Raw genomic sequence first — 72,089 nt, 5'->3', positions numbered from 1 at the left:
GAATTTTTTTTCTTGAATTCTTTGGATACAGTTTGTTCTATTTATCCATTACTGTGATAGAATGTTTCTAAATCCTATTCCTTTTAGGACACTCTTTGACTCATTGATTTAATGGTTTAAGGATGCCAATATCTGTTCATTCTTCAGCTGTTTCTTTGATTATGGTGAAAACATAAGGCTCAACACCATAAATTTTAAGCTACATAATGGCCAGAAAAACACCTTTAATGAGCTATAGGGAACCCTGGCCTTTACATGTCTTGTCATTGATTGCCAGAGTTGATTCTACATTTATCAGGCCTAGATAGGCTGGTTTCTTCTTCTCTTACATCATGCTACACTGTGTGTGGCCTTGAGATTTCAGTTCAAGAGAACCATTCTCCCTAATGGTATAGATAAATATTTTGTTATCACTGATTTCTCAGCTGGGGCTGATTATCCCCGCAGGAGACATTTGGAAAAGCCTGGAGACAGTTTTGGTCCTCATAGCTGGAGTGGGAAGGAGGTGGGGATGCTATTGGCATCTAATGAGTAGAGTCCAGCCAAGCTGTTAGGTAAACATCCTATAATGTACAGGATTATCTTGCCCACATGTCGATAGTGCTGAGGTTGAAAGCTCTAGTTTAGGGTACGCAGGTAGCTCTGTCTGCTACCTCGCCAAATTCCTTAAGAGGCTCTCAGGGTTCTTTAATAACAAATTCTATTTGCTAGTTGGTTTGCTACCTTTGGCAGAAGTTATTTTTTATGGATATAAGTGTATTACTTAGATCTGAAAGGGTTCTTTTCTTGGGGATTTTGAAGTTTAGTAATAAAACTAGAAAGTATCATTATTGGGGGAGGGAAGCTATTTTTCTTAGTATTATGAATAAAGCATGTTTTAGAAATTTAAAGTTCCTAAAGCATGTGTCCCTTCCTCTTCACTTTTAAGGCTCTTTGAATTGTTTAAAATCACTTCGTGATTTAAATAATTCACTTCCCTGATATGATAGTATTCTTCAGGGCCTAGACTCTCCCTCAATGTTGGTATAGTACAACCACAACATAAATCCACTTAAAAGACGAGTAGATGTTTTAATGTTGCTTTTGTGTGAACTCATCCTTTTTTACTTCATTGGTGATTATAAAGCAAATCCTGGTCCGCTACTGTGTTTAAGTAGAATGTTGAGAGAGAAAAACAAATTTGGTTTATATCTATTTAAATCTTCAGAAAATTATTTAGGCCATTTAGTGTACTGATTTCTTGAAAATTTTGGCATTTAAATTGCAGGATTGAATTTTCTGGTTATAATTACAAAAAAGAAGTCAAACTTTCCAAAGTCTGGTAAATGTTAGCTATTGGAATTGTCAAGAGACTAAAACATATTTATATTTACATTTAGCGGTTAAGTAATAGAACCTTTCCAAGTGTTTTATTTTTTCAGTATAACTGTCGCTAATAATGCTCATTAAATGCCTACTTTGTACTTATGGAAAGCACTGTACTAATTCTTGTTAGGAAATTTGATGGAGGTTTGAGGGTAAGTGGAAACAGTTACATGGACACTATTCCAAAATTGGTAGACTCCTTTCTACAATGCAATAGTGACTGCCATTCTTGTAAAGTAAGCTTCATTTTCTCCTTTACATGCCTATTGAGATAATATGAACCATTGGCTAGTTATGGGGTAAACTGTGTTTACTTACAGAAATTAAATTTCATATTTTTCAAATTCATGCTTTAGTGGCACTGGTCCTCTTTCCTATGTGAATGAACAGTAATTTCCATCTCAAAAATAGAGCCTTTTCTCATGACTACAGTACTTAGTTTCTTCTTCTTGTTTTAGTGATACTATGTGGATTGATTTTATCATGCTTAAGTAATGATAACACTGAATTCAGAATCATTTCACAGGAAAGATTAATTTTCTCAAGTACTCAGAGATCTTAAAAGTTTCCTTGAGTTAGGCTCTTAACACACTTCACATTTCTGAATAGCTGTTTTTTGTTTTTTTTTTTAAGAGAAGGCACTTGATTATGGTACAGTTGACCAATTGCTTGGATATATACAGTGCGATTTTTTTGTTGTTGTTAAATAATATGTTAGAGTACTGGCAGTAACGACATCTTTATTTCTAGTGGTTGTTTCTCTTTATATTCAGTCCAGGTTCTGTGAAAAATAAAATGAAAAACTTGATGATAGAGACAGTTGAGAGACCTATATGTGTGTAACTGGAAGGATTTTGCCTTGTCAACCTTGTTAGCCAATGTCCATTATAAAAAATAATCTTTTAAAGGGGTGGTTTGCTTTAAAGAGATCCATCTTTCTGATCCCACTTAGCTCTTGTTTAGACTTGAAAGAGATATTGGAGAAATAAAAAAATTGATTAAAATACTCTCAATTTTTCTTGTTGGGTGAGACAAGCAAAGGGACAGTTTGGAACCTAGATTCTATTGTGTCCTGTCTTTCTGTCCCCTCATTTGAATCTCCCTGCTTTTTGGGAGCCCCAAATGGTGTTTCTCTGATAACATTTGAATATCAGGAAGAGTAACGTAAGCGAAAGGACATGTGCTGCTAGTATTTGGCTTTTATCATGGTTAAGGGGTGCTGTCCCCATGCATTGTGCACTCCCTTGCCAAGCCCACATCCTGTCGGATGGCTCCGGTATAGAGAATCTTGTCTGTTGTCAGGACTTTTTAGTTTTTCTGAGTTAGAATTCGTATTCTGTTTTCCTGAGTTTTATTTTTTCTCTTTTCCATATATTCTGTTAATACTTGCTTTTTCCCGATCATCCCGAACTTTATACTTTCAAATGTAGATTATTGACAGCTTTCATTAACATAACTTTCAGTTAACTTCTGAGAAGTTTCTAAATGAAACTGGATCTAACAGAAGTTGATTCTTTAAAGTGGATTCACACTTCTGTTTATTAAATAATTTTCCTTTTAAATGATAGTTTTAATTTCAAATCAGTTTCAATAAATTTATTTGGTAAAAGTTAATGATAAATTATTTTGTTAAAATATGAATAAGGTTTATACTACAGTCACTTCAGCAGGTTTGGATTTTTATCTGTAAACTTGCATTTATATATTTACATAATTTTTAATAAATATATGTCACTTATTAAAATTGGCATTTCTAATTTGATATGTATTAGTATATGATTATTCATATTAGTCTCTTGGGTATTACTATTTTCTAAATATTTAAATTGATTTAAGTTAGCTAATTCCTGAAATATATCTTATTCAAGATATTATATTTGTCTTCACAAATATTGGTACATAGTGATTTCACATTTTTAGGGTTTTGATCTTTTGCAAGTTTGAGATAAAGCCAATAATTTTACATTATAACTAAGACTTCAGAATGAAAGGACTATGTATTTTGCTTATAAAAATGAATACCTTATTTGATGCTACCTAGATAATATTTTCTTTATGAAACATTTTTTCTTTGGTAGTGAGTTCAGTTAAATGTCCCTAGTTTAGGTCCTTAGTGTAGAATGGTCTAATAGTCTTATCTCACAGGTGTTGTGAGGTTGAACTCAAATATTTAAACATTAAGTAAATGTATAATAGTACAGTTTTTCCTGGACATACGTCTGGAAGTCTGTCTTACTGATCTTTTGGGGGCTTTATAGAACAACTTTCCAAGCTCATTGTTTATTTCTGCAATCGAATATATAGCTTAATGTTGAGATGGTTAATATTTTTCTTTACTTTCTGTTTTGAGGTATTTCAAAAGTAGTGTTGGTTCTTGTACCATTCATTGTTATGTTTGTCCTCATTAGTTGATTGTTGTGTGTTAAACAGACATCCCTGGAGCTTATTCTCCACACTCTGTGAATCCACTCATTAATCACCAGTCACCTTTGGAGATGGGAAAATTACTTACCTGTATTTCTTTTTCTCAGAAAGCGTGCTCTGGAATGGATTCACAAATGAGCTACCCTCCTTCCCTCAAAGAGTAAGGTTTCTGCTTTACAGGATTTTTTTCTTGGGTTATTTTTCCTCTCATCTTTTGAATTTGAAAAGAACTGAGGGAAGGCACCTGAAGAAACTACTGACATACTCACTAGGGGAGTTCCAAAGCTTGTGCTGCCCCTAGGGGCAGTGTCAATGGCTCTTAAAGCTAGAAAGCTCATACTTGGAGTTGAAACAGGGGCTCAAAGAATCCATTTTCCCAGTGTACCTTCTGAAAGGATAAGTTTCAGGTAAGTAATTTTCTCTTACTATGTGATATGCTTAATTCATACTTATATAAAAGTTCACACGTCCAGTTCTCCAGGCACATAGGCAACCATATTTGTTCACTTTAGATGCATAAGCTTTACTGAATGTTAGAAATACTGTAAAGCAAAACTGATGAGATACATGAAATCGTAATATATTTTAAATGAACAATATTTGAAGGTGCATTAATGAGCAGTGTATTGTATTAGTGTTGTTTCTTTTATTTCTTAGTAAATAAAATCTTGACAAACTTTATTTTTAATAATTAGAAGCAAAAAAATCTTTTCAATTCAAATTCCAAATGGTGTTTAAGTAAACTTGTTATGTGTGTGTACTTGTGTGCATTCACATGTATATGCATACGTACGTATGTACATATTAATGCATTTAGGCTAGGATAATGGCAACTATTTACTTTAAATTTGATGCTTTCTCTAAATATATTGACCAGAATGAATTACTGAAGTAATTTTGAAATGTTTGTATAATTAAATTATCATGAGACAGTTTGAGCTGTTACAAGTAAGATGCTTTTTTCAATGTAGTAGCTATAGACGTGTGAATTTAGTTTCTTAACAGATTCTTTAGTGCTTATCAAATATTTCTACTCAGTTCTTCAGCTACTAAATTCGAGATGGCTACTGAAACAGCAAAAAGTAGATAACAAAATATTAAAACATTTGCTCATTGATTTTCTTTGTATTTTGTCATTCTTACTAAATCACATGTTGATTTATTATTTTAACTTATTTTAAACATTTGGTGTACTTCTGTCTTCAGAAGTAGTTTTTAAGTGAAAGTTACATTGAAAATGGTCCATATGAATAAGATAGCATTTTAAAATATAGTTACACTTTTGACGTATGATTAGGGCAGGTTTAACCAACTTCAGCAATTTGAAACAGCAGCTCTAAAATGGAAAATAAGTAGAAAAGACTTTTGAATAGCAAGTGTCACAAAGTACACACATTTTTCTCTGCACTTGAGAGTGGCCATCTTGAGATAAGACAATTATGTCCCAGTAACAGGGATTATTGACAACTAAAACTAACAGTTATTGTCAGAAGTAAGAAAAAGAGAATGTATTAGTATAAACCTGAAGCAGCTCAGGTTCAAAGAATATTCATCTTGATTTCATCCAAGAATATTACTCTAATTACAGTGACAGTAAGTTAGAATTTTCTTGTCCAGGATTGTTTATTTGATTGTTTATTCATTTCACAGACAATGTGAGGCAGCTTTATCAAAAGAACTTTGCAATAAAAGAAATTTAGTACCAGGGAATTGAATCACTAAGTTATTATGATAGACTTTAGATTTGGCTTTGAACCTTCTGAGAGCAGCCTGGCAAATAGGAAAAATAGAGTAAATTATGTAACGTGTGTTAGGTAGGAGTAAGTACATGTATTCTTTAAAGAAAAACAAAGCTGTACCTAACTCTAAGTTTTGAAGGAAATGTCTGATGAATTGTTTAATATAGAGATATTGAGTAATAGAGTTGTCACTGTTTAAGAATTTTTTAGTTCAAGAACTGTAATAGATCTGATAGTTATAGCAACATACAGTAATCTCCAGTGTTTACCAGAAAAGGTTGTTAATATTCAAAATGCAGGTAATTGTCTCAGAACCCTATTGCTTGATTTTAGGATATCATGAATTGTAAGATGCAGTATTGATTTAATAATGTGCTCGGTGGGGAAGTGGGCGGAAATAAGAATTGCCACATTGAGTGGTTGTACATGTTAATGTATGTGAAAAGTTAATATGTGAAAGCTAAGGAAATATGGTATATTGTAGAAAGGTGACTATCAGATGATTAGCATCAACAAGTTAATGAAATGTTAAAAACTGTAATGTATAGTTTCTCTCAAAAAGGACATCCAAAGGGTTTTATAATTTTACATAGCTCGTGATCTATAAGATGATATTTTTTAGTGAGATAAATAGAAAACTTAAAAATCATAATTATCTAGTCAAAGAAACCCATCTTCTCAGATGCGAGGATAATAATTGGCTATGTGAACTTTGCTGTAAAATTTCAGCACAAAGACGCATGGTATGTGTGTACATGATTAGTGTACTCTAATGCCTTCAGAATTGCACTTTGGTGCATCTTTGAAAATAAGGAATATAAAAATAATGAGTTCTTGAAAATAAAGGCATTGCTGAAAAACAAGTTTTGATATATCTGAAATACAACATAATCAGTTGAATAATAATCTGTAATTAATTATGAATATGTTTAACTTTTGGCTTTTATATGAACATAGTAGGAAGCAAAATTCACTTCGTGAGCCTTTTGTTTCTCCCTTTTTAAACTTCTTCCATTTACCCTCTCTGTTCTTTGGAGAATAACTAAACATTGATTGTTCTGTGCTTGTACCCTTACTGAGACTTTATTGTCAGAGTAGAACTACTTGTTAAATTTATACTTTTGTATATCCTACTTAAAGGCACTTGTATTAATTGTTTTCTAACATTTGCAACAATGACATAAATTTTAAAATTTAGATCATAAAAATTATACAAGCCACATATATCTCTGACTTACTTTTTTTTATTTTCTGTAGTAGAGATTAAATCTTTGCATTTGTACAACAAAAGCCAAGCTTTCGTTGGTTTGTTATACTGAGATAGTTTCCTTAAGCCAAATCTTCTTGAATCATGTTCTTTGGGTTTACTTTCCATTATAGACCGATATAATATGTTTTAACAATGCTTCTAACTTTTAAACTGTTTTTCCTTAGTCTTTTGTATTGCTTGTGACTTTAAGGTTTTACAGTTTGAAATAGTTTTTAACGTTGTAAAACGCTGATGATATATCATTTCTTTATTACCTTCCCAAATATGCCTTTTATTTTTACATACAAGGGCTCTTGGGAATCATTCTCTCAGAGGCTTAAGCTGTGCTTTGCCTTCCATGAGAACTGAAATTATTTGGTAAGCGCTTGCTTTCTTTTTAGCTTCTAATTTTTCCCTATTTTATTTTGTACATGATATTTGTTTCAAGGTCAAAGGTTCCGTTACAGTTACTATGATGAATCCCAGGGGGAGATTTATAGATCCATTGAACATCTAGATAAAATGGTAAGTCCTTCAGGTGTGGGGTTTTACTGCTCTAAGATTTTTTTCTTTAATTTCAGATTAGTGACTCAAGACTTATTATGTTAAGGTATACAATGGGCTGATAATTCTTTCCCTATCTTTAAATGTGCAAAATATATATTGTAATCATGTGATATTGATTATAAAATAATCCCTGTTCTATTAGTAGAGATTTCCTTCATCTTAATTTTATTTGATTAATTAATTATACTTTGAATAGATACAGATTTTAGATACTGTTTGGGGAATGTCTTGGATTTAGGGACAATAGGATACTAATGCCATTACTTACTGTTAAGCAGAAGCAACCATAGTAAATTCTAAGTTTATTTTATTACTTAATTCTATTTTTTGGCCATTTGGGTTTTTCTTAAATGGAATTTGGATTCGTTTTAAATTAGAATTTTAAAACATTACTGTATTCTTTACTAGCCCAGGAATACAGTAGATATTGATCCTGCAGTTAAAACTGCAGATATTGTCAAAATCTGCAGTCAAAATATCCTGCAGATCTTGAGTCAAAACCTGCAGTCAATATATCCTGCAGATCTTGAGTCAAAACCTCAAGTTTTCCTTGAGGTAGGGTGGTCAGAGTACTTGCTTTAATAGTTAATATTTAATATTTTAGATAATATTTGATGTTTTAGAGACATGCAGATCATTTTGGTATCGACTCATAATGGAATATTAAATCTAGCAAATATATCACTAATTTTCTCTGATCTTCAACAGATTGTTTCAGTTTTATAGTCCTCAATTTGTTATCTCTAAGATGAGAGACTTGGAGAGACTTAGTCTCTAAATTATCTTTAAACTCTTATCAACCTTTCACTCTGTAATCTTAAAATCAACTTGGCTAGTTTGTGATAAGCTTTATGGGTATGTTTTAATATAAGAATATTTAGTCTAAAATAGAAAAACATTTCAGTAAGGATTTTGGATCTGAAGCTATAAGTAGATTATATTGAGTAGTATTATTTTATTAAAAGCCAAATGGAATAAATGCAGTTACTCAGGAGATTTTATCATATTTAAATTTATCATGTTACTTTAAATCCGATTATGGCCTAATACTTTTGCCTTTGAAATTTTGTTTGAATTTTAATTCACTGACTTTTTTTTTTTTGCCTTATTATATTGTCATGTCGGTCAATTAATTCTTTTCTGGCTACTATTCTAATCTTGCTATCCTGAGGTTTAGTTCTCAGTTGCCTCAGAAACTTTTCCAGTTCTATGTCATTTATTTTCTTCATAAAGCAAATGGTTATTGAGTGTCCACTGTATTCAAATACTATATGAAGTATTGAAGATACTAAGAAGAGAAAGCATGATCTCTGATTTAATGGATCCTACAGTCTCATCATCCAGTAGACTTAGAAAAGAAGCCATTACAATATAGAGATGTAAGGTGTTTAGGAGGCATTTTGGACACACCGGTCTCCTTACTGTTCCCCAGTGATGCCATACATGTGCCCCAGCTTAGAGCTTGTGCGCTTTGCACTGGACTGTCTCACCTACTTTATGACTGCTTGGTTTTCACCCTCCCAGTGAGGCCTACTGGCACATCTTACACTCCACCCTTTCAGCATCCACAGTCCACCTTACTTTTCCTCTAAGAAACTAAATGTTTCACTTATTTATTATGTAAGGATATATGTTTTCTTTACGAATGTATCCAAAGTGCTTAGACTAGCTGTTGAAACATAGGTAGGGGCCCAGCAAATAGTTTTCAAATGATTGAGTTGGTGAATATAATCTTTCTGTGTACATAATTAAGTTACACAAATACCCTAATTGTAATCTGAGAAAGAAATAAAAGGAAAAGTAATTTATAGTAAATTAATATATGTTTGATAATGTACATGCCCAGGTACCAACTGTATTTGAGGAGACGGTGGAGTAGTTATATACTTAGAGAGTATCATTAATTCAACAGCTACACACAAACATCTATTTAAAGATGTTTATATTTGTGACTTACATTACCAAGTTACATGGGTGAGTGAATAATTCATCAATTCTAAAATGGTGAATAATTCTTAGGAAAACTGTAAATTTAACAAAGTATAGTTTTCCCTCACTTTATATGATAGTTTATTTTTGGGAAATCTATTGTGTATTAAGATCATGCAAAACATCTTTGTGTTTGTATGTAAAATGGTGTTAAGAGTATAGATAATTATAAGCAGGTTTTTTCTCATATATGGACATATGAAAGTGTTAAGGGATGAGAACAGTTCCTTGTTTGTGGGACTGTCCTGTATTGCAGGACAGTCAGTATCTCTGGTTGCCACCCACTAAATCCTGCAGTAGTATCTTTTGGTTATTGGCACAACCCAGAAATATGCCCTGGGTCGGGAAGATATCCTAAAATGGGAAATGGCAACCCACTCCAGTATTCTTGCCTGGAGAATTCCATGGACAGAGGAGCCTGGCGGGCTATAGGATTGCGAAGAGTTGGACATGATGGAGCATTTGAGCATCTAGAAATATGCCCACAATTTTCCACTAAGCCCCTGTGGTGAACAGTTATTCTAAGACCTTTCCATGATGTGCTCAATCATGTCTGACTCTTTGCAACCCTATGGACTGTAGCCTGCTAGGTTTCTTTGTCCATGGGATTTTTCCAGACAAGAATACTGGAGTAGGTTGCCATTTCCTCCTCAAGGGGATCATCCCTTCCAGGGAAGATCTTCCTGACCCAGGGATTGAACCTGCATTGGCAGACAGATTCCTTACTACTGAGCAATCTAGGAATCTACCATTCTAAGACCTTTTGTTGTTCAGTCACACAGTGTAAAATCTTACCCTGTTCTATTTTTCTTCTTAGTACTTATTACTGTGTGACTTAATATTTGTTGATTTGTTGGTAAAAACCTCCTCTATTAGATTGTAAGCTTCATGAGATCAAGATCTTTATTTTGTATCACCCTGTTTCTGGTACTCGGTATGTATATCTGTCAAATCAATGGCTAAGTGGATGAGAGAGAGTGAGAAATTACACTGGAGAATCTAGAACAGGCTGTTTAAAGGATATCAAATAGGAAAGTGATAAAAGAGATTGTATGTGAATAGATCATATAGCTGTACTGCAGCAAATGGGTTGAACGTAGGCCAGATGCGAAATGAGTAGACTAGTTTGATTATCCAAGTGAGACATGGTAATTTGGTTGGGTTGGTGATGGGGGAGAGAGGGACAGAGTGGATGTGTCCAGTATATTTTAGAGACAGACTGATGATAAAACTTGGAGGAGACGGAAGTGTCAAGGGTAATTCCTTCCAGAAAATACAGCAAATTAGTGAATACAACAAAAAAGAGGCAGACTCACAGATACAGGGAACAAACCAGTGTTTACCAGTGGGGAGGAGGTGAGGGGCAACATAGGTTGGGGAGTGGGAGGTATAAACTATAGGGTGTAAGATAGGCTTATAAGGATGTATTGTACAACATGGGGAATAGAATTAGTATTTTGTAATAATTGTAAATGGGATGTAATTTATAAAAACGTCTTTTAAAAATTAAAAAAAAAGATGTTTCCTAATTGTCTGGCTTATGCTGCTGGTTATGTCTTCATTCTATTCACTTAGGTCAGAATCACAAGGTGATAGGACTAGTTTTTTTACAAGGTAGGGTGATCATAAATTCAGATATTACAGATATGTTATATTTGCTATAACAAATAGCAAGGCATCCAAGTGGAGGTATCAGGCAAGTAGGCATTTGGATTTTCTTTTCACCAAATATTTTTGAGTGCATTTAAAGTTCTAGGCACTGGTGAAAATAAGGCAGTAAATAAGCTCACATGATTTCACAGAAATTTTATTCTATCTGGAGGAGACACATTTTTTTTTTAAAGAGTTAAGGATATACTATATAAGTTAGTTTTCAAAAGTGATGTGTGCTATGCAGAAAATATTAACAGGATTTTGAAAAAGCATATAATTCTAAGCTGCTTTAGATTGAATGCTTGGAAAAAGACTTCCTGAGGAGGAACATTAAATTGAGTTATAAATGATAAGAAGGAACAAACTCAGTAGATCAGAGGGAAGAACATTCTAGACAAAACTGCCATTGTGACAGCCTTATGATGGGAAGAGGCTAGTGTGTTAGAAGAAAGGGAAAAAGGTCAGGGTTATAGGGATAAGAAGGATACAGCTCAGGTAAGAGAGGTGGGCAGGGAATCAGGTAATGTAGGGCTTTAACTTCCAGGATAGGAAATTTATGTGAATACAGTGGGAAGTGAAATGATGGAGTAATAAAATAATTATTTTAAAGGTTGATTCGTTGGTTGTATAGAGAATGGATTCTACAAAAGGATCAGGAGTAGTAACAGTGGGCATTGGCAGGAGTTTGGGGGAGAGATGCTACTAATTTGAACCAGGGTGGTATTAGTGAAGATGGAAAGACGTTCATAGATTTGAGTTCTTGTATTCAGCAGGGCTTTGCTAATGGGTTAACTATTGGTTTGGAGCTCAGAGAAGAGATCTGGAGTAAGTTTGGGAGTTCTCAACATGTAGTTCTTAATCAAAGCCAAGGCAGAGATGGGATTGTCTACTGTAGTAATTCCCAACCCCATCTTTACAACTGAAATCACTTGTGGAACTTTCTCAAAATAGACTTGCCCATACCTGCCCCTGAGGATCCCCTTTTAATAATATGGAGAGAGTCCAAACAACTGTATTCCAAAACCATCTTTGAAGGTGAGTTGGAGCTAGCTTATTATGGACTCTGATCTGTTGAAATAGAACAGAATTTCCTATTCATTTTCTTTCCCTTTGTTTTCTACTCAGCTATGTAAATAATTTGTAAATAATGCTTTAATCAGACAGCATTTAATTTTGCAAATGTAAGAATTCATCAATCAGTGAATTGATGCTTTTAGCACAAGGGAAATGTCCTCAAAACATTGGTTTACCTGGTTTTCTGAAGTTATTGAACATAATAGCATCATTTGGAATTTTCTAGAATAGAGGACATATTTAAGTAATATTATTTGTTGTTCTGTGTGTATGTTGTATATTACAAACATCTATACTTAACATTTCTTTTAGCCTGCCTTTTAACTTTGTTGATTTTTAGGTTATATTAAAAGGCCTAGCTTTGTTTGTCTTTCTTGATGTGTATGATCAGTTGGATAACTAGACCCTGGTTACTTACTTCTTAGGCTTTGAAACTTTTAGAAATTTTTGTTCAGTAGAACCAATAAGCTTTAGGTTGAATTCCAAATCTACCTTACTTTACATGTTCAAAATTATCAGAGGTTAGCTTTAAAATTTTTATTTAAATAGCCTGGAATATAATTTTGGAATAAATATTGAATATTTGCTTCATTTTAATATGCTTGAATTTAATAGTTGAGATAACATTTGACTTGAACTTGATTTTTGTGGTCCATTTATTGAAACACTTATGTAATACATGTCTATATAATTTTAAAAGGACTCTTAAGTGTTTTTTTTTTTTTATTAGCATGCTGTTAATTCAAGTTATAAATCCATTCTGGGAGTTAGAATAAATGGATTAAAATAAAAAGAATAGTTAGCTCTATACATATACTCATGTATATATGATTTTATACATGTAAGTATATCTATACACTCACTATTACGCCAGCTCTTACGCAGTGTGTTTTCTTAATTGATTTATGTGACCAAATGGTGAATATCCTACTGTATATTCCTTTTTATGAGTATTGTTTTGTGTTGTAAATAGTTTCTTTCATTTAAGAATTAATATCATAATTTCTATATATCAATCTTTTCAGAGCAGAATATAGTAGGATACTTCTATAAGAGTATTGCAAAAATGTTAGCAATTCTGAATTGTAATTATACCTTTGGAAAGTTTGATAGAGTGAAAAGATTATTTTTAAGTATAAAATTATAAAATTTTAGATTTTTTAGAAAAGTTATGTTACGTTTTGGTGCCTTTTTTGTTATCAGAAGAGTCTTTTTAAACGTAGTTAATAAAATGTTAGAAAATAAAGTTTTTAGGCTCCAAAATAAAAATTGCTGATTTTTGATGGGAGGAATTTTATGTCTAGCATTTGGATATCTTGGAAATTAATTATGTGAAGAAAACACATAAGGAAAGAAAAATATATAGGAAAACAAGCTGAATCTTTCAAATGTTTTAGTTTGGAGAAAAAAAGTAACTAGTTGTAAGAGATGTAGATTCTGAAAGCCTTACAGTGTTACTGACTACTTGCCATGTTTTTTGGTAATTAGTACGTTGCAATTTCAGTTTGTATAGTGACCAAAGCAGAGCACATTTTAAGATGTTGATTCTGTGAACCTTTTAGATTACATACTTGAAACAGCAGCCACATTTATACATGTTTTATGTATATTTGATTGCAGGTTATTGTTCCGTACTGCTTTTGATGTAGACCAGTGTTTCCTTATGGCTACTGGCATTTATGATTTGGCAGAGAGAATCTGAAAATGTCATTGTAGTCATCTTTTTAACTTCTTTTCCTTCCAGATTTATAATAGTCACTTTATTTACTTTGAACTTTAACTTCTTTTCTTCCTGTTAGTCTTTTGAAAGTGAAATTGTTCATATTTGTCTCCTCACACTTCTTTCTCTTGAACTTAGCCTGGTTGTTTCTTTGGTAGTTGCTGCTAGTTTTACAATATCTTCCTTAAGGTAGCTATTTATTAGTACATTTGTTCTTAGCACTGCTGTGTTTAGAGTGTTTCTTTTCCCCCATAAAACTTCTTTCATTATAAGATTTTATCTTGGTACCTCTTAAAGAAACTAGAATATTTCCTTTTCCTACCTCATCTTCCTAAATGTGTACCCATCTCTCCAACATAAATGTGTATCCTTATTTAAAAAAATAAGGCCACAGTCTTAATGATATGATAATATAGTTTTAGTTATGTGTTAATAATGGAAAGATATGGTTCAGTTCTTATTTCTCAAAGACTTCTAAAAATGTTTTGCTACTCTTTTTGGTGTTTGTTTCTTTAGAGGGAGATTATTTCTAGGTAATAGTATTTAAAATTAAATAAAATTTATGTAATTTATTATATATAGGTAGACTTTTATAAAGGGAAGACCTTTGTTATCTTATTAGAGTTCTGAATTTACAGCTCTGCTAGGTGAACTGCCTGTTCAGTTTAGGATGACCAGGTAGGATTTGACATTACAAACTTTCAGTTATTACTTGGAGAGTCAGCACAATGATAGATTCCCTTTGCTCTTCTTCCCTTCGAGGTAGGAAGTTAGCTTTCAGTCTGAGGATTTCTTGCCAAAGCTGCTAAATTCCTCAGAAACTCATATGGTCATTGTGATGGATAGGCAATTGGTGTTTATAATGTCTTCTTGTATCTTAGAACTGAATGCGTAGTGACCCACTTCACTGCTTCCTATTAGATTAAGTTCAAATTCTCAATATACCAGGCCCTACCAAGCTTTCTATCACCTGGACATTAGATTTACTGATCATCTCTTCCAGTATTTTAAGAAATAGAAGAGTTCTTTAGGCATATTTGGGAAGGCCTTTTGTTTTTCATCTTTTTGGAATTTGGGCAGTAGCATCAAACTGGCATTTTTTTATCTTCTTTGAATTTTGGTAATAGTAGTTTCAGAATTGTTAGAATCAAAACATAAATATATACAAAAGCTTATTTGTCACTGTTCTGTGTTAATTAATAGGTGTTCCATTTTTCAATTTTACTAATCATTTTTATTGTTTTTGCATACTTTATGAATTTTCTAGTTGGAGAGTTTCACTCATGAGAAATGCCTTAATTTTTCTCTCTATCCCTTATTTGTAAAAAGGCATACCTCTTAACTGTTGTATTTGTCAGAGAATTGAGTATAATAAAATTGATTCTTGCCCTGGTAGGTACACAACGTACTTCAGGGAATTAAAATTTTAAATTTAATCTCTTAACTTCCATTACCTCAATTTTTTGCTTTCTGTATTGTAATTTAACTATTGTATCTTCATTTTGAACACTTTATTTAGTAATGTCTTCTTTACATTTATAATTTTATATTTTCTGTGTGAAATTTCTTGACCACTTGCTTTGAATTCTTTGTCTTCTACAAATGTGATAATTAGTTTTCTCTTTGAATTATTCATGTTTATATATATATATATGCTACATTTATTCACAGTGTGCTTTGAGATTTTAATATTAAGGTACACATTGTACCGTTAATGTTACATAATTTATTACAAAGTGGAATTTGATTTAGGGTAAGCTGTCCTAGACTTCATCCAGGAGTTTTGAAAATTCTTTTATAAGATGTATACCATTTGTAGCTATGTGCGAGTATTAAAGATTTATTGATATTTCTCTTGTTATTTTGTATGATGTAGAATAAGTAAATGAGAAGGAGCCTAGGATTAGAAATTTAGAGACAAGCTTTTAACCTTTTTAATCTATAGTTTCTTCATCTTTAGGGAGTTAGACCTTGATTATTCATATTTATGGAAGAGATTTATAATTCCATCTCTGTATTATTATTTGCTTTAGAAACATTGAGTGATTTTCTATGTACCAAAATCATAATACTAATCGTTTATCTTAGGTTTAACTTTTAAATTAGTACATATTTCTCTCTAGGAGAATGTTGACCTGGAAGCCACCTAGTTGACAGGAGAAAACCAACTTAGCATTAAACACTGGTTGTGGATAAATTTGAGAGTGGCTAATTGATGTGCAAGAAGTTGGAAGTTGACTACACACACATAGGCTTATCTTTCAGATATATTTGTAGAAAAATATGATAATATTTATGAAAAACTTGGATATTCTGATGAAAGATTCTTTATAAAATTAAATTTTGATTTAAATGTTGCCACTACAATATTTGTACTATGTCACTTGCTAACTGCAATCATTTTCCAGATGAGTGTTCATCTGATTACTGTAGATACTTTTACATTGTGCTTGTTAAAATATGTTGAAATACAATTAAAACACACACAAATTATGTTAAAAAAAAAAGACACAATTATGTCACTTGATTCATTAGTTAACCACAATTTATATTTCTCCCAGAGGATATTAATCCAGTTTATTGAACATAAGTATAAAGTATTTTACCTGGGTGAGAAAATAAGGTAAGGTAGTTAGTGAATGAATGAGTTTAGAATCATTGGTTTATTTGCTTGATTCAGATGAGTTAAAGTTGCTCTATATTGATGTATTATGAACACATTTGAAGGCATTTGCAGAATACAGAATTAAGTGTAAACAAATGTCCAAATCAGAGATCATTTCAATAGTAGTCTAAAAAATTTTGATTCTCAGTTAAAATTTTGAAAACAAAAGATTCTAGTTTAAGAGAGAGAGAACTTTTATTTTTTCAGCTGGTTTGTAAAGACCTATTTTGCTTAAGCTTTTATCAGTCTATTATGAGCTTGAAATTGATTAAAAATATATTAACTATTTTCTTAGTTTGTGGTGTCATTTATCACATACCTAAATAATCACTGATAATTAAAATGCCTTACACAGTGTTGATATTTAAGTATATGTAATGGGAAGTAGTAAAATTATAATCAGCTGATTATGTCAGTGGTATGAGTAATATAATCAGCTGATTATGTCAGTGGTATGAGTAATATAATAGACATGAGAAAAATAACCATATATCAAATCTAATTTTAGATTTTGTATGAAAATTTTCACAACAGGTTTACTTGTATAAATCTTGTGTGTACACACACATATGAAAAATATAAAATCCTGAAATGTTTGAGGATTTGTGAACTGAGTGACAACTGGGGAACGTGGTGTAGAAACATCCCAGGAGGTTAGAGAAAACTAAACTGGGGATTAAATGTTTTTGTTAATAAAATGTGCGTATTGTTGAGAGTTCACTGTAATGAGATTACCTTGGATAAATGAGTGAAGTATCAACTTCACTAAGTAATGTGTTTTCTTTATTGAAAAATTATGTTCATTAGCTTTAACTAGCTGTTTTAAAATGTAATTAAATTTAATTAGGAAGTAATAAGTTGTCCTATTTTCTTTTTCTTTCATTTTTTTTTTTTAGGGTATGAGTATTATAGAACAATTAGATCCTGTATCTTTTAGCAATTACTTGAAGAAATACCATAATACTATATGTGGAAGACATCCCATTGGGGTGTTATTAAATGTGAGTATCCTTAGGAAGCCTTTAAAAAATTTTTTTTAATCTTATTGTGTTTTGGAATATCTTAATTGATACCATCTGTGACAGCTTATTAGCTTTAGTTTTAGGTATATGTAATAAATTTTCTTTCTAGTACCTTTAAGATAATTTAAATTTTATTGTTTTAGTTTTTAAGGTTATTTGTCACTATATGACTGGCCAAGACTTTCTTTTAAATATAGAGAGTTTTTTAGAGTTCAAACCCATTTTTTCCTCTTGACTATTAGCCAGTTCCAGTATTCTCTTTACAAATATAAACCAAAGTAAACATGGTCTTACTAATTTTGGGGTTTTACTTAGTGTTCTTGACTCCATAAAAAATAAGTGGAAGATTCTGTGCTGGAGTTTTAGATACTGATAATTTAATAAAGCAAGGCAAATGGTATGTTTTTCTTCTTATAACAAAGACAGTAGTATTTCATTTAAAGACTGGTAAAGAGGCAGAAGTTATTGATTAACTGGACTTTCTAAAGAGATAATAACATTAATTTTTTCCCTAATAAAACTGAAATTGGAAGAAAATGTGAGACTCAAAAAGAAGAAAATGTGTGACTCAAAAAGAAGAAAATGTGTACTCAGGAATGGGAAGAGGAAGGAATAATGGGCTCATTATTTGGAGAGGTAGAGAAATCATGGAATTGGTAATGTAGTCTAGAATAGTCTAGGGTAGAAACCTAAAGGTCTAGCATTACTGTACTGTAATTTGAAAGATAGTACATTGAGGATTTTTAGGAAAGGTCTCCTCTTAAGCAGTATTGACTGTAAGAGCCTGTTAAAGGCTTAAATTGATCTTTGAAATTTAAACAAACTAATCTATACTAATTTACTAAAGTTTGAATTGAATCAAATAAAACTTCACTAAGTAAAATTTTAGTAAAATAAATGATGAACCAATTTACAGTTAGATTAAATTATACCTTAGATTTGGTACTGAACTTATATACATTTAAAATTTAATCAAAGTCAGACAAAGAAAAGACTCCCAATATTTCAAGATGAAAGTGGTCAAGATTTGGTTTAGCGAATAGAGAGAAAGATACTGTGCTTTAAAATTCTTTTATTTTTTAAGTGGCTTTATTAAATACAGGGAGGGATAAAGTGGAAGGTGACTGATATTTATCAAGAAGCTAGATTAGGATATGTTCTTTGAGAGAATAAAATAAAGAATCCTTTCTTTTTCCTATTTAATGTGAGGTGATGAGAAATCCAAGAAACTAGAGTGGGAGGGATCTAGGCTTCGTTTGTGAAGTGAACAAAGTTAAGCGACCGGTGCGTTCAGAGAGTGCTCACTTTTTTATGTGATGTCTGTCATAACCGGTTTTTTTCTTTTCCTAGGCTATCACAGAGCTGCAGAAGAATGGAATGAATATGAGCTTTTCCTTTTTGAATTATGCCCAGTCCAGCCAGTGTAGAAACTGGCAAGACAGTTCAGTGAGTTATGCAGCTGGAGCACTCACGGTTCACTGAAGCTCTGAATCCTCAGGAATGCCATCTGCACATACTCATACTCTGTCCAGGGTCCCAGCCTAACCCTTACCAAGATACTGGTCCTGGTTTGGGGGGATTCTGAAACCTCAAACTAATAGAACTTTCTTCTCTTCTTTTCTAGTAGGTGTAGTCCTTCCTTAATTTCAACTCATTAAAAAAATGCTTTATAGTTTAGAGCAGTGGAAGGAACGCTGGCATCAAAATATTTTGATCAAAAAAAAAAAAAAACAGGCAATGTAAAGGCACAGTTGTGGCAGTCAGTTTTTTGAAAGTAACTTGTGAAGCATTTACCATATCCTAATTTGCACTCTTTGCAGACTTGTGCACATATACTCTGCTTTCAGAATAGTTTTGCAAATTGTACACAAACAAAAAGGGTGGAAGCTTTTTAATAAAGAAGTTGCATTTATAAATGATCTGTATTAGAATATAAAATTCTCCAGTTATAGTCAATTAATACCCATATTGTACAACAGATACCTTCTATTTTAGTTGCTAATAAAGGGCTACACAACTCAAAATAGTCTGATTTAAACTTATTGCTCTGTGGTACATATGAAAATTGTTTTTTATAAGTTCCATTTCAGAATTTTTATGTTAAAAGTGGTAAACTTTAGTTCTTATGTAAAAGTATGTTAGGATGTATTTTTATATTTTACATATTTATGTGATTTTTTTTATCACAGATAATAGAGTCATATTTTAAAGTTAGTTTTTAAAATTACATACAGTTTGCCTTTTTATGTGTGACATCACTTTATGTCATGGCTATATTATAAAACAATATAAATTCAAGATTGGTAAAGAACACAGATGTAGTTCTGTAATTCTCAGATAGTGTTTGATAGGCAGTAGTCTGCAAATGAGGAAACAATGAAGAATGTTCTTAGTGTTTCTCAAGTCATTGCAGACCATACACTGCTGCTATGCTTTTTTAGTGCTCCAAGCAATTCAACTGTCTTACTTGAATTTTTAGCAAGAAATCATTAACAATAACAGAAAACCACTGGATTTTCTTATAGTTCCGCAATGTTTTTTGTCATGATTTTTGGTGCGGCTCTTCCAACTAAAATAATGGTATGGTGTTGTATTTCTTTAGCCTAGATCAATCCTAGTCACTTTGGCAAAAAAAAAAAAAATGTAACTCAATTAGTTAATTATTGGCTATGATGTATGTACTAGATTATACCTATTTTAATATACACTGGGTATTTATATCACATTGGAGAGCATTTATATCTTCAATGTTATGCCAGAATAGCACAATTTTTAGATGCCTTGCACCAATTTTATTTAAAGATTTGCATTTCTTACTTACTAAATACCAACTTTCTATACTCAAGAACTGAGATGAAATACTGTAATCTTTTGGATTCAAAATTACCCACCTATACATGTATGGAAATTATATTCTTACATGTTATTGATTTATTTCCCATCATTCAGATATACTTTAGAGTATTATAAATATTTATTCCTTATTTATTACATAGACCATAAAAATTTCAAAATTGACTACAGAGTAAATTTTTAATGTTTTCTGGATATAAGACTAATACATGATTATTACAGAAAATTTAGAAAATATTGATAAGTATAAAGAAGAGAAAAAAATTATCTTCAATCTCACTATCCAGAGATAACACTGTTAATATTTTTTTGTATTTCTTTTCTATCTTTGTCTATGCTATTTATATGTATGGGTGTGTATATGTGTTTGTGTGTGTGCATAATAACAGAATTGAGATTTTGCTGACCATATAGTTGTTTACTCTGCTTTTTATAATTTACTTCCCCATCATAAGTATTTCCCCATGTCTTTGAAAATGTGATTTTAAAAAATGGCTGCCTATTATTCTGTTGTATGAATATAACATAATTGAACCAGTTCTCTCTTTGGATATTAGGTTGTTTCTAATATTTCACAATTATAAATAGTGGGGTGGACATCTTTGTATGTGAAATTTAAATTCTATATTAGACTAGTTCTATTTAGGTGAGAACTTTCAAAGCTCTTTAAAATATGACCAAGTTACCCTTCAGAAAGATTGTACCAAATTAGCAATATATAAGTACTCATCATACTGCCCCCTACTTCACTATTACTATTTTTTCTAATCATTGACAATTTGTTAAGCAAATAGTTCGTTGTTCTTTGGATCTTTCTATTAGGAGTGGCTTTATAATGAATTATTTTTATCCCTTCTGTAATTTTATAGTTGATTGATTAATAAAAAAACACAAGAGGGTTTTTAGGTTGAGTGGGCTATAGCCCTCTGAATATGTTTACTGTACTTTTAAATATCCAAAGTACTTCAATATCACTTTTTTCTGGAATGAGCATATCTTTCTTACTTAGTCACAAAATAGAAAGAATGCCAAACTGATAGAGAAGTTTTGGTTTCTAGCTCTGCTTCTGCCACTAATTATTTGTCACACCATAAATATTTCATATTGTATTGAAACTTTAACTGTAAAATACTGAGGTAGTCTGTTAAACACTTTGCAGTTTCAAAGTCCTTTGATGTTGTGACTTTGCTCTTTAGAGATTCTAATGTCACTTATGTTTAAAAAACTACCTGATTAAATTGGATTAGAAGTATTATCTTTTGATTTCAACTCTGCATACATGAAAATCCTTTTTTTTAATACAAAAGGAAATTAATTTAATGCAGTTAATATTACCTAAATTATTGAACTTAAACTTTCCTACTTTAAGTGCCTTTAAAAGTGTTTTTATTTGAAATACAAAATGTAAAGGAAATTTTATGTAGTTCTATAGTTTCTTTTTTATAATATACTTTTGAGTTATTTGCAGCAACTTTCTTTTAACCTTAGATTGCACAGAGCAGTATATTCATGGATTCTTCACTATTCTCATAGTGAGTCCTTGAGAAATGTATGTTAGAGTTTAGCTCAGTGAGCAGGTAAGTAAGTGCTTTCTGTCTTGGGTGGGCAACAGATCTTTATGGCAACAGAGTAGGAATAAAGGATCATTCAGATTCCAATAGAGAAAGTAGGTGTCCTGAGTTAGTTAATGGTTATTGTTGGAAATCTCAAATTTTTATTTGGTAGCAAACAGTTCATTATCCTAGATTAAAATTTGTCTTTTAGGGCCAACTGTGCAGTGCTGTGCTAAGTCACTTCAGTTGTGTCCAACTCTTTGCGACCCTGTGGACCAGAGCTGGCCAGGCTCCTCTGTCCGTGGGATTTTCCAGGCAAGAATACTGGAGTGGGTTGCACATTTCCTTCTCCAGAGGATCTGGCTGAGCCAGGGGTTGAAGCCGGGTCTCCTGTGCTGCACGTAGTCTTCTATGTTGCAGGCAGATTCTTTACCGACTGTGCCCACCAGGGAAGCCCTATCCTAGATTAAAGGTTGGTAAATGTTTTTGTGTGAAGGGCCACACAATAAATGTTTTGGTGTTTTCAGGCCATATAGTTTCTTCCCAGCTGTTCACTTTTGCCACTGTAACACAAACATAGCCATAGACAACGTGGAAATAATTGGCTGTGTCTGTGCCTCGCTGACACATGATTTTCACAGAAAAGATAGCTGAATTTGGTCCACTGGTCATAGTTTGCTGTCCTAGGTGGTTTTAGTAACTTTAAATTATAACAGGTGGTTGTGAGTTTCTGTCATCCCAACCCTCTCTTAATTTTCTCTATATGGTCTGGTTGCTGAGTTTGAGTGTTGTTTAGGATTATAAACATAAGTGAGAAGTAGGTAAGGGGAACAGAAACTCTTAGGAACTAGTGTTAAAGCATTTTGAAGTCCTTTTATTTGCTAGAGCTGATTAGGAACTTTGCTTTGCTGCCATAATTAACCAAAAGATTGAAGAATAGAGATTGTAATTGGTTGTTGAAAATTAAATAAATTATTCTAAGCCCTTGGCTACCTAGGTGGTAGTTTTTTACCAGATAAGATAAGCCTTTTACAGATAAACTTTTTTACCTTCATATTCTAGGACACTTGGAGACCAGATTTAAGAGAAATTGTGAAATGTGAGACTTTATTTTGCCATGTAAGGAAAGGGTTTTGGAAAAATAACTGTCATCTTCCATCACTATCACTTTAAGACCCCCTCCTCCCTCCATATTTAGGAAAAACATAAACTTAGAATAAAAGAGAGTTAAACTTAAGTTGAATGACTTTAAATTGATGGAAAAATTACTCCACTATTCTTTTTTTCATTTACTCTGGATCACTGAAAACTTCATCAAGGGGAAGTATCAGTCTAGAGACTTATCAGTTAAAAAGTGCTGGGATACAGTTGCTGAAAGGTCTAATGTAATTATAAAATTATTATTGACTAGAGGGTGTAGTAAACCACATGCACTCTGATACTAAGACTAAAACTTTTATATTATTGTGTTAAATTGTAAGTGCCACATATCAAGAGTGACATGAACTGTAGTGTTCATAGGAAGGCAGACAGAATGTAGAAAGGCTTGAATGGAATGCAGAGGTATTGGTGATATTTATTTTGGAGTAAATAAAGAGAGGGGGTTTTCTTCAGACATTTGAGTGACTGCCATGTATAAGAAGGAATAGAATTGTTCTGTCTTATTCTAGGTGGACAAATGAATTATAAGAAATGAAAGTTTCTGGTTCCACATTTAAGGTTCCATATGAGAATTTCTAAATGAAAATTGGCCCTTTCCTCATAAAATCATTTGAAGTATTTAAACAAAAGCCAAATCGGTGGTTTTCAAGGTAGAATCCCTATACTATCAGCATCACTGGGGCATATTACCTGTGTAGACCTGAAATTATGGATCACCGAGCTGAAAAACAGGTAATGGAATTAGTACAAATATGAAACTTAATTCATTTGTGTAAAACTGTTAAGGGAAATCATTTTAAAGTAAACACTGATTTTGATCTTTTAACACTGACTTTCAGAGATTATAAACTGATGTTACTTATTAGTGAAAATGACTTAGCTTTTCCTAAGCAGAGGTTCTGTTTTAATCCAAAGCAGAGCTATATCACTAGCAGAAAAGGGTATTGAAATAGCTTACCGTTATATTATTTTAATGTCAAAATATTACTAAGTGACATGTCACAGTATCCCATTGACCAGGCTGTATACCTGTGATAAAAGTAATGCTAGTAACTGGAACCTCTGCTCTTTTAAAGTCACTGTTGTGGATAGAGTTTGTTTGCCTGTCATGAGTTTATTAGTATGTTCTGTTTGTTGGATCCTGTGTGAAGAACCTTAAGAGTTTTAGATTTGTCATTTGTTCAAGGCTTCTCCAGTGGTCCCAGATGGTTTGTTCCTAGGGGGTATCACATTTGCAGTATTTGTTTGTATGTGTTTAATTCTAATACAAGATTTTGGCCATCACCCTATAAAAATAATGAGAAAAAACTTTAAAGCCAGTTGTCCTGATTTTGAAAGCCATAATACAGTGCAGTTGGTTTTTCATTATAAATTACACATTGTATTTAAATGCATATCTCATACTGTATAAATTGAGGTTTGTAACGTTACTAGATGTAGTCCTATTTTTTTTCCTATCAGCCTAATAAGGAAACCAAAGAGAAAGCAAGTACCATGAAGAACCTGTTGAAGGCCATGTATATCAGTTTTGGTCTTAAGCCTGCCAGTGTAAACTTGGGAAAATATTTTGATTTTTTTCACCACAGTATTCTCTGAATTACTGAATGTGATATTATATGCACTTAAGTAAAAAGTATTAAAGCAAGATGAAAACTAAGAAAATTAGAGCGATATATACATGACAAGGCTGAGTTTTGTAAGTTTTAAAATTAAATACTAGATTTAATAAAATATTCTTAACAATTTTTTAAATAGCAGTTTTTTCTGAGAAGTTTTTTTTCCCATTTAAGATTTATCCATTTGAATCTAGCACCCAAGAGGCTTCAATTGATATTTGTTTAGTTCTGATGAATTGGATTTTTAAAGCAAAGAGAACAAAAACTTCATGCTCTATATGAAGTGTTTTTTAAAGGACTGGAAATCCTTTTAACTGGAAACAATTTTAACTGGCTTTTTCCACTTTCAGGTTTTGATGTGGGAACCAGCGTTCTTATTAATTTTAAAAGATGATAGAATTTTATATTCCTAAATTCTGTGTAATGCCAGATGAAGTGAATGGTAATATAAGTGGTAAATTTGAAACCACTGGCCTACAATTCTTGGCTCATGTTTTACAGTATCCTATGGTGTTTACTGTTATTTATGTGTTATTTACCTGTTTGCCAATGACATGTCCAGCCAGCTCTCAATTGAAAGATGCTATGGGGTGCTAGAAGCTTTGAACTGGAATCCATTTTCAGCTTTCCAGTCAGTTGCTACTGATTTGCTGGAACATATCACAGGTCTTTCTTAGAGCAGAGGTTATCTCTTTAATGTGTGCTGGAAGTGAATAGTATGACTCCTAAGGGCCTTTCCAGCTTTGACTTTTCATGACAATAATAAGGAAATACCCTATTATTTAACATATTATACTTTTAATTTTAAAAATATGTTCATGGGTTTTTCTTTTAATCTCAACTTTAAGAAGGCCATAATACATTGCCGCATTTTTACTGAGGGAATCCTAAGCCCATATAAATAGCATGACATATAAATTTGTTTGGCTAGTTAGTATCAAGAGCTAGTCTAAGAATTCAGTTCTTCTAATTTTTAGTTCTGTGTGTTACAAATGTTATACTGTATAATATTATTCTATGTTTTCTTTTTGGTGCTCACTCTTTGAGATATCACATTGAATTCAAATAGTAATGTGATGTGTGGCTTCAGTAAAAATGGGAACCATTTATATAGAAGTCTATTTTGATTAATTCTGGCAAAAATAGATTTCTTTTGGTGGATTAAAATATTCCTAATAACTGAAGACTTCTCTTTCCTGGGAGGTTTACTTTTAGACCTCAAAATTCTGATCCATTGCTTTCATCATTAAAAATGCACTACTTCTTTGTTAGGAGATCATAACAGAAAATGAAATGTATTTGTATGTAAGTCTTTCTGATGGTGAGACTGCAGCAGACACTTGACTGCCACCATTCCAGTTAGACATTAAAATGTCCTGCAAGTACCTGCGACTCTGTTTGGGATTTTCTCATCCACATGAAGGGCAGATCGGATGGGAATCGGAGAATAATTTTTCCAGCTTCCTTACCCTTCTGGTAATACTTTGAGGCATGTTTCCTAGAGTTTGCAGTGGGGCTAGACCTCATTGTCCTCTGCAGCAGAAAGACTGGACTGTTTAATAAAGAAGACTTTATTTTCTTCCTCCTCTTCTCTGTCTCACTTCCGATTCATTTATCAGTGTTTTCTGACAATTACCTCCCAAATGAAATTGTTGTCTTTGAATCCTGTCTCAGTTTCTGGGGTCATCTAAAAAACATGTTTGATTTGAAAAATAAGTCATTACCAGTGTTTGTTAGATATGAAAGATTTTTTAAAAGGCAGTTATTTTGAATAAAATTAAAAACAAGTATTTAACATTCTGACTTTTTTAGTCTCATAATCATGTCCATGTTCAAAATTGTTTCCTTAGCTTCATTTCATAACAAAGATTCAAGGTAAAAAGCTCTTTAAGTAGAAATTCAAGGTAAATGTCTCATGTGGAAATCTTTCTACTAGATCTGTTTGTTCTTTTCTTCTAAAAACAATTATAGCCCGATTTTCCAGATGCTTTATAAGGACGCAATGAGTTATCTATTTTGGTAGAAATTGGATTAATATGGAATTTGGTTCAGCCAAAATTACAAATTATTGTCTACTTGAATCCAACTTTCTCATCTCTTATTTGGACCTGTTTATTCTCCAGCAGGGACCAGGGTTAGCCTTGCTGAACACTGATTGTAAGGATAAATTTAGTCCGTGGCTAATTTCCCCAAAGGTTGTTCTTTGGTCCTTGTTAAGTAAAAAACGTTTTGATTTATTAAGGATTAAGGAATAGGGCATTTTTAAATTGAAGAAGCCCTACATTAAGTCCAGTGTATTGTAAGTACATCTTTGTAGTTCTTTGATACCTTTTTAAAAATTAGAAATAATGATGTTTATATGATTTTTGAAAATTGATTTGGGAGATTTGTATTCATTTTAGGCACATATTATCAATCTTTTTTTCTCCCCATGTGAAAGTTATGTTTGTGTGTCTGAAATGTATTATCTGTTTGATTTATGTGATGGAACATGCATGAATTTAACCAAGTTTATAGTTCTGTTTATGGGGCCATCCTAAGATTATCATGCACAGATATTTTTCCATAGGAAAAACAAAATATTTAAAGAATATATTTTAGTTAGTTACCCTTACTATAAAGTAACATCTTTAAACATTTGTATTTTTAAGCAAAAGGTATTAGTGTATACAGAGTATTTCCCTTCAATGTAGTTGCTTGTGGTACCTTCACATTCTGCCATGTTCTTTTTAATATAGGACAGGGAATTTGTTGACCTGTGAGGTTGCATTTTTCTGTTAGAAATTATCAAAGGTCAGTTGGGTGATTAAATTGGGTAGTATGGTTTAGGGGAAAAATACGTTCAAGGGAAATAAGTCTGACTTTCTCCTGGGATACATCAAACTGGTCTAAAGTGGAAATTCCTCAAAATCCCTGCAGTGGCATACTAGAATAGCTTGTGCATGTGTGTAAGTTGCCAAGTGTCTGACTCTTTGCAACCCTGTGGACCATAGCCTGCTAGGCTCCTCTGTCCATGGTATTCTCCAGGCAAGAATACAAGGAACTATTCATTTATAAGTTCAGTTGTTTAAAAAAAAAAATCAGTCTTCCTCATTTTATAAGTATAAGCCCAATTGTGTAAAAAAAATCAATCTTGTTACTTTTTAGTCATGTTATATCCCAACAACTACCTAGTTTATCAAATCCAGTCAAGACTTTTGACATTTGAAATATCTCAGTATGATAGGTTCAAAAGCTGGAATAAGAACCAGAGATGGTTTTAAAATATATCAAGAAGGCATTCTCATTTCCTAAAGACCAAATATTTTCTATAAGGAATGTTAGATAAAAAATGTGGAATATCATTTTACTGTCTTTACTCGAAGCTGATTCCTTGTGCTAAATGTGAACAGTCTTACGATAACTTGATGTACAACAAGCTTGAAAAATTTCTCTCTTCAGAGTTTACATATTTTCCATCACCAGTAGGCCACTTATACAGTACCTCTGTACTGAGTATTTAAGTACAACCTGACTTTGTTAAGGTTTAAAAATTGCTCCCTGCTTACATTAATGTTCAGTTCAGTTCAGTCGCTCAGTTGTGTCCAACTCTTTGTGACCCCATGAATTGCAGCACACCAGGCCTCCCTGTCCATCACCAACTCCCGGAGTTTACCCAAACTCATGTCCATCGAGTCAGTGATACCATCCAGCCATCTCATCCTCTGTCGTCCCCTTCTCCTCCTGCCCCCAATCCCTCCCAGCATCAGGGTCTTTTCCAGTGAGTCAACTCTTCACATGAAGTGGCCAAAGCATTAATGTTAAGTACTTGTATTTAGCAATGTTATATTTCTGGATGTTAGTTAATTTGATGTACAGCATTAGTCTATTCTTCAAAGTTCTACTTGGTGCAGTGTCCAAGAAAATTAACTTGGATAGAACAATGATGCATGTTTTACAGTTAAAATATTTCAAAATTTCTGTATAAAGAGTAGATCTCCATAATTGCCACAGATAATTTTGTGATTCTGGTTCTGGTAGTTGTTTTTGTGTTAGGAAAATATTGTACCTCGCAGTGCTTGATTTGTATTTTTTTTACTGTTTTAAAAATCTTTGCATTTATTATCTCTTAACATAAGTAATTTTTAGCTAAATGTTTACATTATTGAATGAGGAAGGTCGAACCGTGGTTAGGACTAAAACAGGCTGAAATTTAGATTTGGTGTTCTGCATGGAGTTTTGTTATTGAATATCTAAAGGATGGCAGTTTCCACTCAGGTATTTATGCATTAGAATTAATACTGGATTCTAAATCACTTGATTATAATTTGCATTTCAAGTGTAATATACAGATTCTACTTTATTAGTAAGTGTTGTTTTAAATTTCTACCTTCATTTAAGCTTGTTTTTAAAATGAAGATTAAAAAAATTTTTTTAGCTAATAGAAATTTAGGTAAATATGTAGTATTTAAGTTATTGCTAGTTTATTACTTGAACTTTGGTTCAGTGTGCAATAATAGCTTTTATGTGGTAAAACTACATGTTCCTTTTTTTTTTTTTTTTTCACTTGAAATACCTCTTTAACTGAAGTGATGTTTGTCCATAATAGCTTCAGGTTTCTGTGACCAATTCATATATGATTGAAGTGACTCTTGATATAAAATGAGTTAGAAAAATTATTTTTTAGCAAACTGAATATTAACTTTAATACTGTCTGATAACAAAAAGCTATCTGGCTTGAATTTTTAGCCTTTCTTGTTAGTTTCTATCCTATTATCTCCCCTCCTTAAAAAAAAAAGTCTACATTGCCAGTACCTTCTCTACAACTTTAGGAAAACTGGATATTTGACAGTAGAGTTATTTTCACTCAATTTTAGTCTTTGTGCCTGAAATAAGCAGTACTGACAGGAAGATATAATTAACTTCCCTCTCTTGTAACAGAGTTTACATTCTTTAATATTCTTAAAGAATAAACCTTTACCAAATTTTGTACTTATTTGCAGATCAGCCTAGGAACACCCTCAAGAAAGCAGTAGGTGGATTGTGTAGAAAATAGAGACACAGAGATTATTGATCGTGGGGATTTTATCAGGTTCACTGAAAAAAATCATCTTTCAAATAAAGGTAAAGAAGTTTATAAGTGGAAAATAATATGATTAGTCAGAATATTTTTTAAAAAACAGAACTCGTGAAGACAAATTGGTTATTTCTAGGAAAAAGGTATCTCTCATGTATTTGGAAACAAAGCAGTAAATGCCAAGATTTATGTTTCTCTTCCCCTTTTAGTTGTTTGACACAACCAAGTAGTTCAATAGTAGTATTAACTGGTTTAATTCTATAATGCTTATTATCTCCTAACATTTAAAAAGACATTGCCTCCAAGATAAAAGATGGTAGAAAGAGAAAAGATACTGATCTGTATCCATCCTTCTTTTCTCTCTGTTGTATCCCCCCCGCCCCCTCAATATTAAAAACAACAACAATGATAACAGCCTACTTCTGTAGGCCTGAAGAGGCTGCTTTTACCCAGGAGAAACTTTTTCAAGATAACTTAAAACCTGTGACTTCTGGTCATAGGTAATGTATTCATCCTCTTGTATACTTAGCCATGACTTTTTAAAAAAATATATAAATTTATTTTAATTGGAGGTTAATTACTTTACAATATTGTATTGGTTTTGCCATACATCAACATGAATCCGCCACAGGTATACACGTGTTCCCCATCCTGAACCCCCCTCCCTCTTTTTAATGAAGACTGGAACTCAGGAGATAATATATATCCAGCAGCCCAAGTTTGTGTGCAAGAATGGTGTTAGGCATTTTCTTCCAGTGTAGGGGATGTCTCAGATGCTTTTTTATGGTTCCCTCCAAGGAGCTTTCCAGCCCCCCCAAATAACACCCCACCAGCATGACCCTCTTCTTCCCCCTTTTCCCTCTCTCTCCTTTTCTGTTTCTCCTCCTCCTTTCAATGAACACATCAAGGGAAACAGGACCCTGTAAGTATGCAATTACTGTGTTTCATATTCTTAATTAGCAGTCATAACTTCAGCATTATCTCCTAACAAGGCAGTTTCACCATTAGTCATGCTCCTATAGTTCATTGTCCTAAATATCAGTGTCAGTTTGGATCACCTTTAAGTGTATTGAACATAGGGAAAGGGATAAAGGGAAGAAATAATAATTTATAATGTTACTGGGTTTCATTGCTTATGGTATTTAATGTTTTAATCTTTTGCCAAATGAAAAACAATCTTTTAAACAAAAAGGGAAAAAATCATTTTATGCAAATGTTTGTAAACATGTATGTAAATACGTTGTTTTCTTTACCTCCAAAAATCATTAATAAAAATGGATTTTTAGTTTCTTCTTGAATGGGGTTCCTTTGTGTATAGTAGGGCAAATTTTGCAAGCCTAAAACAACACTTAAATCTGAGTTTATCACATGATATCAGAAGGGATACAACTTTTTCTGTTTGTCATTTTTCAACTTTTGTCTCTGTTTTCCCTTTATCTTAGAAAGAATGTCATTTTTCTTTTTTTGATTGAAGCATAACTGACAAATTATATTACTATACATTGCAAAATGATCTCCATAAGTGTAGTTAACATGTCACCATATAGTAATATATTTTTTCTTGTGATTGGGTCATTTGAGATCTTGTTTTTAGCAGCTTTCAAATATGTTACATTTTTGTTAACTATAGTCACTATGTTGTACATTACTACCCCTCTTATTTATATGTTTTAGAGCTGAAAGTTTTAGCTTTTTTTTTTTTTTTTTTAGATTCCACCTTTAAGTGAGATCTTACAGTATTTGCCTTTCTCTGACTTATTTCACTTAGAATAATGTCCTCAAGGTCCGTCCACATTGTTGCAGTTGGCAAGATTTTATACTTTAAAAATGATGAACACTAAATACAGTCATCATGTCATTACCATAGTTTCTTTGTCCATGCGTCGGTGGATTCTTAGATTGTTTTCCTATCTTGGCTACTGTAAATAATGCTGCAGTGAGTAGATGGGGAAACAGTGTCAGACTTTATCTTTTTGGGCTCCAAGATCACTGCAGATGGTGACTGCAGCCATGAAATGAAAAGACGCTTACTCCTTGGAAGGAAAGCTATGACCAACCTAGACAGCATATTCAAAAGCAGAGACATTCCTTTGCCGACTAAGGTCCGTCTAGTCAAGGCTATGGTTTTCCCAGTAGTCATGTATGGATGTGAGAGTTGGACTGTGAAGAAGGCTGAGTGCCGAAGAATTGATGCTTTTGAACTGTGGTGTTGGAGAAGACTCTTGAGAGTCCCTTGGACTGCAAGGAGATCCAACCAGTCCATTCTGAAGGAGACCAACCCTGGGATTTCTTTGGAAGGAATGATGCTAAAGCTGAAGCTCCAGTACTTTGGCCACCTCATGCGAAGAGTTGACTCATTGGAAAAGACTCTGATGCTGGGAGAGATTGGGGGCAGGAGGAGAAGGGGACGACCCAGGATGAGATGGCTGGATGGCATCACGGACTCGATGGACGTGAGTCTGAGTGAACTCCGGGAGATGGTGATGGACAGGGAGGCCTGGCGTGCTGCGATTCATGGGGTCGCAAAGAGTCGGACACGACTGAGCAACTGAACTGAACTGAACGTAGAGGTACATATACCTTTTCAGTTAGTGTTTCCATTTTTTAAATGGAATAAATACCCAGAAGTGAAATTACTAGATCATATGGTAGTTCTGTTTTAATTTTTTGAGGAAACTCCATACAGTAGTTGGCCTCTTTCTCAGAAGGATGGAGCTCTGTTTTATAGTAACCACTCCAGTTTATATCCCCTTCAATAGTGTACAAGGGTTACCTTTTCTCCAAGTCATTTCCAACACTTATTATTTATTGACTTTTTTGATAATAGCTATTCCACTAGGTGTGAGATGATGTTTCACTGTAGTTTTGATTTGCATTGCCTTGATGATTAGTGATGTTGAGCATCTTTTCACATACCTGTTGGCCATGAGCATGTATTCTTTGGAAAAATGTCTTTTCACGTTCTCTGTCCACTTTTAATTTGAATTTTTTTTTTCTTGTGGTGTATCAGTTCTTTATGTGTTCTGGATATTAACCCCTTATCAGTGATGTGGTTTTCAAATATTTTCTCCCGTTCTGTATGTGGTCTTTTCAGTTTGTTAATTGCTGTACAGAAGCTTTTCAGTTTTGATAGAATCCCACTTGTTTATTTTTACTCTAGTTGTCTTTGCTTTTTGAATCAGATCCAAAAAGTCATTGCTAAGCTTGATGTCAAGGAGATTACCGTGTATGTTTTCTTCTAGGAGGTTTATGGTTTGAGGTCTTACATTTAAATTTTTATTTGGTATGGTGTAAGATAGTGGTACAGTTTGATCTCTGCTCATTGCTCTGCTTTAGATAAACCGGCCACCTCTTCCAGTCTTGAAGGAATTGCCTTGTGTAAGCGACAAACCTTATCATTCAACCCTGCCCTATCTCTTATATCTCAAGCCTTTGTAACTTTTCATGTAGCCTGTTTTATTTTTAATAACCTCCAATAGTTGGGGGTGTGCCAAGACCTGTCAGTGTCCCAAAGCGGAGTATTTTAGCACCTAGATTCAGGCTGGTTGCGAGCTAAACCCTCAGGCTGCAGCTTTTGAAGCGTGTAAACATATACAATCCCATGGGACTGCAAGCATAAGCCCTGTTGGAGACCAGATCTAGGCAATCTGGAAGTGTTCCCTAGGCAACGGTTACACAAATCTATGCTCCGGACGAGTATATAAGCTCCTTTCTAGAAGATACCTGAGAGCTCTAGCAAGCAGATGGAGAGTGCAGAGATGACACCCTGTTCCCGGAGGACCTCTGTAGTCTAGATGTGTGGCAGGCAGAAACCTGCCCCTCAGGCTGATGTTACAGGACAAGCAAATAGGCCTCTTTCTCAGGAAGGTGGATGTGTGTTTCAGCTGGCTGTCCTTGCAGTGCCCTGGGGGCGGCAGGCTACTTAAAACTGCCTGGATGGTTTCAGTTTCAAGGGACCCAGGAATGCAAGCCCTGTCCCATCCCCGACTGGGTTTTCAAAAAGAAACAATAATTATGGAAATTGAATCTGCTTATTGCCATCCACTTATAGTACGGCATCATATGTTCAATGAGAGAAGAATGGCCATTTTACCTGTTTTGCAGAGTCCTTACACATTGTTTAAACATTTTTAAGAGTTTTGTGCTTGATTTTGGACTCCACCCATGGAAAAAGGAGAGAAAAATTAAGAGTAAGGGCTCACATATAATTGAGGAAATAAAAATTGGAGGAAGATATAAGAAAACTGTTAAATAGGAGAGTGAAGAAGTCAGGATTGACTAGTAGCATGTGAATGAGTGACTGTTTCTAGTATCTGACTATCTCTAGTAGGAAGATGATGAGGTGCTTTTGTTTTAGTCAGTAGCTAGTTTTAAACAGTTATGAATCAGACCAGACCCAGGGAAACACTTGGGTAGCTTCTGGAGCATAACAGAACACACAGTCATGGGAAGGTTTGGTGAAGAAAATGACATAGCTTCATCAAGAATGGTGTAGGTAAGGTTCTGCCCAGGAAAAATTTCAAAGATTAGGGAAATTCCTTAAAAAATTTCTCTTAGTTAAAAGTGAGATTGTAGAATGAATTGTTAAGGGTAATGCCACAAGGCTTTTTGTGTGGTGTATGTTGTGGGTGTGTGGGAGGGTCTCTGTTTCCGGCTCTTTGTGACCCCATGAACTGTAGCCCACCAGGCTCCTCTGTCCATGGAGCTCTCCAGGCAAGAATACTGAAGTGGGTTGCCATTCTTTTCTCAGGGGATCTTCTCCACCTAAGAATTGAATCTGGGTCTCCCACATTGCAGGCAGACCCTTTACCATCTGAGCTACCAGGGATGCTGTAGAAGTCATTATTAAGGGTAATGCCACAAGGCCTTTTGTGGGGGAGTGTGGGCGGGGGAGGGGAGAGGGGAGCAAAAGGGAATATGCCTCACAACAGAAGTTTTGGAATGATTGTGGTTTAGTCACTTAAGTCCTGTGTAAACTGTAGCCCCATGGCTCCTGTCCATGGAATTCTCCTGTCAAGAATGCTGGAATGGGTTGCCATTTCCTTCTCCATGGAATCTTCACCATCCAGGGATCAAACCTGGGTCCCCTGCTTTGGCAGGTGGATTCTTTGCCACTGAGCCACCAGGGATTGCTTTACCCTAAACTTATTTCTCTGAGCAGGAGAGTAAAAATACTAACTTGATGGATGGCCTATAGATAGTGTACCAGTTGTTTATTCACTAAGTCATGTCTGACTGTTTTGCCATCCCATGGACTGTAGCCCTTCAGGCTTCTCTGTCCATAGGATTCCCCAGGCAAGAATACTGGAGTGGGTTACCATTTCCTCCTCCAGGGGATCTTCCAGAGATCGAACGGGGGTCTCCTGCATTGGCAGGTGGATTCTTTACCACTGAGCCACCTGGGAAGCCCATATAACATAATACAAATTACTGACATCATTAGAGAATTATGTGTGTGAAAACTCCTAGGCCAGTGAAAATTGATAACTGGTATAAAAGTGCAGTTTTTGAAAACGCAGAAGCTTCAAGTTTTTTTCAATTGAATTTCTTAGAACCACTGTGAAAGTTGGGGAAATATGAATTAGTAATTTTAATATAGAAAACTTACTTCATTAAAATTTAAGAGATGTTTTGACGTCCTTGAGGTTTTTTTTTTTTTTTTTATTTTTAAAAAATTTTATTTAATTAAATTTTAAATCTTTTTTTTTTCTCTTTTTGTTTTTTTTTTTTTTTTTTTTTTTAACTTATGTTCTTTAATCTGGCACAAGAATCAAGGCATCTGCAGCTGTGATTCTCAGGGAAGTAATGTCATTTTAAAACTTAGCTGTGCTTTTAAAATAACAGTGTTCTTAAGCAGTTCTTTCTTGGCAATACTCTTAAGATTACTTTTTCCATCTTTTAAAATGTTCACATAGCATTTAAATAAATTTTTTTTGATAAAAGCATTTGATGAACATTATGAGTATATTATATACCTAGTAATGGAAAATGATAACATAAACTTGTAATATTCAGCCAGTTTGAAGCTATATTATAGATCAAATCTCATCATAGAAAGTACTGTTTAAAATAAAGTCTGCATAACAATGTAAACAATATACAAAAGTAGACTTTGAGTCAGAATGAATTTGGATACAATGTGATGATCCCCTAGAATAAGATATGCCTATCAACTGAGGAGACCTTTGTCTTCTACCAGCTTAGCAGAATTCATGTACACAGACAGCTGCTGCCCTTGTGGTAATATCTGGGTAGCTGACTGCCTAGCAGCAGTTTGGCACTTTCTGTAACTGTTTTATGACTTGTGAGATACTCATTTTTATTCTTCTCAGTGATCACCTTAAGCCTTAAGAAGGATACAAAACATGTTGGAATAATTAATAAATTAGGTTTTTGTCAGATCACCTCTACCTTTGAAATTTAATTTGATTCAGTTTTTTTTAAAAAATAGACTTTTTCAGAGCAGTTTTAGGTTCACAGAAAGATTGAAGAGAAAGTACAGACTTCCCATATACCCCTCTCCTGACATGTGCACAGCCTTCCCACTATCATGGCCTGAATCAGAGTAGTATATTTGTTAAAATCCATGAACCTGCACTGACACGTTATCACTCAAAGCCCACAGTTTACAGCAGTTACACAGTGTACCTTCAGTGGGTTTTGATAGATGTGTAATGACATGTATCCACCATTATAGTATACAGAATAGTTTCATTGCTCTAAAAATCTTATATGCCTCTGCCTTCATTCCACCATCCTGCATACTCCTGACCATCACTGATCCTTTTACTGTCGTCATAGTTTTGCCTTTTCCAGAATGTCATACATTGGGATCGTAAGCTATGATAACATTTTCAGATTGGTGCCTTTCACTTACTAATGTGCATTTAAGTTTCCTTCAGGTCATTTTATGGCTTAATAGCTCACTTCTATTTTGTGCTAATATTCCATTGCCTGGATGTACCACAGTTCATTCATCCATTCACCAACTGAAGGATGTTTTGATTGTTTCCAAGTTTCAGCAATTTTGAAAAGCTACTATAAACATTTTTGTGAAGGTTTTTGTGTGAATGTAAGGTTTCAGCTCATTTGGGTAAGTAGCAAGTAGTATGATTGCTGAATTGTTTGGTAAGGGTGTGTTTAGTTTTGTAAGAAATTGTCAAACTGTTTTCCAAAGTGACTGCACTATTATTAAAATTTTTTTATTGTGGTAAAAGTCACATAAAACATACTACTTTAACCATATTTAACTACAGTTCAGTGTTGGTAGGCTACAGTTCATGGGGTTGCAAAGAGTCAGACATGACTGAGCAACTTCACTTCACTTCAGTGATCCTAAGTACATTCACATTTTTGTGCAATTTCCACTATCATTCATCTCCCATATTTTTCACTTTCCTAAACTGAAATTCTGTCCCCACTAAACACTTAAGTTCCCAGCCCCTGCCCTCACCCCTGGCATCTAGCAGGGTACTTTCTGACTCTATGAGTTTGACTATTCTAGGTACCTCATATAAGTGGAATCAAGTAGTACTTGTCTGCACCTACAGTATATTGGAATACATTTTTAAGGCTAGCTTAATATATGTGACTTTACTGTTGCTATTGCATTTTCAGCAGCAGTGATTAAGAGTTCTTATTGATCCTTTCCTCCCCAGCGTTTGGTTTTAGATTTTTGCTGTTTGTTTCTGAATTTGTCACAAGGGGAATTTATCCATAAATTGTTGAATTGGTGTGTTTGTTGGGGAAGGCTTCCTATTTTGTCATCTCGCTGATACTACTGCTGTATGGTGTCTCTATGTTAAGACCTTCACCAAAGTGATAACCCGCCAGGAAAAAAATTTTTTTTAAAACCTTGTAAAGTTATTTTTTTGCTTGTTTACTTAGAACTCTGAAGAGTTAAACTATTCCCTGTGAGACTTACCTGAAATACAATTGTTACCTGGAATTAGACTATGTAAAAAAACTAAAGAACCCACCCAGCTTAACTATACTATTTTTTCCTCTATTTCCTTTTTATGTTCTTAAAGCCTCTCTTAAAAAGTGAAACAAGTTCTGGTTCTTCAAGACTGTGGTTGCAGTGGTTTGATTTGAGAAAAGCTGAGTCTTCTAAAGGGGGGATTTAGTGCATTTATGTGGTTAATATAGTAACAACCTGTTGGTATTCTAGCCACTTTGCAGTGATACAGTAAAAGGCTTGAGTGGTGACCATTTATTCACATGTTTTCCTTAGTACCTTTCTGGCAGAGTTAACTTGTGGGTGGAATGGAAGATTTTCTTGTGACATTTAAATTTATGTTAAATCTGTATACAGTATTTGTTGAGTCAAGATACTTACAGCTGTCTGAGCAACCAAAGATTATAGCAGCAGTAATTGAAGTAGTGATTAATACTCCTTTGGATAGTCTTGACTACATTTGCTAAGCCATACTCTTTCTATTATGGATTATCAGGACATGTGGCTGTACTTGCTCAGTGCTACTTCTCATATTTTTGCCAAGTGAGAGTGTTCAAACTTGTGACGTCACTGTTTTGTGGTGTTTTGAATTGGTATGTAGATTCTGGAAGCATTGAGCTTAGCTGGGTTATGGAGAATAACCTGTTCTTTATTTCTGCAAGATCTCCAGGGGGAAGCTTTATAACTTTACCTAACAATACATATGTATTCATTTTTCTCTATGTACTTGAAATCATTTTCAACTGCCTTACCTATCAACCCCAACTACTCTTACTTGGCTTAATTCATTCTTATCCTTGAATATTTCTTCACTGACTGCTTTCATTTCATCATCTTCTGGGTTGTTTTGTTTTGTTTACCTGAGTTGTTTCTTTAACATCTTTTGATAATGGGAACATATTATAATTAAGTCATAGGCTAGGTTACTTTCATCTTTTACCTCCCAAAATAAGGCCACTTTATCAGTTTGCCATCACAATAGAGTTGTCTTCTCAAGAATGGTAGAGTATTCTGGCTGATAGTTGCTTTTTTGGGGGGAAAACATTGGCTCAATTGAATGTTCTACACCCATAATGTTTGTCCAAGGTAATCCTACTAGGATGTATTGTTACTTATTACTGCATAACTACAACAAAAGTAATAATTTAAAGCTAAACCTAGTTATCATCTCACATTGTCTGTGGGTTAGGAATCTGAGCACAGCTTAAGTGGTTGGTCATCTGCCTCATAAGGTGGTATCTCATATGGATTCAAAGTGTCAGTCATGGTTGGAGTCTCATCTGAAAGCTTGACTGAAGAAGGTCTGCTTTGAAGCTCATGTGAGTGGTTTTGGCAGGATTGAGTGTTTTGGGGATGTTGGACTGAGGCTTTAGATCTGTAGCTTCCTGCCAGGCCAGAAGTTCCCTGTTGTCTAGGCTTCCTGAACATGGCAACTTCATCAGAGCCAGCAAGAGAATGAAACTAAAATGTATTTGAGGCCAATAGCATACATAGAAGTAAAACATCTAAAAAAAATATCTGTGTGAAAATGGGGAATGGGCAGAATGCATTTGTAAGATTCTTAGAGTATGTGTGACGTGGTATAATGTTATTTGAAGATTGGCTGTAAGTTGTAAACTCTAGCATCTACTAAGACAGAATAACAAAACAAAGAGTTATAGCTAATTAACCAATAGTGCAAGTAAAATTGAATTATTAAAACAAAAAATCCAGGTGAACCCAGAAGATAGGGAAAGAGGAAAGGAACAAAGACTACGTAAGACAAAACAACTATGAAAAATGTAGTTTAAAGGTAGTCATTAAAAAATTTTTTTTCTGATCACAGTAGAATTAAACTAAAATTAATAACAAAGTTTCTGGACCAACTTCAAATATTTGAAAATTTTTAAAAAATGCTTTTAAATATTGAGTCAAAGAAATATTTTGGACTGAATGAAAATGAAAACAATGTATGGGATTTAGCTAAAGCAGTGCTTAGAGAAAAATTTGAATGCTTTTTTAGAAGATAGAAAAGATTGCAAGTTTATAACCTAAACTTCTACTTTTCAAAACTAGAAAAGAAAGAGCAAAGTAACACAAAGTATAGATACGTTGTACTTTATACTATATAACCCAAAGTATAAAGATCTTATCTGCAAAGATAAGAGCAGAACTCAGTGATACAGAAAACAAACAAAAATAAATGGAATCAAAATGGATTTTGTGAAGAAGCAATATAGATATATTTCTATCCAAGTAGGTCAGAAAAAAGGGTGAAGACACAAATAACTAGTTATAAGAAAGACAGAGGGGACATCACTACAGACCATTTAGATATCAAAATAATTAAAGAAACTTGGTAATTTTATGCCAATAAATTGGACAACTTAGGTGAAATGGGAAGGTACACCTACCAGAGCTCACTCAAGAAACTAGATAACTGGGAAAGTAGTCATATCTTTTAAAGGAATAATACCTCCCACAAAGAAAATTTCTGTCTTAATTAGATGACTTCACTGGTAAATTCTAACAAGCATTTAAGAAGGAAGCAAACAAAAAAGGAAACAATACTAATTTCATTCAGATTCATAAAATATAGAACAGTAAGGAACATTTCCCAGGTTTTGAGTCCAATTGAAACACAACTGAAAAAATTTCAGAAAAACCCAGTAATAGAAAAATGGCAAACCAATATTTCTGATAAACACTGATACAAAAATTCTTGAGAAAATTTTAACAAATTGAATTTGGCAACATGAAAATAATATGGTGACTGTGAGTGTATTTTATCTCAGGAATGCAGACTTAGTTAACATGTAAGAAACAGCCAGAGAAAAATAAATACTGTGTGATTTCATTTCTATGTGGAATCTAAAAAACAAAGGAACAAACAAACAAACAAAAAAAACAGAGATTCAGATACAGTGGTTGCCAGAGGGGAAGGTGGTGTGGGGAATGGATAAAACAGATGAGAGGGATTAAGTGAGAACTTCCCTGGTGGCTCAGACAATAAAGTGATGCGGGAGACCTGGGTTTGATCCCTGGTCGGGAAGATCCCCTGGAGAAGGAAATGGCAATCCACTCCAGTACTCTTGCCTAGAAAATTCCATAGATGGAGGAGCCTGGTAGGCTAAGTCCATGGGGTTGCAAAGAGTCGGACATGACTGAGCGACTTCACTTAACTCAGCTATAAGATAAATATCACAGTGATAAACACATGGAGAATACAGTCAATAAGACTGTAACAACTTTGCATGGTGACAGATTACCACTGTAAATTTTTATACTATATAAAATATTGAATTACTATGTTGTATACCTAAAATCAATATGTGTGTAAACTATACCAAAAATAAAAGAAGAATCAATTAATTTAACTCATGGCATAATAAAGAAGAAAATCATCTGAACACTTTAACAGATGTGGAAAACACATTTGACACCCATGTAAGATAAACAATCTTCTAAGTAAAGAATAGATTAAGAACTTCCTCAACTTGATAAGGAGAAGGCATTGGCACCCCACTCCAATACTCTTGCCTGGAAAATCCCATGGACAGAGGAGCCTGGTAGGCTGCAGTCCATGGGGTCGCTACGAGTCGGACACATCTGAGCGACTTCACTTTCACTTTTTACTTTCATGCATTGGGGAAGGAAATGGCAACCCACTCCAGTGTTCTTGCTAGGAGAATCCCAGGGATGGGGGAGCCTGGTGGGCTGCCATCTATGGGGTCTCACAGAGTTGGACATGACTGAAGTGACTTAGCAGCTTGATAAAGGATGTCTACAGTAAACTTAGAGCTAATGTCATACCTGATGGTGAAAGATTGAATACTTTGCCCCCAAGATTGAGAATAATGCAAGGATGTCTGCTGTAATTATTTTTATTCATCTTCGTACTGGAGGTTTTCAACAGAGTCGTGTCTAACTCGTAGCGACCCCACAGACTGCAGCCTACCAGGCTCCTCCGTCCATGGGATTTTCCAGGCAAGAGTACTGGAGTGGGGTGCCACTGCCTTCTCCGTTCAACAGTGCAGTAAGGTGCAAAGAGCATTCAGATCTCAAAGGAAAGAATGAAGTTGTTTTTCTGTGTTAATTGTATGATTGTCTAGAAAATCCTTAAAAATATTTTTAAAAATTCATTAGGAATAATAAATTCAGCAAGCTTTCAGTATTCAAAGTTAATATACAATGTTCAGTTTTATTTCTACATACTTGTAATTAATGATTGGAAATTGAAGTTGATGATACCCCCTAAAGCAGTATTAAAACATAAACCATGGACTTCTCTGGTGGTCCAATGGTTAAGAATCTGCCCCCGCTCATCACAACTGAGAAAGCCTGTGTGAGACAATGAAGACACCACAGCCAAAAAATAAATCTTAAAAAAAATAAAGAAAACATAAACTACTTAGAAGTGAACTGTAAAAATCTTACATTATTGGTATACTGAAAATTCCAAAATAATGCTTAGTGAAACTAAGATGCCAGTTAATGGAGTTATATACCATATTACTGAGTTAAAAGCCTCAATATTATTAAGATTAATTATAACCAAATTTATGTTTTGCATCAATGAATTTTCAATCAGTATCCAGGAAGAGTTTGTTTTCTCTTGTTCAGTCTCAGTCATGTCTGACTCTTCGGGACCCCATGGACTGCAACACCCCAGGCTTCCCTGTCCTTCACCATCTCCTGAAGCTTGCTTAAACTCATGGCCATTGAGTCGGTGATGCCATCCAACCATCTCATCCTCTGTTGTTCCCTTCTCCTGCCTTCAATCTTTCTCAGCCTCAGGGTCTTTTCCAGTGAGTCAGCTCTTTGCATCAGGAGGCCAGAGTATTGGAGCTTCAGCATCAGTCCTTCCAATGAATATTCAGGATTGATTTCCTTTAGGATTGACTGGTTTGATCTCCTTGCTATCCAAGGGACTCTCAAGTGTCTTCTCCAACACCATTGTTTGAAAGCGTCAGTTCTTCAGTGCTCAGCCTTCTCTATGGTCCAGTTCTCACATCCATACATGACTACTGGGAAAACCATAGCTTTGACTATACAGATCTTTGTCAGCAAAGTAATAACTCTTGTTTTTTTTTCTCTAGCTCTCTCTATATATAGTTGACATATTACATTCTGTAAGTTTAAGGTGTACAACATGATTTGATACATGTATATATTTCAAAATGATGCCACAGGTTAGTTAATACCTTCATTACTTCATGTAGTTACCTTTTTTGTCTGTAGTGAGAACACTTAGGATCTAATTCCATAGCAACTTTCAAGTATTCAATACACTTATTAACTATAGTCACCATGTTATATTGATACATTGGATCCCCAGAATTTAATCATCTTACTGTTGGAAGTTTTACCATTTGACCAATATATTACTTGTAAATAATTATACCAATGTTTCTACCAAGCTTTCAGGAAAGAACAAACTCTTGGCTACCTGGCTGGGTGAAAAAAAAGGGCAAGTCTTTCAAAAATTTGAATAAGGTGACGAAAGGCCTCCATCTCAAAGGGCAGTAATGCATGTAGTTTTCATAAATATTTATATCTCCATTATATTTTTTTCACTACTGTATAACATTTTTCAAATATTTACTTGAATTTTTAATTTCAAGCATTTAATTGAAAGTTTTGAAATGTAGTTAAGGACGATTTGCATTAGAATTACCTTCGATGTTTATCCCATACACAAAATAAGCTCAAAATGGATTAAAGACCTAAATGTAAGGGTACTATAAAACTCTTAGAGGAAAATATAGGCAGCACACTCTTTGACATAAATCACAACAATACAGAGTAGTGGAAATACAAGCAAAACTAAACAGGGCATACTTAACAGCTTTTGTATAGCAAAGGAAGCCATAAAATAAGCCCACAGAATGGGAGAAATTTGCAAATCATGTGACTGACAAGGGGTTAATCTCCAAATTTTACAAAGAGCTCATGTGGCTCAATACCAGGCAAACAACCTAATTAAAGATGGGCAGAAAACCTGAATAGACATTTCTCCAAAGAAGACATACATGTGGCCAAGACGCAAGTGAGAAAATGCTCAACATCACTAATTTAGAGAAATGCAAATCAAAACTACAATGAGATATAATCTTATACCAATCAGAAGGCCTGTCTATGGTATGTTGGTCCATGAAATTCTCCAGGCAGGAATACTGGAATGGTAGCCCTTCCCTTTTCCAGTGGATTCAACTTGGATCTCCTGCATTGCAGGCAGATTCTTTACCATATGAGCCACCAGGGAAGCCTCAGTCAGAATGGTCATCATCAAAAAGTCTACAAACAATAAAGGGTGGAGAGGGTGTGGAGAAAAGGGAGCCCTCTTACACTGTTGGTGGAACTGTAAAGCGGTATAGCCACTATGGAAAATAGTATGGCGGTTCCTTAAGAAGCTAGAAATTGAGCTACCATATGACCCAGCAATCCCACTCTGGGACATATTTCAAGAGAAGTACATGGTTCAAAAGGATATGTATACCTCAGTGGTTATTGCAGCAATATTTATAGTAGCCAAGACACAGAAGCAAAAGAAATGTCCATTGACAGAGGAATGGATAAAGAAAATGTGGTGCTCATATACAATGGACTATTACTCAGCCATTAAAAAGAATGATAGTGTCCTTTGTAGCAACATGGATGGACTTGGAGATTATCATAATAAGTGAAGTAAGTCAGAGAAAGGAATATCGTGTCACTTATATGTGCTGTGCTTAGTCGCTCAGTCATGTCTGACCCTTTATGACCCCATGGACTGTCAAACAGGCTTGTCTGTCCATGGGGATTCTCCAGGCAAGAATACTGGAGTGGGTTACCATTCTGTCCTCCAGGGAATCTTCCCAACCCAGGGACTGAACCCAGTTCTGTCACATTGCAGACGGGTTCTTTACCATCTGAGCCACCAGGGAAATATATGTTGTTGTTGTTCAGTCGATCAGTTGTGCCCGACTCTGTGACCCAATGGATTGCAGCATGCCAGGCTTCCCTATCCTTCACCATCTCCCAGAGCTTGCTCAAACACATGTCCATTGAGGTGGTAATGCCATCCAACCACCTCATCTCCTGTTGTCCCCTCTCCTCCTTTCTTCAATCTTTCCCTGCATCAGGGTCTTTTCCAATGAGTTGGCTCTTCACATCAGGTGGCCAAAGTATTGGAGCTTCAGTATCAGTCTTTCCAATGAGTATTCAAGATCGATTTCCTTTAGCGTTGACTGGTTTGATCTTGCTATCCAAGGGACTCTGAAGAGTCTTCTCCAGCACCACAGTTCAAAGCCATCATTCTTTAGCACTCAACCTTTTTTACTGTTCAGCTCTCACAACTGTACATGACTACCGGAAAAACCACAGCTTTGACTATACAGACCTTTGTTGGCAAAGTAATGTCTTTGCTTTTTAATATGCCATGTAGGTTTTTCATTGCTTATCTTTCAAGAAGCAACTGTCTTAATTCCATGGCTGCAGTCACCATCTACAGTGATTTTGGAGCCCAAGAAAATAAAACCTGTCACTGTTTCCATTGTTTCCCCATCTATTTGCAATGAAGTGATGCAACCGGATTCCATGATTTTAGTTTTTTGAATGTTGAGATTTAAGCCAGCTTTTCACTCTCCTCTTTCACCTTCATCAGGAGGCTCTTTAATTCCTCTTTGCTTTCTGCCATAAGGGTGGTGTCATCTGCATATCTGAGGTTATTAATATTTCTCCTGGCAATCTTGATTCCAGCTTGTGCTTCATCCAGCCCAGCATTTCACATGATGTACTCTGCATGTAAGTTAAACAAGCAGGGTGACAATATACAGCCTTGATGTACTTCTTTCCCAGTTTTGAACCAGTCTGTTGTTCCATGTCCAGTTCTAACTTGCTTCTTGACCTGCTACAGATTTCTCAGGAGGCAGGTAAGGTGGTCTGGTATTCCCCTCTCTTGAAGAATTTCCCACAGTTTGTTCATAGTGATGCTTCTTAAGATCCACTTGACTTCACATTCCAGGATTTCTGGCTCTAGGTGAGTGATCACACCATCATGGTTATCTGGGTCATTAACATCTTTTTTATACAGTTCTTCTGTGTATTCTTGCCATCTCTTCTTAATATCTTCTGCTTCTCTTAGCTCCATACCTTTTCTGTCCTTTATTGTGCCTATCTTTATATGAAATGTTCCCTTGGTATCTCTAATTTTCGTGAAGAGATCTCTAGTCTTTCCCATTCTATTGTTTTCCTCTATTTCTTTGCCTTGTTCAAATAAAAGGGCTTTCTTATCTCTTCTTGCTATTCTCTGGAACTCTGCATCCAGATATCTTATTTACAAAACAGAAACAGACTAAGACTTGGGAATGAATTAGTGGTTACCAGAAGGGAAGGGTGAGAGGTAGGGACAGACTTGGAGTTTGGGATTGATATGCACATGTTGCTGTATTTAAAATAGACAACCAACGAAACTGTGCAGCACAGGGAATTGTGCTCAATATTCTGTAATAAGCTAAATGGGAAAAGAATTTTGAAAAAGAGTAGAAACATGTATGTGTAACTGATTTACACTGCTGTACACCTAAAACTAACTCAACATAGTTTATCAACTACAAGATAAAATAAATATTTAATGTATACTATCTTATAAGTATAAAATATATCCTATATCTCAAAGACTTGGTGCAAAATGTAAAGTAACTCAATAGTTCTAATATTGATTACACGATGAAATGATAATACAGTTGATATACTGGTATAATTAAATGTCATGAAATTCTTAAAAGAGAATTCCCTTAGGTGTTTAAAGGCTTCAAACCAGAGTCATTAATTAGAATTCTTTGAGGATAGTCTAGGAAACCCAACTCTTAGCCATCTTCCCAGGATTACTCACTGAATTTTGAAAACTACTGAAATGATTGTAAAATGTGTATAACTGGGAGCCTGTGGGAAGTAAAGGGGCTCCCAGGTGGCGTTAGTGGTAAGGAATCCGCCTATCAATGCAGGAGGCATAAGAGATGCAGGTTGGATCCCTGGGTTGGGAATATCCCTTGGAGAAGGAAATGACAAACCCCTCCAGTATCCTTGCCTGGAAAACCCCATGGTCAGAGGAGCCTGGTGGGCTACAGTCCATGGAGTCTAAGAGTCAGACATGAGTGAAGCAGCTTAGCACATTGAGGGAAGTAATGTTACGCTATCAGATGTTAGACATCTTCTTTTTAAAAAATTGTTTATTTGACTGCATTGGGTCCCATGGGCTCTCTAGTTGTGACACATGGGCTCAGTAGTCATTGCATGTGGGCTTAGTTGCCCATCTAGGGTTCACATCTGCATCCCCTTCATTGAAAAGCAGATTTTTAAACTACTAGACCACTAGGGAAGTCTGAGTACCTTTAATATCTACAGTTTTCAGACAGTGGCATTTACTTTACTGAAACAGACTGTAAGTCACTGATACAAATGAATTTGATTTTCTGGAAAAGGAGATAAAATTGTTGAATATGGATTTGTCCAACTTTGTGTTAATAGAAATAACATGGTATTAAATCAGCTCTAAAATTCTACTTCATCTAAAGGTCCTTACATCAAGTAAACAACAGTCATTAATCACATACATTTTAATCTGAATGAATTTATTACAGAGTTTCCCAGAAAGAGGATTATGGGATATTCTGCATCCAGAGTATTTGGGATATTCTGTGTCAAAAGGTAATTTTTAGTAAAGTAAAACTGCTGTTTTCAAATGGGTGTTTGGATAACTGTTTCAAACTGAAGTTCAGGCCTGACAGGAAAGACTTGCTTTTTTCATGCAAAAGGAACAAAAGGAACACTGAGTTTTGGACTTGGGATTCATAGTTGTAAAGTGTTGGATTTTGAGTCAAATATTACTCTGGAGCTTGAACTTGGATGAATTACTTAATTTCTCTTATTGTGTTTCCTAATCTGTAAAATTGAAGCAATAATAACAGTTTTTTTTCCTAATATTGTGAAATTATATAATGTATGTGCTTTGTTAAGCAAGGAACTTGTATGTGCCAAGTATTTGATCAATGGTAGCTTTATTTTCTCTAGTACTAAACTTTCATCAAGGATGCATTGTATGCTAGACACCGGAAAGTGAAAGTGAAGTCACTCAATTGTGTCTGACTCTTTGTGACCCCACGGACTGTAGTCCACCAGGCTCCTCCGTCCATGGGATTTTCCAGGCAAGAATACTGGAGTGGGTTGCTATTTCCTTCTCCAGAGGATCTTCCCGTCCGAGGGATCGAACCCAGGTCTCCCGCACTATAGGCAGACACCGGAGGGGGGCAATAAAAACTAGTCTTGAAGAACTAAGCTAGAAGTATTTTGACAGATTCTTTTCAAGTTTAATTACAGAGATTTAGACAAAAAGATTTAGTGACAGACTGCTCCAAGAAAGTTGAAAGGGAAACCCTAGAAGGAGCAAAGTTATGCTTGATCAAATTAACTGGAAAGCCTGACACTGCACATGTTAATGGTTACTTCTCTAACCGTCTTATTCCCACTGCTTTAGAACAGCTGATGCATCTTCGTTTCAGAACTGTGAGGGGAGGAGATGGCAAAGGGAAATGGAACTCTTGAAAGAGCCTTTGGTTAGAGACATTTCGCGTCCTGGGGACCTTGTTTTCTTGAGACAAGTTAAGCGGCTCACTTGGAGTTTGTACTTAGAACCATTGTCTTAGCACCAGGCACCTGAACTCAAAGAACTGGATACTCTAAATAAAAGGTGCAAAGAAAATAACTTGAAATAAGAAATAACAGAATCTCAACCTTTCATTAATATATTTAGCACATTATTACTGAGTACCCACTATATGCCAAGTTTTATGCCTTTGAAAATGAGAAAGGCATATGTTCTGGCCTCTTGTGGTACTCAGTCTAGAAGAAACGAGTTAACCTGAGGAAAAGTAGGCTCTCCCTATCAGGAACTATACTATAGTGTATATTGCTCATGAGATAAAGTGTTGTCCTTTCTGAAAAACCAGAGATAACCAGAACTTACATGGAGGCCTCCATGAGTCTTCTTAAGCCCTCAAAGGGAGAATGAAAGGGCAAGAGATCTGGGTGATTCTAGGCTTGACTTCCTGTCATAGAAGAACTAAGATTTGTCATGTTCTCTGCCTTGACTCTTATGGATAGTGTTGAATGAAGTCTGTTGTAAACTTGTACTCCAAGTGAATAACATATAAAGTAAGTTAACTGTCCAATGAAACAATCTATTTAAAAAACTTATTTTAAGAATAGTTACTGAGTGCTTCAGCTCCAGAGCCATACAGCAAATTCCTGTTGGCTATCTATTTTACATATGGTAATGTAAGTTTCCATGTTATTCTCACCATACATCTCACCCTCTCCTCCTCTCTCTGCATGTCAATAAATCTCTTCTCTATGTTTCTCCATTGTTGCCCTGTAAATAAATTCTTCAGTACCATTTTTCTAGATTTGGTATATATGCGTTAGAATATGATATTTATCTTTCTCTTTCTGACATCACTCTGTGTAATAGGTTCTAGGTTCATCCACCTCATTAGAACTGACTCAAGTGCATTCTTTTTATGGCTGAATAATACTCCATTGTATATATGTAGCGTAACTTCTTTATCCATTCATCTGTCAATGGACATCTAGGTTGCTTCCATGTTCTAGCTATTGTAAATAGTGCTGCAATGAACAATGGATGCATGTGTCTCTTTCAATTTCAGTTTCCTCAGGGTATATGCCTAGGAGTGGGATTGCTATGTCTTTTGGTGGTTTTATTCCTAGTTTTTAAAGGAATCTCTATACCGTCTTCCATAGTGGCTGTATCAATTTATATTCCCACCAACAGTGCAAGAGCATTCCCTTTTCTCCACACCTCTCCAGCATTTATTTTTTGCAGACTTTTTGATGATGGCCATTCTGACAGGTGAGAGGTGATACCTCATTGTAGTTTTGATTCGCATTTTTCTAATAAAGAACAATGTTGAGCATCTTTTCATGTGTTTGTTAGCCATCTTTATGTCTTCTTTGGAGACATGTCTGTTTAGGTCTTTTTCCCACTTTTTGATTGGGCTGTTTGTTTTTCTGGTATAGAGTTGTATGAGCTGCTAGTGTATTTTGAAAATTAATCCTTTATCAGTTGTTTCATTTGCTATTATTTTCTTCCATTCTGAGGGTTGTCCTTTCACCTTGCTTATCAGCTGTGCAAAAGCTTTTAAGTTTAATCAGGTCCCACTTGTTTACTTTTGTTTTTTATTTCCATTACTCTAGGAGGAGGATCATAGAGGATCTTGCTTTGATTTATGTCAATGAGTGGTATGCCTATGTTTTCCTCTAAGAGTTTTATAGTTTCCAGTCTTACATTTAGGTCTTTAATCCATTTTGAGTTATCTTTTTGTATAGTGTTAGGAAGAGTCCTAATTTCATTCTTTTACATGTAGCTGTCCAGATTTCCCAGCACCATTTATTGAAGAGGTTGTCTTTGCTCCATTGTATATTCTTGCCTCCTTTGTCAAAAATAAGCTACCCATAGGTGCGTGGGTTTATTTCTGGGCTTTTTATCTTGTTCTATTGGTCTATATTTCTGTTTTTGTGCCAGTACCATACTGTCTTGATGACTGTAGCTTTGCAGTATAGTCTGAAGTCAGGACAGTTGATTCCTCCAGCTCCATTCTTCTTTCTCAAGACTGCTTTGGCTATTTGGGGTCTTTTATGTTTCCATATGAATGCAAAATTTTTTGTTCTAGTTCTGTGGAAAATGCCATTGGTAATTTGATAGGGATCACATTGAATCTGTAGACTGCGTTTGGCAGGATAGTCATTTTTACAGTATTTATTTTTCCTATCCAGGAACATGGAATATCTCTCCATCTGTTTATGTCATCTTTGATTTCTTTCATTAGTGTCTTATAATTTTTTGTGTACAGTTCTTTTGTCTCCTTAGGTAGGTTTGTTCCTAGATATTTAATTCTTTTTGTTGCAATGGTGAGTGGGATTGATTCCTTAATTTCTCTTTCTGATTTTTCATTGTTAGTATATAGAAATGCTAGTGATTTCTGTGTATTGATTTTGTATCCTGCAACTTTGCTAAATTCACTGATTAGCTCTAGTAATTTTCTGATACTATCCTTAGGGTTTTCTATGTACAGTATCATGTCATCTGCAAACAATGAAAGGTTTACTTCTTATCCAATCTGGATTCCTTTTATTTCTTTTTCTTCTCTGATTGCTGTAGCTAGGACTTCCAGAACTATGTTGAATAATAGTTGGGAAAGTGGACACCCTTGTCTTGTTCCTGATCTTAGGGGGAATGCTTTAAGGTTTTCACCATTGAGAATAATGTTTGCTGTAGGCTTATCATATATGGACTTCACTATGTTGAGGTAGGTTCCTTCTGTGCCCATTTTTGAAGAGTTTTAATAATAAACGGGTGCTGAATTTTATCAAAGGCTTTTCCTGCATCTATTGAGATGATCATATGGTTTTTATCTTTTAATTTGTTAATATGGTGTATCACATTGATTGATTTGTGTATACTGAAGAATACTTGCATCCCTGGAATAAACCCAACTTGATCACAGTGTATGAGCTTTTTGTTGTGTTGCTGAATTCTGTTTGCTAAAATTTTGTTGAGAATTTTTGCATCTATGTTCATCAGTGATGTTGGCCTGTAGTTTTCTTTTTTTGTGTTGTCTTTGTCTGGTTTTAGTATCAAGGTGATGGTGGCCTTGCAGAATGAGTTTGGAAGTGCAATTTTTTGAAAGAGTTTTAGAAGGGTAGGCATTAACTCTTCTCTAAATGTTTGATAGAATTCTCCTGTGAAGCCATCTGGTCCTGGGCTTTTGTATTTTGGGAGATTTTTGATCATAGCTTCAATTTCAATTGGGTTGTTCATAATTTCTATTTCTTCCTGGTTCAGTCTCAGAAGACTGAACTTTTCTGAGAATCTGTCCATTTCTTCCAGGTTATCTATTTTATTGCCATATAGTTGTTCATAATAGTCTCTTATTATCCCTTCTATTTCTGCATTGTCTGTTGTAACCTCTCCTTTTTCATTTCTAATTTTGTTGATTTGATTCTTCTCTCTTTTTTCTTGATGAGTCTGGCTAAAAGTTTGTCAATTTTATCTTCTCAAAGAACCAGCTTTTAGTTTTTTGGATCTTTACTATTGTTCCTTTCATTTCTTTTTCATTTATTTCTGCTCAGATCTTTATGATTTCTTTCCTTCTACTTTTTGGAGGTTTTTTGTTCTTTTTCCAGTTGTTTTAGGTGTAAAGTTAGGTTGTCTATTCAATGTTTTTCTTGTTTCTTGAGGTAGGATTGTATTGCTAGAAAATTCCCTCTTAGAATTGCTTTTGTAGCACCCCATAGGTTTTGAGTTGTGTTTTCACTGTCATTTGTTTCTAGAAGTTTTTTGATTTCCCTTTTGATTTCTTCAGTAACCTGTTGGTTATTTAGAAACGTGTTGTTTAATCTCCATGTGTTTGTGTTTCTGATAGTTTTTTTCTTGTAATTAATATCTAATCTCATAGCATTGTGGTCAGAGAAGATGCTTGATACAATTTCAACTTTCTTAAATTTAAGAAAGGTAAATTTAAGAGTTTTGGTTTGTGACCCAAGATGTGGTCTATCCTGGAGAATGTTCCATGTGCACTTGAGAAGAAGGTGTATTCTTCTGCATTTGGATGGAATTTCCTAAAGATATTAGTAAGATCCATCTCATCTAATATATCATTTAAGACTTGTGTTTCCTTATTAATTTTCTGTATTGATGATCTGTCCATTGATGTGAGTGGGGTGTTAAAGTCTCCTACTATTATTTTGTTACTTTCAATTTCTCCTTTTATGTCTGTTAGTGTTTGTCTTATTATTGAGGTGTTCCTATGTTGGGTGCATAGATACTTGCTGGGAGCCAGCAGAATCCCGCCCATGGCAAAGGTCATGAGGAAGGAGGCCTGACATATGCAAAGCTGGGATCAGGCCTCAGGGGTCCCCCTGGACATTCTCAAGCATCTACCCCCAAAACCAGAGTCTGCCTACCTTACTGCATTATGCTTTCACCTACACTTCTGACATTACGGGGGGCTATCCCCCACCACCTTTCTCTAAAAGGAGTTAACTTAGAGCTCCAGTTAATGAATCTCCTGGGCATAACAAGAGTGTTTCAGTCCAAAGACTTCTCTAATGGCTCTCTAGCCTGCCTGGCAGGTTTATTCGGCCACATGTGATTGTTTACAGCCTCCCAACCATGAGAGGCATGAGATGCCATAAACTTTCTAAATACAGAATCTTTTGAGAAGTTAGAAAATTATTAGTATAATATTAGCGAGTTAGTTAGAAATTATACCAGTGGAGGGTTTCATTGTTGAGCCAATATTTGCTGCTAAGCCTCCATATCCCTTGCCCCTTATACACACTAATTGATATAACTAGCATATAGGAGAAATAAGTATTAACCTTGAAATTAATCATGTTAGACCTTAGGCTAAGTAAATTCTTTTCTTGATTATAGCTCACTGCACCTTTGCCCTGTAGGAATGCAACTGTATCTGGTGCCTTCGGAGGGTGGCGCCTGACTTAAGAAAAATCACCTTTGGAGAAAATAGGTTTTCTGGTTGACTAATCATCACAGAAAGGGTCGTAAAATGTTAGCAGGCCTCTTGGCCAGAAGATGATGTAAATCACCTAAGAACTTTGTATATCGGAAGGAATGCAGAAAGAAAGCGCGGTTTCAATAAGGGTCAGGACTGCTGACCCCACGTGACTTTGTATCTTCCATTTATCTCTGTGTATAACCAAAAGTATAAAAGTGGCCCTGGAAAATAAGAAACGGACCGGTTCCTGGAAAGACTGGTTTTCCCCGTGTCGTCTTTCCTTTCTGGCTGAATTCCCATCTGGAGCGTGGAGGCTCACTGAGCCTACTAATTTTGCCTGGGCTTCTAAGATCTGAACAGGGAGGCACTTTGTGTCTCCGCTCCTTTGGGAGACCAGGAAGATGCCTGTGGCCTATGTAGGCGGTGCAAACCCCTTGTCTCAGGGTTTTATTGGTTTTCCGCGTAAACCAAGTTATTCAGCCTCTTTTCTCCACTAATTTTCCTATTACACTGTTCTTTTCTAATCTCTCTCCATATCTTTAATTAAACAATTTTCCTCTAGATGCCGACTCCATCCCCACTTCGAATTACCCTGGATCCACCGGGGCTGAACCCTGGCAGATACTTACAATTGTTATGTCTACTTCTTGAATTGATCCCTTGATCATTATGTGTGTCCTTCATTATCTTGTAATATTCTTTATTTTAAGGTCTGTTTTGTCTGATATGAAGATTGCTACTCCAGTTTTCTTTTGCTTCCCATTTGCATGGAATATATTTTTCCATCCTCTCACTTGCAGTCTATATGTGTCTTGAGGTCTCAAGTGGGTTTCTTGTAGACAGCATATATATGGGTCCTGTTTTTGTAACTATTCAGCCAGTCTGTGTCTTTTGGTTGGAGCATTTGATCCATTTACATTTAAAGTAATTATTGATATATATGTTCCTACTGCCATTTTCTTAATTGTTCGGGGTTGATTTTGTAGATCTTTTTTCTTCTCTTGTATTTCTTGACTATATAAGTCCCTTTAACATTTGTTGTAAAACTGGTTTGGTGGTACTGAATTCCCTTAACTTTTGCTTGTCTAAAAAGCTTTTTATTTTTCCATCAATTTTGAATGAGAACCTTGCTGGATACAGTAATCTTGGTTGTAGATTTATCCCTTCCAGTATTTTAAATATATCCTGCCATTCCCTTCTGGCCTGCAGAGTTTCTGCTGAAAGATCAGCTGTTAAGCATATGGGGTTTCCTTTGTATGTTACTTGTTGCTTCTCCCTTGCTGCTTTTAATATTCTTTCTTTGTTTAGTCTTTGTGAGCTTGATTAGTATGTGTCTTGGCGTTTTTATCCTGTAAGGGACTCTTTGTGCCTCTTGGACTTGATTGACTATTTCCTTTTCCATTTTGGGGAAATTTTCAACTATAATCTCTTCAAAAATTTTCTCATACCCTTTCTTTTTCTCTTCTTCTTCTGGGACCCCTGTAATTTGAATGTTGGTGTGTTTGATATTGTCCCAGAGGTCTCTGAGACTATCCTCAGTTCTTTTCATTCTTTTTACTTTATTCTGCTCTTCAGAAGTTATTTCTACCATTTTATCTTCCAGCTCACTGATACGTTCTTCTGCTTCAGATATTCTGCTATTGATTCCTTCTAGAGTATTTTTAATTTCAGTAGTTGTGTTTTTTTCCTATGTATGTTTATTCTTTAATTCTTCTAGGTCTTGTTAATTGATTCTTGCATTTTCTCCATTTTGTTCTCAAGGTTTTTGATCATCTTACTATCATTAGTCTGAATTCCTTTTCAGGTAGTTTACCTATTTTCTCTTCATTTATTTGCACTTCTGTGTTTCTAGTTTGTTCCTTCTTTTGTGTAGTATTTCTCTGCCTTTTCATTGTTTATTTTTAAGTTATTGTGTTTGAGGTCTCCTTTTCCCAGGCTTCAAGGAAAGCTGAATTCTTTTCTTGAAGAAGGTTGAATTCTTTCTTCCTTTTGATTTCCGCCCTCCTAAGGTTGGTCCAGTGGTTTGTGTAAGCTTTGTGTAGGGTTAGATTTGTGCTGAGTTTTTGTGTTTGTTTTTCCTCTGATGGGCAAGGCTGAGTGAGGTGGTAATCCTGTCTGCTGATGATTGGGTTTGTATTTTTGCTTTGTTTGTTATTTGGATGAGGTGTCCTGTACAGGGTGCTACTGGTGGTTGGGTGATGCTGGGTCTTGTATTCAAGTGGTTTCATTTGTGTGAGTTCTCACTATTTGATACTCCCTATCAAATAGTGAGTTCTCTGGTTATCTAGGGTCTTGGAGTCGGTGCTCCCACTCCAAAGGCTCAGGGCTTGATCTCCTTATCCTGATTATCTGACAGAAAACGTGCATCTGATGTGAAAGAAGGGCCATGAGTTCCACTGTGATTATCATTGGAGCTGTCCTGTCCAAGGTAATTTTCATGTTGGTCTCCCCCTGGATGGGAAATTAACTAATTAGAACTAAGAAACTAACTAACTAGAACTTAGAAACTGTTAGTTAAAGTGGGGAGAGCTTTTGCCACCAGAAAGAAATTTTCCCATCAAATTTAAACTCTTTTTAACCTCTCCCACTTGCTGCCTTTTGTTTTAATGAAATAGGGATGATGGTGAAGAATTATTTGTAGTTGATGAAGATAAATATGTTGTAAATTCTCGATAAATGTTGGCTTTTATTAAACTATATCCTAGGGAATTCCCTGGCATTTCAGTGGTTGGGACTCCAGGCTTCCATTGCCAGGGGGCAGGATTCAATCACTGATTAGGAAACTAGGATCCCACAGGCTGCATGGTGCAGCCAAAAAAACCCACAAGCAAAACCCTATATCTTCGTAGCCACTCTTGGAGGAAGGGAGGAAGGAAAAAAGGGAAGGAAGGAGGGAAAGAAGGAAGGATGGGAGAGCAGAATGAAGGAATGAAATAGAAAATAATGAAAGAAAAAATCAGGTAATACACTAGGTGTCAGCATTGTGCTTCAAATAGTCATGTATACAAAATGCCTACTCTGATTTTATTTGGAGGGTATCTAAGTTGAACTGGCTTGGAATAGAAAGATATGTAAGCAGATCTGGGAAATTCAGATCTAAAACTGGAAAAGGATATAACAGTGTACTAGCTTAGGGTACTATGCACCAATTATCTTTCAGACCGGCAGCCTGTTGAAAGTGAGAGATCTGCCTATCTTATCTGACTCCTGCTCTCTCCATAAACTCAGCATATCAGAAATTTAAACAATCTCCTCTTTGTCTAAGATCCTAATATTTTCTCATATCTGGGCTTTAAGTGTTGGAGTCATTTTTAAGGAAGAACTTACTAGCTATGTAGATTGGAGAAGGCAATGGCATCCCGCTCCAGTACTCTTGCCTGGAAAATCCCATGGACGGAGCTGCAGTCCATGGGGTCGCTAAGAGTTGGACACGACTGAGCGCCTTCACTTTCACTTTTCACTTTCATGCACTGGAGAAGGAAATGGCAGCCCACTCCAGTGTTCTTGCCTGGAGAATCCCAGGGACGGGAGAGCCTGGTGGGCTGCCATCTATGGGGTTGCACAGAGTCGGACACAACTAAAGCGACTTAGCAGCAGCAGCAGCAGCTATGTCGATAATGATAATCTCTACCTTACCTACTACACAGGGTCATCTGAATGACATTTGAACAAATATTTTTAAAAAAAGCTTTACTGAAATGTAAGAAACTCTTTCTTTTAAATTAATTAATTGACTGTGCTGGGTCTTAGTTGCAGCACACAGGATCTTCAGTCTTCATTGTAGCATGTGGAATCTTTAATTGTGGCATGCAAACTCTTAGTTGTGGCATGTGGGATCTAGTTTCTTGACCAGGGATTGAACCTGGGCCCGCTGCATTTGGGAGCATGGAGTCTTAGCCACTGGACCGCCAGGGAAGTCCCAAGAAACTCTTATTATTCTGTATGTTTTGTACATGTTAAAGGTAAATGGAAGTAGACATGGTGAAAGACTTGACCCAGAATTCTTCTTTTAAAAACTGAGATATAACTGAAATATAACATTGTGTAAGTTTAAGGTGTACAACATGTTGATACATTTACATATTGCAATTTGATTGTCACTAGCTGGAATCAAGATTGCTGGGAGAGATATCAATAAGCCCAGATATGCAGATGACACCACCCGTATGGCAGAAAGTGAAGAGGAACTCAAAAGCCTCTTGATGAAAGTGAAAGAGGAGAGTGAAAAAGTTGGCTTAAAGCTCAACATTCAGAAAACGAAGATCATGGCATCCGGTCCCATCACTTCATGGGAAATAGATGGGGAAACAGTGTCAGACTTTTTTTGGGGGGGGGGGGGCTCAAAAATCACTGCAGATGGTGATTGCAGCCATGAAATGAAAAGATGCCTACTCCTTGGAAGAAAAGTCATGACCAACCTAGATAGCATATTCAAAAGCAGAGACATTACTTTGCTGACTAAGGTCCGTCTAGTCAAGGCTATGGTTTTTCCAGTGGTCATGTATGGATGTGAGAGTTGGACTGTGAAGAAAGCTGAGTGCTGAAGAATTGATGCTTTTGAACTGTGGTGTTGGAGAAGACTCTTGAGAGTCCCTTGGATTGCAAGGAGATCCAACCAGTCCATTCTAAAGGAGATCAGCCCTGGGATTTCTTTGGAAGGAATGATGCTAAAGCTGAAACTCCAGTACTTTGGCCACCTCATGAGAAGAGTTGACTCATTGGAAAAGAGTCTGATGCTGGGAGGGATTGGTGGCAGGAGGAGAAGGGGACGAACCAGGATGAGATGGCTGGATGGTATCACGGACTTGATGGATGTAAGTCTGAGTGAACTCCAGGAGTTGGTGATGGACAGGGAGGCCTGGTGTGCTGTGATTCATGGGGTCGCAAAGAGTCAGACATGACTGAGCAACTGAACTGAACTGAACTGATAGTGTTAGTTTATATTTCCATCACATAATTATCACTTGGAAGACTAGACTAACTATAGGAATGGTAACCTAGGAGCTTTGTATCTCAGGGCTGAAATTGGAGAGCTGTTCTGGCTTCTCTGCAGAGGTATGGTTCTAGGGCTATCTCACTGTACAGTTATTTCTGCCTTTTCAATGTACTCTTACTCTTTCAGCTCAGCTATGAATAATGTATATTCCAGCTTTTTAAAAAAAATGTTCAGTACAAAAGGAATTTTTCTGACATTTATTGATTCCATAGGGCTGGAAACAGAACTCAACTGATAAGTATTTAACATTTCATCATTAGTTTTATTCAGTTTATTTCTAACTTTTCCAGTTTACTCATATTCACCTAACTTTACAGTTTGTACAAGAACACATAGTTGGATATCTATCATCTATCTATCATAAACTCTTGATTGTCTATTAATAAATATAAATTTATTAAAAATGGTGTTCACAGACTCATAAACTTACATATATTATCTTTTAGTTTTAATAAACCTAGAGACTATGCTGTAAATTAAAGGGTTGTACTTCATATTGTCTTAGCTAATCCTATTTTCTTTTCAACAAAAATGACACAGTCATATTCTCTTATTAGCAGTTTTTCTAAGAGTAAGTTTTAAGACAAAGCCAAAGTCTAACATCTGGAAACTGATGAACATAGAGCAATAATTCTGGTTGCTCACTGGAATATTTATAATAAGATTTCACCTTATACTTCACTTGCTTTGTTCCACTTGCTATGAAATAATTTTAAAAGCTCACACACACACAAAGAAAATAAAGACTTCATTCAGCTATTCTTAATCTTTAATATTCAGATAACAGATTCTGGTAGCAGAAGAAATAGGAAGGACTTCTCATTATTAATTCTTTTCCTTTCCTAACCAATAATCGCAATACTCCAGAGGAAATGAAAACTAATTCTTGTTCTCACAAAGGTATCCTTAAATCATCAAATTACTTGGCACATGGCTAAAATCAGTAACTGCTGAAATAAATCAAGAGGTAAGGTTTTAACCCCTCTAATAGAAAATTATGTTGTCCAGAATTTTCATGCTTGTATGAATCTTTTAAAGTGAGAACAGGAGTAGTAGCGATTACACACTAATACAAGAAGTTAAATTGGCATGAGTTCTGGGTCTTCAAATTTAGTAATTAGTTAAACAATTTTATTCTCAATACTTTGAGTTATAATTGAATTGAGTGCTATTTTGATTTGTAGTTGCTCTGGAATAGGAAACAGATAATTCTGAAACATTTAACTTTCTAAGAACTAAAAGCTGGCTAGTTGACTGACTAGTTCTTAATATTGGGAAAAATATTCTTAAAAGACTAGTGATTGACTTTTATATTTCCTAACTGGTTCTTCTATATTAGGGCATATATATGATAGGTTTGGCTAATTTCTTGATCTTTTGGGCTGGCATTTATTTGCCTATTGAAAATAATCCTTGGCTATGAAAATATCATTTAATAATTTCTTCACTGTAAGAAGAGCACCTCATTTGTGCAGCACTCTACAGAGAGCTTTTACATAGCCATTTGGTTTTTACAATTTTATGACATAGATAGGAAATGTATTATTATTCATTAATTTCATATGTTCATTCAACATGTATTTATTAATGCCTTGCTCTGCAACAGGCATTGAGGATATGTAATGAACTAAACAAAAACCTCATTCTCATAGAGCTTATGTATTAGTGGGCAAGACAGACAATAAACAAATAAATATAAGTTTATGTCAGTTCTACAGAGAAAGTTAAGCAGAGTAAAAGGAACAGGGAAATATGGGGGTTGTATATGAATACTACTTTATATATTATATAGAGTAGTCAGGAAAATTCCCTCTGATAAGGTGACATTTGAGCAAAGGATTCCAGAGGAAGAATATCCCTGGCAGAGGAAACAGGAATAAGTCCTGGTGAAGAGAATGTTCTTCAATGTGTTCAAGAACCATAATAAATAGAATTATAGGAGAGATAATGTGACTGGAATGAAGTGAGCAATAGAAGAATGGTAAAAGACAGATAAAATAAGTAAAAGGCTCCGAGTAAGATCAGCTGTATTGCTCTTGATCATTCAGTATATGACAGAATTGAATTCAAACACAGATCCCATGACTTCAAATCCCATATGTAATAGTAGCTGCTTTATTAATTGTTATTGGTTGGATTCAGTGCATCTAGGGAACTGAAGAGAATCAGAAAGATAAGGTTAACTTTTATGATCTCTCCTTGGGCAGTTATAATTTGGCTGCGTTTATGAAAATCTCTTAGCCAAGGACAAGAACAGACCTTAACTGGTCAGCTAAATGGGCAACTAAGACTACCTCCCACTACTTCTCTCCTCATTTAAAATTTCCCCCTTAAAAGATTTCATTCAGCTATCCCTAAACTTTAATATTGAGACAAGTTCTGACAGCAGAGAAAATGGGAAGTAAATATGAAAAACTTGAAAGAAACTTTATGACATTATTAAATTAATTCCCTATGTGTGTTGCATGTCCCTATGTGTGAAATTTATGTATATTTATGTATATAAATATCTCCAGGGTGGTAAAGAACCCACCTGCTGATGCAGGAGACATAAGAGACACAGGTTCAATCCCTGAGTCAGTAAGATCCTCCGGAGGAGAGCGTGACAACCCACTCCAGTATTCTTGCCTGGGAAATCCCATGGACAGAGGAGCCTGGCAGGCTACAGTCCATGGGGTTGCAAAGAGTCAGACCCGACTGAAGTGACTTAGCAGCAGCAGCAGTTGCATGTGTACAAATATATATTTATATATTATATATATATCCAGAGAAACATATATATATATATAACATACACTTATACATGCATACATACATACATATATACATATATCACTCCCCATGGGAAGCTTTTATAGCTAATATTAGTGGTAGTTGTAGATATAAATGATGATATAGACCAAATATCAAAAGATGTCTATTGCAATAGAATGAACTCAAGTTTATACTGTAATCATAGGTTAAATCATACTAGTATGTATTATAAGTTTTCAATAATATAATACCTCAGTGAAATGCAGATATTAAAAATAAGGGTATTATAATAACAATGGAATTAGGTATTAAGTGATAATACATTCTTTGGACTGAGCATTGAACTAACTCTCCCTTAGCATACTTTAAGAAGACCTAGCATTACTTAAATGGACATGAGTTTGGGTGAACTCTGGGAGTTGGTGATGGACAGGGAGGCCTGGTGTGCTGCAGTTTATGGGGTCGCAAAGAGTTGGACATGACTGAGCGACTGAACTGAACTGAAGCATTACTTAATCAATTTTTGTAAATTATTATAAATTATTTTGCTTTGGAGATTGCCAAATAGTACCCAGCACAATAACTTAAACATTGAGTGGGAGACAGTGGAAAGTGGTGCCTAAGAGGAGACAGTCTCTGGATTCTGGCTAAGTTGAAAAACCCAGTTCCACAGTTATTTTCTGTGTGATCTAGTTTCCAACTGCTTGCCAAATTTTTCTATTTTGATATAAAAAAGGCATTGCTAAATGACATGTTCAAAGCTAAACTTATTGTCTTCACTATAAAGTGCATTTATCTCCTTGTTTTAACCATCTCAATTAACAAGGTCACTGCCACCTAAGTCATCTCAATTAGAAATATCAATTATCTTTTGTTACTGACTCTTTGTTCTCCTGAACATATTCCAAACACATATGATCCATTTAATTTATTATTAGACCTTGTTGATACTTACAAAACACTTTTATATTCCTTGCTACATGCCAGACTTTTAACAGTTTTATTATACAATGAATATTTAAGGTACTTTGAAACTTCACAAGAGGAAATTGTGCTTCCATATACCAAGCAACAAACAACTGAAAATTGAAATTAAAATACCATTTATAATAGCATAAAAAGAAATCAAAGAGGACACTAATAGATGGAGAAATATACCATGTTCATGGATCAGAAGAATCAATATAGTGAAAATGAGTATTCTATCCAAAGCAATCTACAGATTCAATGCAATTCCTATCAAGCTACCAGCAGTATTTTTCACAGAACTAGAACAAATAATTTCAAGATTTGTATGGAAATACAAAAAACCTCGAATAGCCAAAAAATCTTGAGAAAGAAGAATGGAACTGGAGGGATCAACTTGCCTGACTTCAGGCTCTACTACAAAGCCACAGTCATCAAGACAGTATGGTACTGGCACAAAGACAGAAATATAGATCAATGGATAAATCCACACACATATGGACACCTTATCTTTGACAAGGAGGCAAGAATATACAATGGAGTAAAGACAATCTCTTTAACAAGTGGTGCTGGGAAAACTGGTCAACCACTTGTAAAAGAATGAAACTAGATCACTTTCTAACACCACACACAAAAATAAACTCAAAGTGGATTAAAGATCTAAACGTAAAACCAGAAACTATACAACTCCTAGAGGAGAACATAGGCAAAACACTCTCTGACATAAATCACATCAGGATCATCTTTGATCCACCTCCCAGAATTCTGGAAATAAAAGCAAAAATAAACCAATGGGACCTAATTAAAATTAAAAGCTTCTGCACAACAAAGGAAAATATAAGCAAGGTGAAAAGACAGCCTTCAGAATGGGAGAAAATAATAGCAAATGAAACAACTGACAAACAACTAATCTCAAAGATATATAAGCAACTTATGCAGCTCAAGTCCAGAAAAATAAACGACGCAATCAAAAAATGGGCCAAAGAACTAAATAGACATTTTTTCAAAGAAGACATACAGATGGCTAACAAACACATGAAAAGATGCTCAACATCACTCATTATTAGAGAAATGCAAATCAAGACCACAATGAGGTACCACTTCACACCAGTCAGAATGGCTGTGATCCAAAAGTCTGCAAGCAATAAATGCTGGAGAGGGTGTGGAGAAAAGGGAACCCTCTTACACTGTTGGTGGGAATGCAAACTAGTACAGCCACTATGGAGAACAGTATGGAGATTCCTTTAAAAATTGCAAATAGAACTGCCTTATTACCCAGCAATCCCACTGCTGGGCATACACACCGAGGAAACCAGAATAGAAAGAGACACGTGTACCCCAATGTTCATCACAGCACTGTTTATAATAGCCAGGACATGGAAACAACCTAGATATCCATCAGCGGATGAATGGATAAGAAATACATATACACAATGGAGTATTACTCAACCATTAAAAAGGATACATTTGAATCAGTTCTAATGAGGTGGATGAAACTGGAGCCGATTATACAGAGTGAAGTAAGCCAGAAAGAAAAACACCAATACAGTATACTAACACATATATATGGAATTTACAAAGATGGTAATGATGACCCTGTATGTGAGACAGCAAAAGAGACACAGATGTGTAGAGTGGACTTTTGGACTCTGAGGGAGAGGGAGAGGGTGGGATGATTTGGAAGAACGGCATTGAAACATGTATACTATCATGTAAGAAATGAATCACCAGTCTATGTTCAATGCAGGATACAGGATGCTTGGGGCTGGTGCATGGGGATGATCCAGAGAGATGATATGGGGTGGGAGGTGGGGGGGGGGGTTCATGTTTGGGAACGCATGTACTCCCGTGGTGGATTCATGTCAATGTATGGCAAAGCCAATACGGTATTGTAAAGTAAAATAAAGTAAAAATTAAAAAAATAGCATAAAAATATGAAAACTTAAGGACAAATCTGATCAAAGATGTACAGATCCTGTGCACTGAAAACTACTAAGTATTGCTTACAGACATGAAAAAGGTCAATAAATGGAGCAATATACCTTGTGACTGGGTGGGAAGACCCAGTATTTTTGAGATGTTAGTTCCTCCCAGATTGATTTATAGATTCAATATAATCCCAAGCAAAGTCTCAGCAAAAATTGGGAAGCTGATTCACATGGGAATGCCAAACATTAGAATAACTAAAACAGCTTAAAAATAAGTTAGAAGGCTACACCAACAGATGTTAAGAACTATTACTAAGCTATATTAATAAAAATTTGGTATTGGCATGAAGAAAGGCAATTATATCTAAAGAACAGAATAGAGAGTTCTGAAATAGACTCACACATATATGAACAATTGATTTATATTTTTACATCAGTGTAAAGGCAACGAATTGGAGAGAGAGTTTTCAACAGATGGCGTGGAGATAGTTGTATCTCTCTCTATATATACATATTTAGAAAAGAATTTGTGTCCATACCATGCATGTATACAATAACTAACTCAAAATAGACCATTTACCTAAATGTAAAACCTACAACTATAAAAATCATGGAAGAAAATGGGAAAATCTTTGTGACTTTGAGTTAGGCAATATTTCTTAGAAAAGACACCAAAGTGATAATCAATAAGGGACAAATTGGCAAATTAGACTTCATCAACATTTAAAATTTCTGTTCTTCAGAAGACACTGTTAGGCAAGGACAAAAAGCCACCGACTAGGAGAAAATCTTTGGAAAGCATTTTATAAAGGAATTGATTTCAGAATTTATAAAGAATCCTGGAAACAATAATAAGGAAACTACCCAATAAAAATGGGATAAGATTTGAAAAGACACTTTGCCAAAGAAGATACATAGCTGGAAAATAATTAAGTGAAAATATGCCTAATATCATTATTTATTGGGAAAATGCAAATTTAAAACTTTAGAGTGACTAACATTAAAAAGATTGACCATGGCAAGTGTTGGAGAGGATGTGGAGAAACTGGAACTCTCAAATACGACTGAAACTGTTAAAGGTACATTCACTTTGGAAAACAGGTTGGCAGTTACTTAATATGTTAACTATAGATCTATATATATAGCATGATCCGGCCATTCCATCCCAAGATACTAACCTCCCCCCCCAAAAAAAAGAAAATACGTGTCCATATATAGACTTGTGCACAAATGTTCTTAGCAGCTTTATTTACAGTCCCAAATAGTAAGCTACCCAAATTCCCATCAACAGGTGAATAAACAAATTATTGTATATCTGTACAGTGTAATACTCCTCAACTATAAAAAGGAATGAACTGTAGATAGAGTCAACAACAAGGATGACTCGCTATTTATACTGAGTAAAGTAAGCCAATCTAAAAGGAGTGTCTACTGGAGAAGGGAATGGCAAGCCACTTCATTATTCTTGCCTTGAGAACCCCATGAACAGTATGAAAAGGCAAAATGATAGGATACCAAAAGAGGAACTCCCCAGGTCATTAGGTGCCCAATATGCTACTGGAGATCAGTGGAGAAATAACTCCAGAAAGAATGAAGGGATGGAGCCAAAGCAAAAACAATACCCAGTTGTAGATGTGACTGGTGATAGAAGCAAGATCCGATGCTGTAAAGAGCAATATTGCATAAGAACCTGGAATGTCAGGTCCATGAATCAAGGCAAATTGGAAGTGGTCAAACAAGAGATGGCAAGGGTGAACATTGACATGCTAGGAATCAGCGAACTAAAATGGACTGGAATGGGTGAATTTAACTCAGATAACCATTATATCTACTACTGCGGGCAGGAATCCCTCAGAAGAAATGGAGTAGCCATCATGGTCAACAAAAGAGTCCAAAATGCAGTACTTGGATGCAATCTCAAAAACTACAGAATGATCTCTGTTCGTCTCCAAGGCAAACCATTCAATATCACAGTTATCCAAGTCTATGCCCCAACCAGTAATGCTGAAGAAGCTGAAGTTGAACGGTTTTATGAAGACCTACAAGAATTTTTAGAACTAACACCCAAAAAAGATATCCTTTTCATTATAGGGGACTGGAATGCAAAAGTAGGAAGTCAAGAAACACCTGGAGTAACAGGCAAATTTGGCCTTGGAATGCGGAATGAAGCAGGGCAAAGACTAATAGAGTTTTACCAAGAAAATACACTGATCATAGCAAGCACCCTCTTCCAATAACACAAGAGAAGACTCTACACATGGACATCACCAGATGGTCAACACCGAAATCAGATTGATTATATTCTATGCAGCCAAAGATAGAGAAGCTCTATTCAGTCAACAAAAACAAGACCAGGAGCTGACTGTGGCTCAGATCATGAACTCCTTATTACCAAATTCAGACTGAAATTGAACAAAGTAGGGAAAACCACTAGACCATTCAGGTATGACCTAAATCAAATCACTTATGATTATACTGTGGAAGTGAGAAATAGATTTAAGGGCCTAGATCTGATAGATAGAATGCCTGATAAACTATAGAATGAGGTTCGTGACACTGTACAGGAGACAGGGATCAAGACCATCCCCATGGAAAAGAAATGCAAAAAAGCAAAATGGCTGTCTGGGGAGGCCTTACAAATAGCTGTGAAAAGAAGAGAGGTGAAAAGCAAAGGAGAAAAGGAAAGATACAGGCGTCTGAATGCAGAGTTCCAAAGAATAGCAAGAAGAGGTAAGAAAGCCTTCTTCAGTGATCACTGCAAAGAAATAGAGGAAAAGAACAGAATGGGAAAGACTAGAGATCTCTTCAAGAAAATTAGAGATACCAAGGGAACATTTCATGCAAAGATGGGCTTGATAAAGGACAGAAATGGTATGGACCTAACAGAAGCAGAAGATAATAAGAAGAGGTGGCAAGAATACACAGAAGAACTGTACAAAAAAGATCTTCACGACCCAGATAATCATGATGATGTGATCACTCATCTAGAGCTAGACATCTTGGAAAGTGAAGTCAAGTGGCCTTAGAAAGCATCACTACGAACAAAGCTAGTGGAGGTGATGGAATTACAGTTGAGCTATTTCAAATCCTGAAAGATGATGCTGTGAAAGTGCGGCACTCAATATGCCAGCAAATTTGGAAAACTCAGCAGTGGCCACAGGACTGGAAAAGATCAGTTTTCATTCCAATTCCAAAGAAAGGCAATGCAAAAGAATGCTCAAACTACCATACAATTGCACTAATCTCACATGCTAGTAAAGTAATGCTCAAAATTCTCCAAGCCAGGCTTCAGCAATATGTGAACTGTGAAATTTCTGATGTTCAAGCTGGTTTTAGAAAAGGCAGAGGAACCAGACATCAAATTGCCAACATCCGCTGGATCATGGAAAAAGCAAGAGAGTTCCAGAAAAACATCTATTTCTGATTTAATGACTATGCCAAAGCTTTTGACTGTGTGGATCACAATAAACTGTGGAATATTCTGAAAGAAATGGTAATACCAGACCACCTTACCTGCCTCTTGAGAAATCTGTATGCAGGTCAAGAAGCAACAGTTAGAATTGGACATGGAACAACAGACTGGTTCCAAATAGGAAAAGGAGTACGTCAAGGCTGTATATTGTCACCCTGCTTATTTAACGTATATGCAGAGTACATCATGAGAAACGCTGGGCTGTAAGAAGCACAAGCTGGAATCAAGATTGCCGGGAGAAATATCAATAACCTCAGACATGCAGATGACACCACCCTTATGGCAGAAAGTGAAGAGGAACTCAAAAGCCTCTTGATGAAAGTGAAAGAGGAGAGTGAAAAAGTTGGCTTAAAGCTCAACATTCAGAAAACGAAGATCATGGCATCTCGTCCCATCACTTCATGGGAAATAGATGGGGAAACAGTGGAAACAGTGTCAGACTTTATTTTGGGGGGCTCCAAAATCACTGCAGATGGTGACTGCAGCCATGAAATTGAAAGACGCTTACTCCTTGGAAGAAAAGTTATGACCAACCTAGATAGCATATTCAAAAGCAGAGACATTACTTTGCCGACTAAGGTCCGTCTAGTCAAGGCTATGGTTTTTCCTGTGGTCATGTATGGATGTGAGAGTTGGACTGTGAAGAAGGCTGAGCGCTGAAGAATTGATGCTTTTGAACTGTGGTGTTGGAGAAGACTCTTGAGAGTCCCTTGGACTGCAAGGAGATCCAACCAGTCCATTCTGAAGGAGATCAACCCTGGGATTTCTTTGGAAGGATTGATGCTAAAGCTAAAACTCCAGTACTTTGGCCACCTCGTGTGAAGAGTTGACTCATTGGAAAAGACTCTGATTCTGGGAGGGTTTGGGGGCGGGAAGAGAAGGGGACGACCGAGGATGAGATGGCTGGATGGCATCACCGACTAGATGGACGTGAGTCTGAGTGAACTCCGGGAGATGGTGATGGACAGAGAGGCCTGGCGTGCTGCGATTCATGGGGTCGCAAAGAGTTGGACATGACTGAGCGACTGAACTGAACTGAACTGGATGATTACATTCATGTTAAACTCTAGAAAATGAAAACAAATTTATAGTGATAGAAAACAGTTTGGGGAGGCAGGGAGGGATGGAAGAGCATAGTAGAGTGGAAAGGAAGGGATTAGAACGGGACATGAGGAAACCTTAGGTGATGACGCATGTGTTTACTACCTTGATTGCAGCGATGGGTTCATGTGTATATACATATGTCAAAGCTTATCAAATTGTATTCTTAAAATATGTGCAATTTATTTTATATCAATTATATATCAATAAATATTTTTAAAGGTGATTCCAACATCCATTTGAGTGTTTGAGGTGTGGGTAGTTTATTTGGGTGCTCATGTCCAACTTGGGGTTGGAAAAGGGGATCTGGAACTTGAGGGAGAAGTTGGGAAGAAAGATTTTAGTAAATGTCCTTCTTTCTTCCTCCATTCATCTGTCTACGATAAAGATTTGATATGGTAAATACTATTAATATAGAGTGGCAGTTGAAGATATGAGAAAGGCTGGTTGTATCAAGGAATGGATACAAAGAAATGTTATTAGGGAAATGAAACTTGAGAAACACTTGGAGAATGTTTGAAGAGGACATTGAAGAATAAGAGAAACCTGTATGACCAGAGGACTGATGGGCACATAGGAAAATAAGTAGTAGAAGGGAATGGATGGACTACATTGTTGTTCAGTTCAGCTCAGTTCAGTCACTCAGTCGTGTCCAACTCTTTGTGACCCCATGAACTGCAGCACGCCAGGCCTCCCTGTCCATCACCAACTCCCAGAGTTTACCCAAACTCATGTCCATCGAGTTGGTGATGCCATTCAACCATCTTATTCTCTGTCGTCCCCTTCTCCTCCTGCCCTCAATCTTTCCCAGCATCAGGGTCTTTTCCAATGAGTCAACTCTTCACATGAGGTGGCCAAAGTATTGGAGTTTCAGCTTCAGCATCAGTCCTTCCAATGAACACCCAGGACTGATCTTTAGGATGGACTGGTTGGATCTTCTTGCAGTCCAAGGGACTCTCAAGAGTCTTCTCCAACACCACAGTTCAAAACCATCAATTCTTCGGTGCTCAGCTTTCTTCACAGTCCAACTCTCACATCCATACATGACTACTGGAAAAACCATAGCCTTGTTTTTCATTTAGCATTGTCTATTTCTGTGAATGTTGATCTATCTTTCCAGGACTCAAGAACATTGCCACAGGGATAAAGAACAAACAAACCATAGGGACTATGCTAGTTAACGTCCTATCGTTTCTGGTCGAGTGGTATGTTGTTAAGAAACATTAAAGGCACAAAGCTAAAATTCAATAAAACAGATATCCTTACCAGATGGGAGTCTTTTCACATGTCACCCTTCAGCTCACTCAACAAAGCAAACAATATTTGATCATAACCTTTATCTCCTGTTTTTATAAGTCAGAACACATGAAATGTTGAGTCTTTAAAAGCAGCATAGCAATTTATTCCCCAATGTTTGGCAATAGGTGAGAATTTTTAAATTTCATAGAACAAGAATAGAAAAAAGTAAATTAAATAGAAACATATATAGTGACTTTTTGAGATGCTTTTCTGCCTTTCCTGCTGCTCCTGCCTGCAAAGTCCTGATAATTTCTAGACACTGCTCAGTTCTTGAATTCATATTGTACAAATGTGCCAAAGAGAAATTAGTCAATTATTTCAGAGAAACAACGGGCACTTGTAGTAAAGCACTCAACAGGTTAGAATTTCTACTTTGTTGTGTTCTTTAACTTTCCTCCTGTAGTAAAGAAATGTTTGTTGAAATCTAAAGACTTTCCAGGGAAGATTTAGTATTCAGTTCAGTCCAGTTCAGTCGCTCAGTCACTCTTTGCGACCCCATGAACTGCAGCACGCCAGGCCTCCTTGTCCATCACCAACTCCTGGAGTTCACTCAAACTCATGTCCATCGAATCAGTGATGCCATCCATCCATCTCATCCTCTGTCGTCCCCTTCTCCTCCTGCCCCCAATCCCTCCCAGCATCCGAGTCTTTTCCAATGAGTCAACTCTTTGCATGAGGTGGCCAAAGTATTGGAGTTTCAGCTTCAGCATCAGTCCTTCCAAAGAAATCCCAGGGTTGATCTCCTTCAGAATGGACTGGGTGGATCTCTTTGCAGTCCAAGGGACTCTCAAGACTTCTCCTACACCACAGTTCAAAAGCATCAATTCTTCGGTGTTCAGCTTTCTTCACAGTCCAACTCTCACATCCATACGTGACCACTGGAAAAACCATAGCCTTGACTAGATGGGCCTTTGTTGGCAAAGTAATGTCTCTGCTTTTGAATATGCTATCTAGGTTGGTCATAACTTTTTTGGGTTTCCCTGGTGGCTCAGAGATTATAGCGTCTGCCTGGAATGAGGGAGAACCAGGTTCGATCCCTGGGTTGGGAAGATCCCCTGGAGAAGGAAATGGCAACCCACTCCAGTACTCTTGCCTGGAAAATCCCATGGAAGGAGGAGCCTGGTAGGCTACAGTCCATGGGGTCGCAAAGAGTGGGACACGACTGAGCGACTTCACTTTCACTTTTCTTTCAAGGAGTAAGCGTCTTTCAATTTCATGGCTGCAGTGATTTTGGAGCCCCAAAAAATAAAGTCTGACACTGTTTCCACTGTTTCCCCATTGATTTCCCATGAAGTGATGGGACCAGATGTCATGATCTTCGTTTTCTGAATGTTGAGCTTTAAGCCAACGTTTTCACTCTCCTCTTTCACTTTCATCAAGAGGCTTTTGAGTTCCTCTTCACTTTCTGCCATAAGGGTGGTGTCATCTGCATATCTGAGATATTGATATTTCTTCTGGCAATCTTGACTCCAGCTTGTGCTTCCTCCAGCCCAGCGTTTCTCATGATGTACTCTGCATATAAGTTAAATAAGCAGGGTGACAATATACAGCCTTGATGTACTCCTTTTCCTATTTGGAACCAGTCTGTTGTTCCATGTCCAATTCTAACTGTTGCTTCCTGACCTGCATATAGATTTCTCAAGGGGCAGGTCAGGTGGTCTGGTATTCCCATTTCTTTCAGAATTTTCCACAGTTTGTCGTGATCCACACAGTCAAAGGCTTTGGCATAGTCCATAAAGCAGAAATAGATGTTTTTCTGGAACTCTCTTCCTTTTTCGATGATCCAGCAGATGTTGGCAATTTGATGTCTGGTTACTCTGCCTTTTCTAAAACCAGATTGAACATCAGGAAGTTCACGGTTCACATATTGCTGAAGCCTGGCTTGGAGAATTTTGAGCATTACTTTAGTATTTAGTATTAAGGTCAATTAAAGTATCTTGTCCAAAGTCTTTAGAGAAAAGTGAGTTGGATTATATACCTGTGGCTTAATAGTGCCCAGGGAGGAACAACAACCAAAGAAAAGAAACCAGTTGACCAAACAAACAAAACCCCAAACTAACAAAAATAAAAACACTTGTAAACCTAATACAGCATTGTATGCTGACCTGATTTTAAGATGTCAGACAGCCCTGCGCTGCAGTCTCTGGTGTGACTGATTGGCTGTGTGATTTTGGACAGATTGACAGTCTCTCTGAACTTCCAACTCCGGCAAGTGGCCTCATATTACCTACCTTGTCTATAAAGGTGTGGTGAGAATAAACAGAAGGGATCTATGGGAGAGGGCCTGGCCCAAATTATCCAGATATGTTTTATTTAAGCGCTATTAAACATTTTATCTCTCATATTTACTTGCTTC

General features: G+C 35.6%; 1 protein-coding gene and 1 long non-coding RNA gene across 6 annotated transcripts in view; both read left to right on the top strand.

Annotated features, from left to right (window-relative positions):
• MEMO1 (mediator of cell motility 1) overlaps positions 1-20,109 on the top strand; it is a 109,626-nt gene extending 89,517 nt beyond the window's left edge. For 4 of the 5 annotated variants that reach the window (XM_040224588.1, XM_040224590.1, XM_040224587.1 and 1 more), the window contains 3 exons: positions 7,226-7,302; positions 17,342-17,446; positions 18,818-20,109. In XM_040224588.1, coding sequence (XP_040080522.1) covers positions 7,226-7,302; positions 17,342-17,446; positions 18,818-18,949 — 314 coding nt within the window. In that variant the 3' untranslated portion in view covers positions 18,950-20,109. Of the gene's footprint in view, positions 1-3,896; positions 4,197-7,225; positions 7,303-17,341; positions 17,447-18,817 lie in introns of all 5 variants that reach the window. The other variant, XR_005718375.1, reaches the window with a different exon arrangement.
• A 23,355-nt stretch (positions 20,110-43,464) lies between these two features.
• Positions 43,465-64,137, top strand: LOC120851653. Its single transcript, XR_005718376.1, has 3 exons — positions 43,465-43,596; positions 48,279-48,282; positions 64,126-64,137. It is a non-coding gene; the product is annotated as an uncharacterized LOC120851653 (long non-coding RNA).
• The last annotated feature ends 7,952 nt before the right edge of the window (positions 64,138-72,089 follow it).

This window comes from Oryx dammah, unplaced genomic scaffold, assembly GCF_014754425.2.
Source record: "Oryx dammah isolate SB20612 unplaced genomic scaffold, SCBI_Odam_1.1 HiC_scaffold_25, whole genome shotgun sequence".
In the NCBI taxonomy this organism is placed as follows: Eukaryota; Metazoa; Chordata; class Mammalia; order Artiodactyla; family Bovidae; genus Oryx; species Oryx dammah.
Note: the sequence above shows the minus strand (reverse complement) of the source record. Positions and strands in the feature narration are given on the sequence as shown.